General features: G+C 41.6%; 3 protein-coding genes across 4 annotated transcripts in view; 2 read left to right on the top strand and 1 right to left on the bottom strand.

Moving 5' to 3' along the window:
- Positions 1-18,377: 18,377 nt before the first annotated feature.
- snx33 (sorting nexin 33) lies at positions 18,378-48,307 on the bottom strand. Its single transcript, XM_080504449.1, has 2 exons — positions 46,080-48,307; positions 18,378-23,130 (listed from the first exon to the last, which is right to left on the bottom strand). The coding sequence occupies exons 1-2, from the start codon at positions 47,506-47,508 to the stop codon at positions 22,877-22,879; spliced, it is 1,683 nt and encodes a 560-aa protein (XP_080360575.1). The 5' UTR covers positions 47,509-48,307; the 3' UTR covers positions 18,378-22,876.
- Positions 48,308-48,932: 625 nt separating this feature from the next.
- Positions 48,933-56,685, top strand: snupn (snurportin 1). Of its 2 annotated transcripts, none has more exons than XM_080504450.1 (9): positions 48,933-48,960; positions 50,295-50,459; positions 50,702-50,894; positions 51,612-51,716; positions 53,438-53,534; positions 54,366-54,463; positions 54,655-54,732; positions 55,179-55,259; positions 55,633-56,685. In XM_080504450.1, exons 2-9 carry the CDS (start codon positions 50,302-50,304, stop codon positions 55,954-55,956), a joined length of 1,134 nt encoding a protein of 377 aa, XP_080360576.1. In that variant the 5' UTR covers positions 48,933-48,960; positions 50,295-50,301; the 3' UTR covers positions 55,957-56,685. The 2 variants fall into 2 exon arrangements, with proteins under 2 accessions (XP_080360576.1, XP_080360577.1); XM_080504451.1 differs by having other exon boundaries at positions 48,942-48,960; positions 50,219-50,459.
- A 6,459-nt stretch (positions 56,686-63,144) lies between these two features.
- ptpn9a (protein tyrosine phosphatase non-receptor type 9a) overlaps positions 63,145-72,089 on the top strand; it is a 25,499-nt gene continuing 16,554 nt past the window's right edge. Inside the window, exon 1 of the mRNA XM_080505398.1 lies at positions 63,145-63,395. Coding sequence (XP_080361524.1) covers positions 63,363-63,395 — 33 coding nt within the window. The 5' untranslated portion in view covers positions 63,145-63,362. The remainder of the gene's footprint in view (positions 63,396-72,089) is intronic.

The raw sequence follows: 72,089 nt of genomic DNA, 5'->3' as shown, positions 1-72,089 counted from the left end.
GAACAGATGATTCCTCGCCCCCCCCCCCCCCCCCCCCCCCGTCCTCCTCTGTGAGAAGTGCACTGTGGTCACCGGGCCTTGTTCCTCCCACTGGCTGGAACACTATTGTCATGGAAATCTCTGTTTTGTGCTGTGCGTGTGAGAGTGTGTGCATGTGTCTGTAATACCCAACAGCGGGGCGGGACAGACCCCCGAGAGCCAAGAACAACATAGAGCAGTGGTCCAACGTTGCCCACACGACCCCCTCCTCCCTTTCATCCCTCCCTCCTTCACCAGTCACCCTCCATCTTCATCATCCCCTCATCCATCCCCAAACCCATGAAGACAGCCAGAGAGCTTGACCTACACAGGAAATGACCAGGGTGGACCCTGAGAAGCTGGCGGGGGTCGGGCCTTCCGATCTGGGTTGGGCTGAGCTCTCGCTCCGGGGTTTGTTGTGCGACTGACGATATACAGCAGAAAAACAAACACCAGAGAGCACACGAGTGGAAAACGCAAAACAGGTTTTGTGTTGTTTTGTTTTTTCTCCTTCCTGGATGTTGCATAGTTATTCCACACAGTGATGCTGTCCGTCCAGCTGTGAGGTTCTAGATTCAACAATCCACCAAAAACCTTCAGCCCCTTGTTATGTTTCATAGGACTTTCACAGTTGTGTAAGCGTCTTGTGTTGACTTTGGAAAGTGAAGGTACCATGTTGTAACATGAACGGGGGAAGTAAGTGTGGTGGCTCTGAAGGTGAGCGATCAGGGTGAGGCTGCAGCCACATCGGGCGAGGTCAGGGTCCGGCACACATAGAGACGCGGTATGTCAAACCCAACCAGGAAGTTATTTTAAGGAATAGCCCTTCTGGAAATTCACTCAGTGCTGGCTGCCTCCACTCCCTTTCATCACTGATGTTGCACGACATTTATATTGTGAAATATACAGGTTAAAACCAATTGAGTTTGCAACAAAGATAAAATGCAGAACAAGAGATGCAGTATAGTTGAATACTTGTAGGACTTCCACTCACAATATATACAAAAACAAACAAGGATGGTAACAGGGGCAAAAAGTAACTAAAAGCATCCATGTTTGATAACGCTTTCTTCAGTATCAGGTTTCAAGGGTCAGGGGCTGATTCCAGCTGATTCCTGGCAGGTTACACTCTGCAGAGGTCAACCATCCACCACAGGGCAAACACACAAAGACTGAAAATCAAACACACATTTGCAATTTAGGCCCCATTTACAGAATGTTTCCAAGTGAAAACAAAATAAACTTTCATTGCGTTTTGGGTGTCCGTTTCAAGAACCCCTGAAAAGTGCAGATTCTTTTGAAAACAGCACCCAAGGTGAAACTTTTTTAAATGTTTCACTGGAAAATGGGGAAAACTTTTCTGAAATGCTGCTACCGCTTCATGTGCACAGCCATAATAAACAGTTCTTCTGCACGTGTGCGAGTAGATGGACAATAACAACAACGGTGACCTCCAGAGTAGCATGATTCTCACACAATTTTCTCCTGGGACTCGATAGTTTTATAGCTGACACCGTTATAACAATTCAACTTGGTCGTCTGTCCATGCAAATACAAATGTCTGTTGATAATGTTTATATAACATTGTTCTCTGTGCTCGTGTGTGTGGTTTCACTACAAACACACACAAACAGCAGCACCCAATAGTGACCCAACATGACAACTTCACAGTTTTCAGCATTTCTGCTGTTTCTATGTAAACAGGCGTAGTTTTTAAAACCTTATCATGTCAAAGTGAAACCTTTCTGAAAAGAAAACGGAAAAAAGACAATTTTTTTCTTGAAAGATTTCACAATAAATGAAGCACAGAGAACATCCATACGAGTAAGGAAAACATGCACAGAATGTTCCAGACTCAGACTCAAACTGGGGATTTCTTGCTGTGAGGCCAGAGTTCCAGACACTACACCACTGGCAGCTCTCACTGCTAAATTGATGTATATTCAACATATGTCATTAAGAATCTTTTTAGCTTGAAATTCTAACCTGTCTTACTGGTACTTTTCCTGTTTTTAACCAAACCAACCAACTTGAAATGTTTACTGATTATTGCTGTCAATAATAATAATGAAGGTCCAGTGAACTGGTTTCTTCTTCTGTTTCTGCTGTTCAAGCTCAGCGAGAGTGTTGAAACATTCTTCTTACTCTGGGAAACAGTGGAAACAAACCCATGTTGCTTCTTTCGAATAGTCCTCTCAGTTATTCCAGTTTTATTCATTCTGAAATTAGTTTATAGATATGTATGTTATAATTCCAGTGTAGCTCTATTGATTACTTCCTTCAATCACTCTTTACTTTTCTTGGCTAGGATTCTTAACATCCACAAAACAAAAGGCTATGAAGCACACAGATGGTGAGAAGCTACAGAAGTCACAGTTTGATTGCTGGCATGGAGGCCATTCTGTGAGTTGACGTGTTCAGTTCAGTTTATTTATACAGTGATGATTTCGACAAAGTCAACTCATTGCACTTTTACAGAGAAAAACCAAAGGAATAGAATTGTAGGGAATAGAAAATAAAAAAGGGGGGGGGGGGCGTAACAGTGTTAGATAGAATATGGCTTCATTGAAGAAATGGTCAAAATTAGAGCTGAATGCATCTTTTGTGGTGAAAAACTGGTGAATGGAAGTTTGAAACGACAAGCTGAAGTGACACCAGTCCACCACCAAACACCGCGGGATGGAGGATAAACCCAACAACTTTATCCTCAGAGAAAAGGAAGCCATCGTTGTGGGAAACAATAAAGATAGATCCTAGTAGGTACCACTCAGTACCATTGGAAAAAGTATAAATCTGGTCACTCAAGAAAACGGTTGGGAATCACTGGTTTAAGTCACAGGAGGTGAGATTTATTCCACAATAGCAAAAACAAAGATCCAAAAAAGTCCTCGAGAACACAGGGGAAGTAAAGAAACACTGGAAAGTTGAAACACAGGAACACAGAGTCACTGGAGCACAATCCACACAGAAACACAGACGGATGGCAACCAGAACACACAGAATGCGCCCAATATAAACCACCAGGTGAAGACGATCACACACTCAGGAACAGGTGAAAGACATCAGGGGAAGGAACAGCAATCAGACATGAGGAGGGGAAGTCAAGGAGCCTGAAACAAGTCAAAATCACAAAAAGAACGCAAGAGACGAAATGTGAACCATGATTGTTGTACAATATTCATAAAATTCGTCTCTCTATTTGTCGCTGTCCATTCCTTCTTTATTCGCAACATTGTGGTAAAATCTTTTGAATAAAACTCCAGTGTGACTTCAACATAATCCTTCAAATCCAGAGGTAATTCCCCATTTGGTTTTGATTTTGTTAAATTATTTGGTTTCCAAGTCTTTAATAAAAAAGGAAAAAATTTGAAAACATCTCAAATATGTGCATGTTGCCAAAGTCTTCCTATTATGATGTGGCCTATTGATTCTTCTAAATTCAATAATGATTACGTCAATACATCGGGGGAAAGTCAGTGGATGTAATAAGTTGGGTGGATAACGTGATTCATGGATTTTTTTCACTCCCTGGTGAGGATTATCTTGCAGCAACAAAGTCTGCACATTAGAGAATGTTCAATAAGCATGGTGAAAAAACTAAGTTCGAACATGATGGAAGATTGGTTTTAACCACTTTACAGTTCTCAAGACGCCCTTTTCGACTGGACAACCACCAGGAATGTGGCTTGTTTGCAAAGTGGGTGGATGGTGTCACGTCTGATACTGAGGACTCACTCCGATCCGTCTAATTGCTGCTTATATCTGTTCACATTTAAGTCTCCCACCCTCCAGGAATGTTCACAACCACAGTCAGAGGAGGGGTGAAGGGGTGGAGGGATGGAGGGGTGGAGGGGGGGTTGTAAGAAAAAAAAAAATCCCAAAATGCAGAAGAGAAGGGGGTAAAGTTTGGCAAACAGCCATCTCTGAGCACCCGGGGCTGAGCTTTCTTTTAATTATCTCTTGCTCTGTTGGAGAGCTGAAATTTGCTCAAGGCAGTAGGTGAACAGATGATGGTCCATGCAGACTTGTATTTTATTTAGTTCAACACTATTAGATAAGGATGTCAGTGACTTCCCACATTAAATTTCACCTTTGAAAGCCACTCTATTAAACTCTGTTTCACTACCCTGTCAAGCAAACATTACAGTGTGTCTTTATTTTTTTTTCTTTGCTTTTTCCACACAAACTCAAGTAGAAGCTTAACATATTAGTGTGTGTCACTTCCATCAGTCGGCCTGAAAGTGAAACCAGTAATTAGTCTTCTTCACCCCTGCAATAAAGGAACACTGTTAACAATCATACTCTCAGTATTTTTGTTAGCTATCAACAACGTTGGGATTAAATGAATAAAATACAATGTAACTACTACTTTTGGGGATTGATGCCACTACGAAATCACGAAGGATGTCTGACTGAAAACTGAGAGGCTTTGATAATGACTGAGTCAAATGATTAACCATATCAGTGTGGAAGGTTGGACTCCATTTCACCGACCTCAAACGACATTGTTTCCCCTCGCCCATGCCAGTTTTCCAATTGCTTTTTCCTATTGTAAAATACTAAAATTAATTGATTTTAAAATCCAGAGGCAAGAAAGGATAATGCATCTCCTGCTTGTTTTAATTTTTGAGGCATTTTTTTTTCTTCAGAATTTTAATTCTTTTCTATCAGACTTGTCCTATAAATGTGTGTTTTCTTACTGGAAAAAGTCATCCCCTGAACCCCCACATTTCTTTTGGGGGTCAGAGGATAGTATTCTACTGCCCCCGAAGCCCCCCTGAGGCTCTCGGCCACCCCACTTTGAAAACAACTGCATTACACTAACCCACACAGACGAGTCATTTAATTTTCTCCAGCAATAATGTTGCTATGTGCACATGACCTTGACATTCAAAGTCTAATAAAAGTGATGCAGGAGTTGTTTTTTTTCTTTTCAGTATTTAGTTAGTAACGACTGCTTCTCTTTCCCAAACAAGTCCTTTTCAGTACTTTGCACGACTCGGTTTATGTCACCAAATGATGGGCAAACTGCATGCAAAGAGAGTTCTCTGGAAACATTAAGCAACACACGGTGTGGGAGAGGCGGCCATGATTCACAACGCATTGGTGTCTGTGTTATTGGAATAAAACCTTTTAATCACGCTTGGCTGTGGAGTTTGTATTCTGATGTTAGTTCATCAATGTTGACATTGTCCATTTTCCATTTCACGGACCGATTACACAGTCACAGGGGGATACGGGTGAGGAGTGATCCGGTATGAGAAAGCCTCGCTGAACTGTGTGTATGGGCGGCCCACATCATGGCAGTCATCACTGAAGTGTGCCTTTTCTAAGACGGCTCGGTTCTTTTGATTGAAAGTGAAAGTAAGGGCTTAAATTGGAGACTGAAAGCAAAACACATCTGTAGGAGTTTGTTGATCATTATCAATGACTGACTGGCTTCTTTTTTTTTTTTTTTTTTAAAGGGGCGGTTTGGAAACCCCTTTTTTGGCCTATATGCTCTGTTTGGAAACAAAACATACTTGAGGCGATTTGTAGAACACAGTGTTACAATGAAGAATCTCATTCCATTCCAGTGATGTGTGCTCAGATTTGTTAGTATAAACTCATTCGTGGTACATACGATGATGATTAAGGTTGATTCTGGAGGCACCTGACCCTGAATTATACGTAGGAATGTATCCTAGTGAAGGGAAGATACTTTTGCGCTGCGTTCCCACCAAAAAAAAGGGATTACATGTTTGTGATGTATTCCACCTGAATAAGATTTTTTGTTTGTTTCTACATTTTTCATCAGCTTGACAGCCACAAACATAGCAAGAGCACTAAAACTTTAGATGTGGTTTGTTATATTCACACTCATATATTCATTATTCGTGTGCCAGCTCAAACTGAGTGACCTCTGATATTCTTCCAAACGTGTCTAAACCCCCCCCCCCCCCCCCCCCCCCCCCCCCCCCGCTATACAGTCACGGGGTGGAGTCGTCACATCTGTCCACCCGTTCTGCAAGCAGTCCTGTTTCCCAGTCTCGCGCATGGCGGATAAGTATGGTCATACAGATAGTTTGTCTGTGAAGTTACAAAATCACAAGATACAGTGTAGAAAAAAACTGTGAAAATAGGGCAAGACGCTTGACAATAGAAACCAGATGAAGGACAAGATATAGGACACAAATGTGTCTTTTGAGCCACTCGACTTGTCATCATGACATGCTTTTGAAAGTCACTTTAGCTTTTTCGAATAACTACACAACACAGTCACAGCTTCAGACAAATCTTTAACCACAAATGCACAGGGAGAACATGCAGGTTCAACACAACAAGGCTCCCTGTTGTCTCCTACTGCAGTGGTTCCCAACCTTTTTTGACCAGTGTACCCATTGAGCTGGTTTCCATGTGAAAAGTACCCCCTCTCTCGTGTGTGATTATTCGCCTTAATGTGTACTTATATTTAACCCTTTGTCTTTCTATCCAACTGCTCATTTAAATAAAACAATTATTGTGAGTGTAAAAACATACCTTTTAATGAGACACTTGCGCTTGCTTGTCTTTCATAAGTCTTTCATAATTCCTTTTTTCACTGGGCTCCCCTGTGCCTGCGTCCGAGGCGATGGTAGCAGTAGCGGTAGCTGGACGTTTACTCCTGCCTAGCCATGCATCCATGTTTACAGTCGGTATGCAGCTAGAGTTAGCTAGCTTTGCGAATCGTGTGCGCCCGCAGCAAGAACGTGAACCTTTTTTTTTTTTTTTTTAAAGCGCGCCACTTTATAGTCTTTTCATGTTATGTGCATTGTAGTGTTACAATCACTGTGGACGAACTGCTACTCATGGAAAATAAACGTATGGCCTTACTAAAATTCATGATATAATACAATATAATATAGTATAATTTTTTTTTGTTGTGTGGATACTGTAGGCTAATTTATAATCTTTCTGCGTACCCCCTGCAATACCCTCGCGTACCCCTAGGGGTCCGTGTACCCCCGGTTGGGAATCACTGTCCTACTGAGATACGACACCAATTTAAAGCTTCAAATATAATTTGTCGTACTGTCTCAAGTCATATTGTTAACATCAAAATAAGGCCCGATTTACATGATAGCATATAATGTTACAGAAAGATTTTGCATCTCCTCGGCAAAGTTTTCAAAATAATATCACTTTACTTGAAAACGGGAGAAATGTTAAAAACAACATAGTTGGTGCTGTTGTTTGTGTTTGTAATGAAACACTCATATGCATCCAGAGAACAATACTCCATAAACATTTACAATGGGAGTACACGGACATTCGTATGGACAGACAATCAAGTTCCACCTTAAGAGCCGTTTTCAAAATAATGTATTTCAGTGGCTTTGAGTACCCAAAACAACTACATTTTTCAGTTTTCATTTGAAAACATCATTGTGTCAATGGGGCCTTTGAAGGCTGCTTTACTGGTGAACAATAATGGAATTTGCCCCGAATAAATATCATGGGGTTTTTTTTTCTCTCCTTTGACAATTTCTCCATTTGTTTCCCTGTTTGGTTGCTGATCTTACTTGAAACTTCTTTAAATAGTCTGTTCTTGATTGTGTGGGACTGATGGGACTGATTAAAAGCCCACACGAGCCATTCATCAAGCACAGAAGACAGCTAGCTCCACCACAAATAAATGGAAATGGAATATCTACTCAAGGTTCATTGGGCTCCTATTTTTCTCATGAAATCCGTGTGACAGCCCTCAGTAGAAATGTTGGAAACTCCAGGTAAGCAGGAACAAAGTGTCACTCCTCAGCGTAGGAGAGTTGTGAAGATGGTAGATAGCAGAGAAAAGGCTGTTCAGATTGTTATTGTGGGGATAAGGGTATTATTTTTGTGTTTTTTTGTTAACCAAAGCAGGAATGTTGTTTACAGGGATTGGACGGAGTCTCCGGAATGCAGGCGGTGTTCGTGAGGAAGTGGTTGTTGTCTCCAGAGAGGGAACTTTGACTGGCTGGCTCTGAACCCGGAGGGGAAAAGGTGGCCTGGAAAGGACTTAATCTGTCGCACAATTACAGTGTTGAAAAGTTCCTTTGAGGAGGAAAACAATGACGAGGAGCATCCACCAGAATTGATGTAGCTGGCGGTCTTTTTTTGTTTGATTCTGGACCACCTCAATCTTCTGGAGCAAACCCAGTAAACCCTGCAACTATCCACTTCCACAGATAAGAGAAATTATGTTTAATGCATCATAATGAATAATAATACATAATAATTCTCATGTAAAGAAGAAAGGAATAAGCAGGAAGTCACTGCCAATGAGCTAAGCTGACGTAACCCTCAGTAATTCACTGGATGGTGAGAAGTACCAGCAAAAACCAAAACTGCTAACTATTTAAGAATTCATGTCTTTTTGGAGGCCAAATTTAATGTCTTCCAGGCTCATTGTTTGGGTGGTTTAAATGTGCTTTTCATGTCTCAGTTGCCAGGTAATCATACTTGAAAATGCCCTGAGATGATATTTTCTCGCTCTGCGATTACCACATCTTAACTTTTTTTAATGCTCTTTGCCTACAGCCTCCAAACTTTTGTTTTCTTTCCCTCTTGACAACCATGTTACCAGAAACGAAAATTAAAAACAGCCTCAGCTTTCAACATGCAACAAATTCAGTTCAGCAGCAATTACATTTGCTTTCTGACAAGCAGCTAATACCCCTGATAATATTTTGTTGATATTGACATGTAAGATTAAAGATAAATTATATAGATTTTTCTGTGTATGCCAACACTTTCCAAGCTTGTCACTCACATCTGACGACAAAGAGGGAAGTGAATTCACAAAGTGTGTGTGTGTGTGTGTGTGTGTGTGTGTGTGTGTGTGTGTGTGTGTGTGTGTGTGTGTGTGTGTGTGTGTGTGTGTGTGTGTGTGTGTGTGTGTGTGTGTGTGTGTGTGTGATCATTTGAAGGCAAAAAGGTCAAATAGAGTTTGTGATGAAAAGAAGTTAAAGATTGAACCTGGTTGAACACTCACTCTTGATTATTGCATCTTAAAATATATCACCGACTCCAAGGCTACAAGTTGGAAAAACTCCACACAACACCAAGGACCAAGATGGCTTCAAACGACTCCGTGGTGAGAACCTAGACTCCCCGCACTTCCCACCGCCAAGAAAGGCCAATTACACAGTTTTAAAATAACAATGAAATAAGCAGGTTATATCACTTCAGATTATGAGCAATGCCCAAAACAACAAACAAAAATATACTCTCGGTACCTAAAGAAAGGGAACCAAATAAAGCAATAAGAAATTTAGATCAACTCGTCTCAAACAACCTGAAAAAACTTTCTGAAATACCTTCAGCTGAAGTCAATAATACAAGATAAGTTTAATCTAGAGCAGGTGGACCTGAACTTACCTCAGACAGTAACAAACTTCCTTAAAATAAGACCAAACATCAAAACTAGTTTTTAAAATTCTCTCAGTTCTGTTCTCTCATGTTCAAATGTCACAATATCACTTCCAAACACGAAACGGGAAGAAGCCCTTAACATCATCTCTGACCCAACGTTTTGGTCACAAATCTGTAGAAATACATTCAGAATGACCAAAAACACCAATATAAAGCTCATACAATCCAAGGTTCTTCACAGAGTTCATTACACAGGACAAAGGATGTTCAAGATGGATCTCAGATCTAAAAATATATGTTCAAACTGCACAGGTGATCTCCAAGAAAATTATCTCCAGAAACATTGGCTGTGTGCACCACTTTAAACAATTTGCCAATGGATCTGTGAAGGCCTATTGTTATGTCTGGGCCTTCAAATACTGGTCTCACCTGTAATGATCATCTTGGAACTTGGAGAAAAGTGAGCCCTGCATGCTCATTGTGCCTTAAAGCATCACAAAAAAAAAAGACTATCGTCATGAACTGGAACTCCAAAAGTAATCTAAATATAAGCCTGAATAAAATAAGGTTTCTGGATCACATCACGTTGGAGAGAATGTCTGCTCGTAGCAAAAATAACCTGGCACAATTTGAGTCCTCGTGGTGCCCAATGATTAAATACAACATGTATAAACATGAAGATATACATTCATGGCAATATTGAGGTGTGTGGGCCTTTAAACGTTATGTTGAAATGGTGTTAACGCCACACTGATATCCTTGAACTGTGAGTGTGCTTTGCAATTAATGGTGCTGAAGTCAAATAGAGTCAAAAGGCCACAGCTACAGCTCAAAATCAAGAGAAGATAATGGAATGCTTCAGCTTTGGGGCTTCAAGTTTTACAGAATTTAATCTTAATAATATTGTATCATCCTCTGAACCTCTTGAAGTGATTTTCTCCTTGAGAGTGAATTAGAATCATTGTTGAGACCGTCAATGTGGCAGCAGTGTTCACCGACTGTGAGTGAAATATAGCATCAGTTCCATTCTGTTTCATATTATATGTGCAGGGAAATATAACTGATATGAAGTCTTGTGGCAATGTAAAATGTCTAAAATAATCATTTGTAATCCGGTTCTGAAAAAATGGTTGCTTTGATTCTTGACTGACAGTCGAATTTGATCCTACGACTCCTCATCTTCTGAGCAGCTCATTAGACGAGTGACGTCTGGCAGCTCCACATGAGACTTGAAGTTTGGTTAGAAATTTCTACAAGATGTTTCTTTTGGCACTGATGAAAATCTTGGAACGACACTGTATTTTGTTTGTGACACTCGTGTGTTTGTGCAGCCTCTTCACATGGGTCTTTATCTGACGAAACAGGAGAAAGAAACAGAAAATGTCAAAACCTCTTCAGTAAACTTTGAAAAGGTCAGAGCAGTCTGAAGAAAACTGTTTTCAATCTTTCATTTTCCTCCTTTCAGGTGTTTTCTGTCCAATCTACATGTTTATTTGATGAAACTCTGGATGAAGGCAACGTTGAAATGTAGCTCTGACATGCTTTGTTTTTAACATGTGATTTCAAACATCAAGAAGTATCAGTATATTAGAAATACAACAGGAAGGTTTAGTTATTCACATGTCATACACTGTGGAAAAGTGGCATATATTTAATTCACGAGCAAAAATTTTCAAATATTAATCAATGCATTTAAAGCTCTGTGAAGGGGGCTTTCCTCCCTGCATTAGCATATGTTTGCTCGTGGGAATGTTTTGCATGATGTGAGGCTCTGGCACTGGCAAATATTTGAACTTGATAAAGAGCAAATATTGTAAAAAAAAAAAAAAAAAAAAACAATTTGAAAAAACTCAATGTTTGAGAGGGCAAGCCTGAATCAAACTCCTCCAAGACCAGGGAAGGTTGCAGGGCTGTACTGATCAAGCTCACTATGACACCGATACTGAATAGTTGCTCTAATAACCTTTAGTGTTATTGTTCCCTGTCTGGGCTTCATAATCTTTGTACAGCTAAAAAAAAGAAAAAGAAAAAAAAAAGCGTCTGCGACTGGATTAAATGCTGATGAAGGTTTCATACAGATACAGAAGTGCTCAGACTGGAACTACCACCGTTGCAGTTTCCATGTGATGACGCAGCAGCCCCCCGTCTATATTTTCTTTGAATTAGAGAGTGTGGTCTGGATGTAACAGCGGCTCTTTGTATCCTGGCAGAATTGTTTACAAGAACTTCTACTTGTCTGATCTCTGCCCTTTATTTTCCCAGAAGCTCCTGGAAATTCCCACCACCACATCACTCTTAACTGATTTAGAGATCTTATAGATTTCACAATCACCTACTGAAGGACAAGTCTTTGCACACATGGAGAGAGGAAAACTATTTGCATGCAGCACTGCTTTACATGCCTGAACTTGAAGTTTAAAACATTTTATGGCAAAGAACACACACACACTCCAGGGATGTTACATTGCATCGTCTCTGTCACAACAGCTTCGTAGGGAACCAAACCCATAGTTTGACCATAAAACAAGTCTTAACTTGGAATATTTTCATTAGAGGCATTTTCTTCATCTGCACCATGATGCGTTTGCATTGGTTCTGTCTACTCAAGCTGATGTCCCAAGGTGGGCAAGAGCGTCACAGTAAAAAGAGTAAAGCCAAGGCAAGGCAGATTCATTTATATAGAACCATTCAGACAAAAGGCTTTACAAAGAAATGAAAGAAGGAAATGTGAAACAATTATAATTACAGAGCTTGAAAAGAGCATAAAAGGGAGAATAAATTAATTAGAACCTGTATTAAGATGAAGGTAATAAAATAAGTAATCACATTGATCCTTTGGCTCGACTTTACTTTGCGTTTTATCCATATTGGTATTTGGCGTCCCAAATCACCCACAAATATTACATCCTGTCGTCAGAGAATCCCACACGTTACGTTGTTCCAGGTCCCTTCACAAACAACAGACACACTCTACACATCCAACCAAGAAATTAAACATTTCTACATAAGCAGAGGAAGTGCTTCACTATATCACTTCAAAAATTAGTCCGTGATTACTTTTCAGCCCTTTTTTAAGTATATTGAAAGAAAAAAATAATTTACACTGTACACTGACACAAGTTAGAGCTGGTCCTATCTAATATCAATGATCTTTGCATTGTGGCTTGTTGGCATACCACACATGATCAAATGTGATGAAACCAATGCAGGATTCAATGCCCCTTAAAGACGCAACTATCAACGGCTTATTAAAAGTGTTTCCATCACTCTGTGGAACAATGTTGCAGTTAAAAAGTCTTTTTCCAGAATATACCAGAGTGTACATTGAACCTCATTAAACAGGAAGCTGAGGGTAAACATGTCCCCACACTCATTCTCAGTAGTTCATGGAAATTCATCAGTTCATGTGCTGTTTTAAACAAACCAGCAGCACCAGCATGTGTGATTGTAAAATATACCATCTATAATGTATTACATTTCCACTTTAGTCTCCACAAGATTTACGTGCTAACAGATCATCATTATACAGTATCTGTTTCCTGCAGATCCACTTCAAACACAAGTTGTTTGTATATGTCTGGTGTCACTCTCACCTTCGTCTAATGTAACCAGACCTTCAGAAAGACGACATGTGGCCATAATGTGACTGTGTAAGTACAGTTATCAATACACGTCAATACACACTCTGCAAGAGCAAACAAGTTCAGCAGTGTGTTCAAAGTGTTTTCAGCACATGCATGCAGCATGCCGCTCCTGGCCAGAAATATAATGAGCACTTTCTTGTACACATACCTGTCAACAGCTGAAATCCAGTGTGTCACTTAGTGTCTTCTTCTGTCACATTACCCGACATTATCAGGTCATTACTCCTGCATTTTGGTCAGCCATGAAATCCTCTTGCTTCCTGCAGAGTTGCTTCAGGCTACACATCAGTTTGACGTCCTGGAGGTTTATTTCTTTTTCTTTTTTTAATATTCAACAAAAAGCCTCACTTGTTTCATGATGTGTCTGACATTAAATGTTAGTTGTCCCAAACACAGCTGTGAGAAAAGACATTAAACGTTTGAAGATATAGCTAGTTCTTTGAGAAACATGCAAACACGAAGTCAAACATTTTATTGGGACTCTCGGGGAGAATGTGGAAGATTTCTTGGTCCAGCCCACTGGAATGTGCTTTGTCATAGTGAGGCGAGGGGAAACAAGGAACAGCCAGGCAACAGATTGGTATATCAACTCTTTTACCAAGATTTGTACTTATCTCAAGTACCCTCCAATACCAGCGGTGCAAACATTCAGCAAAACAAGCAGAGATGTGACCTTTAACCTTTGGCTGTTTTCTTCCTTTAATCTTGTGTGAGCACTGCATGTCGAGTTATGAACTGACATGCACATTTGAGGAGTTCTCCATGATGAGAAATGTGTCTGATCTGACATTGTAATAGGTGGCACAGCAACAGGTTCGGTCTGTAACACCGACTGCGCAAACGAACGCTGCTCCATAATCTGAAACGTGTTCCTCTCATACATCTGTCCGGTTGATGCATCTGGAAGTATTCATGCTCAAGTCCGGGCTTCCCCACCGCCTCGTCAGGGCACAAGTGAAGGGCAAGGAGACACAAAGGTCAAAGAGGGCAGTGAACAAACAGATAAAGAGAGAGTTACAGGTCCAGATTTAGCTGGATCTGTAAGCTGAAATGACAGTCAAATCATTGTGCCTTTATTAGGATCGAATCAGAATTGGGGATTTTCTCTTCCTTGGAAGTCCCCATCTTCCTACATTCAGTACAAATTTAATGACCACCAGGTTCACTTTTATGTACCGGCTCCGGCAAAAATGTACCCATCGTACAATTCTGTAAACCACAAATTTGTTATAGGAGATGGGAGTTCCAGTATCAAATGGTATGAATGGTATAAAAACGCACAATGAAAGAAAACAGAGCATTATGATGATCTGAGCACACTCACATAGTTTTGGTGGCTGAACATAACTAAACTGTGACCACGTCACAACATCAACCAGTTACCACGACAACAAAGGTCCAGCTCACTGGTTGCTATTCGACACGAAAACAAACAAATATGTGTTTTTGTGTTCAGAAACGGTGACATTACGCAGAAAAGTTTTGCCGAAACAAACCTCCTGGTGAACCTTTTTTTTTTTTTTATAGGTACTGTGTTGCATTTCACACAACCACAGACTGACAGTCTGGCACCATTGAAACTTTTGACTTTCCTTTCAAAGTAATTTATTAATGTATCCTCATTCAAACTACAAGAAGTTTCACAATGTTTAAAAAGATGTTCCTATTTGATTTTATATTCATAATTGTTCCATAAACTGACTTCACTCCTGGATGAATGCTCATACCTTTCCAATTAAATGTGTTTCTACTGCCGTAAATGTACATCCTGTATGTTTAATGTACTGCTTAGCTAATCGCAGCCGAACCGTGGCCACATTTCCTTCCGTTTCTACCTCTGCTCACTTCTTTCAGACACTCAATTAAACTATTTGCTGATGTTTCTCAAACACCAACTAAGTTTGGACAAGCCAAGCGCTCCTCACCACGTCTCTGTCTCGTTTATCCTCAGAGGCTTTTGCGTCATGATGAAAGAAAAAAAAACATGAGTCATTGTTTGCTCTGAAACGTGGCTGCTGCACACGTGTCAGATTATAATCATTTATGAATAACATCTCCAGAGACGTGTCGATCCGACTTAACAAAGACGCAGGTTCCTTGGTAGCAAACAGGGTTAAAACGCTCCGGGGTCGCTGGACCAATTTCAGAAGCTCAGTGATGTTTACGTTTGTGCTTCTTTGGGAAAAAATTTTTTTAATTTGACAAATCAGTCAGCAGACACCAAGGCTTTTGTTTTGTGCATAACGCTGACTGTGCAGGTGTGTCTCCAAGTCAGGACTTCCCTTCGGAACTAAATAAACGCAGGTCCAAATCTGGCTCACATGTTTGCATTCGGCACTGCTGTAGCGCGGCAGCAAGCAGGAGGAGGAGAGGGAGGGATTAGCGGACCCGCTCTGTGTGTGTGTGTGTGTGTGTGTGTGTGTGTGTGTGTGTGTGTGTGTGTGTGTGTGTGTGTGTGTGTGTGTGTGTGTGTGTGTGTGTGTGTGTGTGTGTGTGTGTGTGTGTGTTGATTCCACCATCTGTTGCCTTTGTTTCTTTCAGACGCTCAAAGAGGAGGACGCAGTAATCCTCAGCAAGGTGGAGGTCAAATCTATGTCGCTGCACTTGGCTCAGAAACGCACACGATCCTCCCGTCAACATTTTTGCACTCAGAGCTCATTTAATCCGGTGAGGTTTGCTCACAATGTACAGAGATGATACATGTTTGTACCCGAGGAGGTCTCCTCCGGGTTCCTCGGGGGCTCAGACTGAATTCTCATTACGGGAAGTGAACGAGCACTTAGGGTATGTCGTGTCCTCTGAGGCTGGACGAGCAGTTTTCCTCCAGCATGAAACCTTTCCTTCACTCACCATCTTCAATTTTTCTTCTTTTATAGACATCTGCTGGCACTTTGGGCTGTAACGCTTTTACCATGTGCCCCTGCAGCAGCAGCAGCAGCAGCAGCACTGCGGACCTTAAAGAGTTCTAAGCATTTCCCGTTTGACGAGCCAAGGAGCTTACTTTGGATGCCTGAAAAGCAGCTAAGAATGAGCGATGTAACATAAATACAGCTTGCAATGCGACACCCGGGCACAAGGAAACCAGTAGCAACAGGTATGTTATGATGATGACTGTATCAGTGCTCTGCTTCCAGACGTTTTCTTTCTTTTCTTTTTGGAGGAGATTCCATTTCTGCGCCACCTTGGATGTGTTTCAACAACTGTTCCTTTCTGCTGGAAAAGAGGTGGTTAGGTCATCCAAGCTTCAGCTGCGTCTGATGGAAAAAGCCTCAAAGAAGGCAAAGTTGACTGGTTTTCATCCCCCCCTGCTTCCTCGCTCACACAAATCGGGTGGCTGTGGAGAGGTGGAGAAGTGCAGTGTTAACATTAGACTGGCAGTTAGCTCAAGATTTTCTTCGGAGCCCTCGGTAATGATCTGCACAGGGCATCTCATCAGACTGTGGAAGTTTCTCCAGAACTTGAAGCTGGTTCTGCCTTGGTTGAAGTTTTCGTTCTGCTGTCACTGTTGGGGTTCCGACTGAACCTGTTGACGTCTCAATCCGGCACAGGCCGCGAAGGTGACGTCATGTTAATGCTCCCCTTGAATGCCAGAACGTGAGCCTGAAACATTAGCGTCAGACCCAGGCATTAGGTTCAAACAGAAACATCTGGACCTCTTTTTTCTTTTTTCTTTTTAAACAAACTGTAACATGTCGGCTCACGGTAATACGTTCTGCTGGACAGTCATCGAGCTCCACTCAGAAGAGACGGTAGCTTGAATGTTACAAACAGTGTCATTAAGACACCTGTTACCGAGTTACAACATCATTCAGATCAACGCCAACACCTCTTGCGTCTTGGCTGTTGATTCGAGCTGTCTAAATGAAATGTTTGCTTCCAAAACATCTGGAGCACGTTAAAGAGAAAAGACCAGGTCTCACTTCAACCTATTGCGGTAATCCTGCAGGCTATGGCTGGACGTTTATGAGCCGTCTCCAAAGGGATATACGCAGCAGGGGGAGTTGAGGGAAACTTTCTATAAAATGTTTTTGGATGAAGACTAAATATCAGAAGGTGTGTAAAGTTAATCCAAATAGCCGTGTATGTAGCTACTGCTGCATGAATGAACCCTGTTTGGACTTTCTTCATGATATATCTTTGTTTTGCTCCTCAGCATGCAAAGATTTGCAAGTCTATCTCGTTTCCGGACGTTTCCCCGATGTAATTAAAGATGAAAATCAACTTTCACACAGTAGCCTACCAAGCAACACCAAATTGTATGAGAATCTCCAAAGGAAAACATCATTGTAAGCTAAAAGATTGACCCTCCCATGAAGCCACTGTGAAATGAGATTTGACGTGCATTACAAAACAAGATAATAGACAAACACATTTCAACCTGATCCGAAAAATGCCACTGTTTTCAGACATTCTGGCAGGATGGGTGCATTTTTCTCTAGATCACATTTATTTTGTTCTAACATCACTGTGTCAGGATGTTTACTCAAGCACGGCTCCTGATTGGACTTGTTTTGGTTACACTGGACTCCAACTGTTTGGTGTGTCATCATCACATCCTGTTATCACGAAGACCCGAACATAATGAGTGTGGACAGACAGGAAAGATCCACATGGAGGCCTTTTCTAATCAGCATGTCAACAACTGTCTTACAAGTTTATATTCTAATGTAAGATCTGAAAAGTTGGAGTTTGTGTGTGAGAAAAAAAAACAATAACTTATTGTAGAATAATGTGTCAGCCTCTCAAAAGGCATTATTTAGCACTGCAAGAAGCTACAATGTGCAAGGAAGAGCAGATAATAACAGCTAAAACATCTTAAAACCATTGAATCTCCAAATGTGGAACTAACTCAAAACAATTGGAAACTTTTTGAAAGCAACCTGTTAGCCTTAAAACTTTGACTTAGTATTTCAGAATAAGCTATTATCTCAAATCTAAGAGGCAGATCCTTGAATTATCAGTTCAGCATTTGACAATAATGGGCCAACCCCACAAAATAATGTGGCATCTTAAGAGAATGAGACACGTTCTTGTGATCTCAAGGTTGTAATCGAGCAATATTGCATGAATTCTACAAAGTTCTTTAGGCTTAACCTGCATTCACTGTCAGCTGATCAGCTCCAGCTCTCTGCAACCCTGAACTGTTTTTAAAGAAAAGCATAAATACACAATACTGTTGTTTTTTTGTCATTTTAACTGATTGTACAACTCATCTATAATGGCTTACCAAATATTCAGTTACTAGTAATAACATAGAAATGTAATAAAGAAGAAATGAAGTGGAACAGCATGTGTATTCAGCCTGAAATAATGATTAAAAAGAAGGACAGCCACAGAGAACGATCACCATCATTATGTTTTATTGAGATTTGTGTGTCCCCTTCCCTTAAATCAAGTGACATATGACTTACTGAAAATCTGTTGAGAGACAGAAGAGAAAGCAAAGAGCTCCTGCAACTCTCCAAGTCACACGTCCATGTTAAGAAGCAGTCACCTGTGTGAAATGCCTGGCATTCAACTCATCATGAGGGGGAAAAAAACCCCAAAAAACAAATCCATTCAAGCGTTGAATGGATTTTCACTCTTTCCTTTGCACCTTGAGAGCCTTTCTCATGCTCCCTCCTGCCCAGAAAAAATAAAAGTCTTTGCCTTTGGTGTCCGTGATAGTTTCTTTGTGGAATGTTTTTCTTTCTTTAGAGTCCCTCCAAATGCTTTCTTCACATTTTCCTCGGTGCAGAGAAAGATTCAATTACAAAACCAGAGAACACGTTTAATTTCACAACCAAACTGAGCAGAGAAAATCTGACACTTCTTTGGTCTTGTGAGGGGAAAAAGCAATGAGTTTTCAGTTTATGACGGTTATTAAAAAAAAATTTAATAATCTCAACCAAAACAAAGGTTTAAAAGCAAAGATTAAGAAAAATAAAAACAAATAAAAACACTTTTTTTTGTAAATCAGAGTTAAAAGCTGCAGATGTGGACTGAACAGTACCAGACACACACACACACACACACACACACACACACACGCACACACACACGCATGCTGAGTCAGCAATTTTATAAGTCTGACTTCCACCACTACAAACAGATCAGATCTATCCTGTGGAAGAAATCATGAGAAGGGTGGTTTAAACCGGAGGTTCTCAAAGTGTGTGGGTCAGGGCGATGCCTTTTCCCAGCAGGATTCCCTCCCACTGATCTCTGAGAAGGGATCCAAAAACAAATATTTGGAGGGTAAAATTATGAATAATGCCATCAAGTATACATTGTTATGATTACATTTGTTGTAGCTGTGACAAAAATGCATTAAAATCATACCATATGCATGCTAGTGACAAACTCTGCCTCCGTTTACACAATGTTTCAAGTCAAAATGCATCGTTTTTGTTTTTGTTTCAGAGAAATCTTGCATTTACACTCCAGTGCTTTGAAAAGGATGTCCATTCACATGGAAGAGACAGAAACCTTTAAAATTAAAGTAGTGATCATGTTTGGCCTTGAGTTGGCGCTGTTGTTTGTTTTTGTACTGAAACCACACAGTGCCGACAACAATACTCTATAAACACTAACAATAGTGAGCACATGGACTTTCGTATGGACCGACAATCAAGTTTTACCTCGGAAGCTGTTTTCAAAAAATTTAATTTCAGTGGCTTTGAGCACCCAAAGCACAACAATTTCTTTCTGTTTTCATTTGAAAACATTGTCGCGTGAACGTGACCTTTGTATGCTGCTTTGTCAATTATAAATCTACCAAGTTCCAGGAGGAGGACTGGGAGTCATGACACTCTGGGGGCAAAAGCTTTTATTGTCCATCTATGCATGAGCAGAAGAACTATTTACTGCACAAGTGCAGTCACAGCGTTTCAGAAAAGCTGCGTTTTGCCATGTTTCCATGGAGACGGGACGTTTTCGTCAAGCACCATTGTCGTGTAAACGTTAGGCCAAAATGCGACGAAAGTTTTCCATTTTCAGTTGAAAACGTTGTCGTATAAACGCAACAGTTTACTCATTTTTACTGATCTCTTATAATATGGAAAAGATTAAAAAATCCGGCACTTTCAATCTAACTCGGTGGAGAGTTGCATCGACTTCAAAAAGGTTCAGCTAAACTCATCCTCCTACACTTTAATAACTGCTGGTTTAAGCAAAAAAACAAAAAAAGAACCACACAATTCACAACATTTATTCTTAGAAGTGTAATGCAGCTTCCACATAAACCTCTAAAGATAGTCTCGTCTAAACCACAAGTTGCCATGAAATCTTTCTCTCGTTAAACCAGATGAGTAACGAACGCTGCTCCAATAGTTTCTTCTTACTCTCATCCTTCCAGCCTCTGGACTACATTCAACAGCCTTTTTGAGATTGATTAGATAGGATCAATCTCTTTTCTGATGAGTAAATCAGTTAAGCTGAGCTAAAAACAGCTAGTCTAGCTTTGTTGCAATTAAAAAAAAAAATTGAATCGGTCTTCTATGGTCTGAAACCATTGTTCTTTTTTTTAATCAGAAGCTGGGTGCTATTCATTAGAAAACAGAAGGGTTGACAGATGTTTCCCAGCACGTCCTGTTCTTCTTGATCTATGTATTTATTTTTAAGAAATCTAGTAAAAAAAAAAAAAAGGAACAACTTGTTTGAAACATATTCATATTATTCAAACACACACTCTAGAACTGAATGTGATCCAAGTGTAAAAAAAAGACGTCAAAAATAAAGTAAGCTTGAGTACCAAAGCAGTGTTACTGGTCCAATGGTTGCAGGGCTTCAGAGAAACGCATATCAAGAGAAGGTCCAAAATTTAGCCAACACCGACAGTTCAACATGAGGAAAATGTGAGTTTAAATAGTTTTGTTAACCGTGTTAATTTCACTGAGAGTTGGTGGCCTGACTTTTCATAGATTTATAAATGAATTACATTTGTTTGAGGGTTTGTTTTCTTTTTCCCAGGCCTGCTGGTGACGTGGCTTTAATCAACACCTGATTTTATTATTTTGTCGAACTGAAGCATTCCAACTTATGAGGAGCAATTGACTGGTTAAGTGGATTCAGGTCTTGTTTACAAGACAAGGTTTCAAGTGAAACTCCATTGTTTTTATGTTTTTGTCTCAGAAAAGTTTCATGTTCACACGGCAACATTTTGAAAGCAACGTCCGTTTATATGGAAACCGCTGAGATGCTGAAAACTATGTCGTTTTCATGTTGGGCCACTAGTGGGTGCTGTTGTTTGTTTTTGTATTGAACCCCCACACACATGCAGGAAAGGACAATATGCAATAAACTATATGTATAAAGCTGGACAGCACACGGACATTCGTAAGGGATGACGACGAAGTTGGTTCGCAATTCCAGGTGACTGTCGACTAGAAAACTACCAAGTCGCAGGAGAATATGGCGTGGAAGTGATGACACTCAGGAGGCCGCCGTTGTTCTTACTGTCCATCTTCTCGCTTATGTGCAGAAGAAATATTTATTTCGGCGGTGGTGCACAGGCGCAGTAGCAGTGTTTCAGAAAGAAATTGTGTTTTTCCCCGTTTACATGGAGATGGAGTTGAAGCATTTTCAAAAAGTCTCACCTTGAGAGCCGTTTCCAAAAAGGTACATTTTCAGTGGCTCTGACCACCATTGTCATGTAAACTGAACCCCAAAACACTGTAAAACCTTTTCATAATTTCTTGAAAATGTTATTGTCTTATATAACGTAAGAAACCAGCCAGCAGGTTAGCAGCAGGACCAGGCTCCATGCTGTGCCCCATTTATTTCAGCTAAATATCATCATATTCAATGAACCCATGTAAAAAAAGAAAAGAAAAAAGAAACAAAGAAATAGCTGCATTTCATGATGATTTACAGCTATAGCAAGATTTAGTGTTGGACAAACTCAAATCAGATGCACATTTGAACACATTAGAGACAAATTAACCCTCTGCTACATAAAGTCTTTGTCTGCCATGATAAAAATTAGTTTAGGATTACATTCCACTCGATCATCCACACAACAATAAACAAACCCACAAGCTACAATGACTTAATAGTATTTTTCTTTTTTTTTTTAAATGTGTGCAAATTTGTCTCAAAACACTTTTCATTCCAAACATTTCCCCTTAAGAAACATGATGAATGCTGCAGGCGTGAACAAGAAAAAAAAAACCTCCTCCCACCGGGAAATATTGCATCAGGTCCTTCAAGGCGAGTGATGCAAGAACAAGAAAAAAAAAAACTCACTAAGCTTTGAGTACAAGGTTTCGGTAAGTCTTTGACCCTGTGCAAAGTTAAGACAGGCATCTGTGACTGATGATACTCGAGAATAAAGTTAACAAAGTGAACCTGAGCTGGACGAGCACTTAGCGAGACGATGGTGACACTTCTTAGGCCTGATTGCTTTGACATGACCAGTGATTTAGATTAAATGCTGATAAATAAACGAGGATCTTGCGCGAGAGAAGCCAAAGTGCAGGATGTAGAGAGAGAAGGGGACAATCTTTAAACCAGAACCCGTTTCATGGCTTCGACACTAATGATCTGCTAGGAATTACAAACCTATTCTCTTATTTTCACCGTATAAACACCTTAAGTTAGGTCAAAATAGGCAATACACTATGACTTTGCCTGTGTGATGTGTATTTCAGAAAGAAAAGATACAGTAGGTCTTTAAAAACAAACTTTGAATCCATCAAAGTGTAAGACAGGCTGGCTGTGCATGTTTTATTTTGTTCTTCCAGTAACTCCTCCTCCATTCACCTGTCAGCTAAAACTTTCAAGGCTTTACTCTCCCTCTTCTTCCTTTCCGGTGCTTTTTGTTTTTGTTATGGCATCTGGACCCAGAAAGCCTCCCTGCGTGTCTACAGGCAGTCGTACATGCGCAGGGTGCGCTCCAGTTGCTGGACAACTCGCTGGTAGAACGCGATCTGCTCCCTGAGGTAGTCCTGCATCATGTCTTTGAAGTCCACTTCTCGCTGCTGGTGGAAGTGGCTCATTTCGGCCTGGAGGGCGAAGCCCACAGTCCGGCAGCGTTTCCGGATGCCGTCCGCCTCGTCCTGGTCCATCTTCCCCTCGTCGCTCATCCTCTGGCTCTCTTTCACCTTGGCGAAGGCACCTGAGGTCACAGAAGGTCACACTGGGTTAAATACATTTCCTACTTCTGTCTGATGGATAATATAATGCAAGTGGTTTACTTTTTTAATTTAGTTTTCCCCCTCAGAATGAAAAAAAACATGTGGTTTCAAAACTGTTTACATGAGCATTCAAAAACCAACGTGTATATATTTTATACTGTCAGATGTAAAGAAAATAAGAGGATAAATGCTGTAATTCCTTAGTTCACTGAGAGGCTGCAATTATTGTATATATTTAAGAATAATGAAAAAAGATCTGCAAATACTGATTGAAGTTTTGTATTATTATAATACAAAATCTGAAGTGAAAGAAGGTGTTTAGAGTAATAAACGCGCATGTTTTTGTGAAGTGATCATCTAGTGAGGCGACTATGCCAACAGTGGGACTTCGAATCATTTCAGTTTGAGATCCCGGAGTTAAAAAGCTAAAAACCCAGTTTCTGCTTCTACTCAAATAATTAAAAAATTTAAAAATCACTACACATTGTGTCTCATGCATAATGGTATAACTACACATACGTTTGTTGTGCTGTTGAAAAACACCAAGCCGTGTTTAACATTAAAGGTGGTTGAAAATGCAAAATAAGTTAATGAATGATAAATCAGATCATTTTTCCTTTCACGTTCTAATATTTAAAGGTTTCACACGTTTGTGCTACAGATTGGTCCACACTGAGCCTGTCCCAGGTTATATTGTAAGAATCAGGCGTGTGCTTCAAATCAAGGTAAAGTGTGTTTCATCAACGCTCAAATTTAAATCCGCTGTTTTTCTTATCCAACATTGTAGAACAGGACATTCTTGATTGATAGCTGGTGGTTTTCACCAAAATGGATCCTGTAAAATTTTATTGAACTTAATTTAGAGTGAACCATTGATGTATTCATGTCAAAAAGGCTAAGCATACATTGTAAATATATACATTTCACTAATATAAGTGACTTCTTGGCCTTCACCATCATGTGAAATGATCAACTATGAACAGCATGTAAGTTTGTTTCATTTCACTCATGAATAGCACAAAGAAAGGCTTTAACTTTGGAGGTCTCCCTATTTTTTTTATTTCCACAACTCAAGCACAACTGTCATTGCCTCCATTATTAAAAAAATCTAAATAAATAAATAATCCCTCTTCTTCATGGTAATCATTCGAATAGTCTACATGTCCCGACTTTCGGCGTAAAACCCAGTTGAGCTCAATGATTCACATTACCATCAGATCAGACCTAAAACTATCAAATAAATGTCATAACTCTACATCTGTTTTGTTGAGATGTGTGGCTTCACAAAGACAGTAGCAAAAAAACATCATACTATTTGTCATATGTAGCTAATCTGTTAAATAGTTATGTTAAATACTGTTTATTGAATTTCTGGAAAAAGAAATTATTGGCCACTTTTCTTGGAACATCCTTTAAACCTCTGACTACTACTGTGTGTTAACATAATGTGGTAGAAAAGTACACCAATGAGATGAATTGGACATGATAAAACTGACGTACTTCGTAATTTACAGTACCTCTAATGTATCATGTTTGTCATCAGTGTAACGTTTACAAATCCCACAAAAACAGCAGCAACCCCAAAGTCGTTAATCAAATATTGTGTCACTGTTATCAGTGACACAAAAGGGGTTTCATCCATTGTTTGAATTGTTTCAGCGGTCTAACAGTGCTTCACATTGTTAGTCCCACTCACACACCAATTCTGTCAGCTGCCATCTGTTATCCAGCAAGACTGGAACCATATCAAAAATACACACCAAGCTTTGAAGAAGACCAGAGCATATGTACAAGATTTGCCTGTACGCTACCCTGGGATCAGAGGATTTATGAGCCGAAATATACTTCCAGCTGAAACCAGTGAAAGCGGTTGGGATTATCCACAATGAAGACCGACTCTTAGCTGCTAAAAAATCAATAAATGTCCTTTTATGACAGCGTGAATGCCATAAACACAATTCCCAGCACCTCCATTTTAATGATTCGGATCACCAAAGTGTGAAAACAACAGCTTACTGCTCATCAAATGACACTTTATTAATCTAGCTTATATTTGGGAGCTACACAATCAGTGGATAACTGCTGCACAATTAAACTCCATTCACCATTTGTAGAAATATTTAGAAATGGAAACTTTCCTCACTGGGTTGTTGCTGAAGAATGCTTCAAGACCTTTTCAAATTCAGGCCTAAAACACAAAACTAACAACTTGTGATTAATAAAGGCCACTAAGTAGGATAAAGATGTCACGAGATGTCATCATACTAGTGTCGTGCAAAATGTGTGAGTGAAACTGTCATTTAACTTTGTGAGTTTTAAAGACCGGAGGGGAGCTTGTTTGGTAACAAAGGGTTAATACCAACATGACTGCACTGCCAACAAATACAAAAAGATAACCACAAAACACAAGCTGCGATAAAAGTTTAATACAGAGTAAAAAAAAAAAAAAAAATAGAAAGCTGAGATTTCTTTATTGGTCTTTGGGTGGTTCGACATGAAAAAAGCTGCAGCACTACGGTGATGCTCGGCTCCTCGCTGGCTTTTAACGCCGACATTGTAACGTTCCCTCCAGACATTAAACTGCTGTAATCCGTACTCTTTATAGGTAGAGCAGCTACCGCACAATCGCGTCTCGTTCCGCCGCATACCAAGCGTCTAGATTCCGCGCGATGGAGACAAGTTGGAACCGCAATCGCCCAGACTGCTATGAAGTCACTTGGCACAACATGGCGGTGGCACGGCGCCATGCGGCATTTCCCATGAGATTCCCCGCTAAAATCTTGTAATACCTAACTGGGTTGAGGGCCGATCTTGTCGGGGGGGGGGGTTCGGTGTTCGCCCAAGGTCTTGTCCAGTAAGTGTATCTGTGAGGTCATGCTACGCTGCGTTTGGTATGGAATTCCTGGCACAGGGCTGGGAAAGCATGAACAGCTCTTAGAGGAGGCGTGCGGACTCCAGTCTGTGGCGCTGACCTACATTCATGTGTTCCGTTTTCCACATGAGGGGAGAGTGTGGACCAGAAGACAGCACGTCTGCGGGACATAAAGACACTCACTATCTGTGTGTGTGGCGAGGGGGAGAGATGCAAAGTCTCCCAACAAAAGGCGCTTGATATTCGCTGAAAGTGGTTTGGGACAGAGTGGAAACCTGCATGCAACATGCTAAAATGTGAGGCTGCTTTTGTTCCATTGATGTAAAACTCCCCCCTTGCAGCAAAATGTGCTCTCGAACCTGGCACCAAATGGTGAAAGCAACCAAACACACAAAAGAACTGAAGAAAAAATGAGAATTTGTCTCACTTTTCCTCAAACCACCCCCCCCCCCCTGATCCATGGTCAGTGGTCTGAGAAGTCGCCTGGTTTGTTTATCTTGCCCGAGCAGATCGGCTACTGCAGTGTTTCACAAGTGACAGATTCATGGGCTTCACTGAGGTGGAAAGGCAAGGCCAGACAAAGCAGGGCAAGGACAGAAAGGAAAGGACTGAATGCAATTAAATACCTGAGTCACGATCTTAGCAGCCAGCATGTGATGGAAAACCCACAGTGAACCACAGATTTGTTTATTCCCGTACTGTATTTTACATCTACCACTTACAATCTCATTCATGAACAAAGTCTGACTCTATATGATAAGGCCTATAAATAGTAATAAACATCAATATTTACATCAGATCTTATTGATGTGATCCAGCCTCTTTACAAATGTATCTAAAAGCAACAGTGATCACAACCAGGTTTAATGGTATGGTGGCCTAAAAGGACCACGACCAGTGGGCTTTATATCAGCGTTGTACGTTTTTTTCATTCATGTTATGTGGGAGTTTGCATTCTGGTGATGATTCTCCTTCACTCTTCAACATTTCGTGCCTGAGTGTCTTTGTCCATGTAGAGAGAGAGATTATACACCCCAAGGTTATGAGTCCAGATACAAAGAAGCCCATTTAGCTTCATAAGCCTCTAAACTGTCCTCACAGTTCATTTGATGTTTAGACATCCAAGTAGCCTTCATTTGTATCTCCACTCAGATTTACAGTGAAAGGATCAGACACCGTCTGACAGTAGAAGCCGAAGTGGACAAACACAATAACAATATTTCTAACGTATGTATGCAGGCATGTATGTGCACGTATAGCGTACGAGATGGTAGGTGTCGTGATTGATGGAGCACTCTCAATGACATTCGAAAGGTTGTAACATCAACAAGACAAGTCGATTGGTTTCTTTCCTTCGGTATGCGACTCCCGAGCGTCTGGGTTGGGGCTGCGTGTTATAAGTCGGCTTATCATGGAAACGTCACACAAGGCCAATACAAATATTAGTCTGATTATTAATGTCCAAGCCGCTGTTTATCTCCAGAGCCGTCAGACAGCATTTTTTCTTTTTGCTAGACGAGCCAAATTCAAATTGCAGTTGAGTCAACTTTGAAATTAGTCATCGTCTTCAAATCTTTGTTTCTCTGGTTCCAAACGTTCATTTATTTCCTCAATAAATCATTTTGCGCATAATGGAGTGAACAATACAAAAAGCAGGCATAGAAAATAGATGGCTGGAAGCAGATTTATTAGACACAACGAGAGGAGATCAGATTAACCGGCTTCTTGTGGGTAACTGAGCTCACACATCTGTTAAAGGGCTCATTCTCACTGTGCTGTCTGAGGTCACCGCGGGCCAAACCTTTTCCCTCCCTACATCATTCCTAAATCTTCCTGTATCTTCTTGCTCAGGGGTCTGCAGCCTGCGGTGCTCGTGCAACACGTGGCTCTTTTGTTTCTCTGTATTCACTCTCTAAACCGTTTCCATCCTATTATTATCTTCTTTTTTTAATTATTTGCAAATCTGGCTTATTTCCAAAAAGATTCTCCTGACTGAAATGGGTAAAAATGCTAAAACTGCTATTTACAAAAGGCTACAAACTTCTAAAATAGTAAAAAAAAACAACAACAAAAAACAGTGTTGGACAGAGGATTTGTTGAAAAACCCAAATTGGCTGAAATCAAAAAATGTTTGAAAAGGAAGCCAAAATGTTTTAAACCGACAAGAATGAAGCAAAAACAAGTCCAATGGTTGAAATAGCTACAATGGCCAACATGATTAGGAAAAAATGGTCAAAAGTCAAAATGGCTAAAACAACTAAACAAGCTGACTCAGTTAAAACAGGCCAAAAAGGTTAAAAACCACTGAAAATAGTTACAAAGGCTAAAGCAGCTAAATTCATTCTAATCTTGAATGTACGTTTAGCAAAACTACATAAATAACTTCATAAGCTGCATGATATTTTATGAATAAACGTGTTTGGTGGTTCCAGAAGGATTCCATTTGGAGGAAAGTGACAAAAACGTCTTTTGATGGGAAAAGTTGGAGACCCATGTTCTAGATCGAGAACAAAAAGCCAGATGGTAGAAGTACCTCTCCAAGGCACTTGTTTGCAGCAACAGAGTGTTTTGGTTATGCTCTCATGTCTTAGTGCTGCATTGAAGACATTGGCTCCCTCCCTCAGCTTCTAATAAGCAGCATCAGCAGTATTTTTTCTCCACAGAGTGCAGATTCTTGAAAGATCCTGACTGTAACACAGAGTGGGTCTAATTTTAACTGGTTCTCATCTGGGACCAGTCAGAGTTAAATTAAATCATTCTTCCTGTTTAATCCCTGAGTGGAGGCGTCACTAGAATGAAAAGGACTCTTTTCGGCTGCTCAAGAGTGCAAAGCAACATGTCTAAACAGACAGTTTTCTCATAAAGATAAAGTGATATATCCTCCCTCTGCTCTCTGTGTCCCTTCCTCTGCTGAATTATTGCTGGTGGGGATCAAATTAACCTTGATTGTTGTGACTGAAGCTACTTCACAATCACAATGGACAAAATGTACCAAAAAATTCTCATTTAGAATGTAAGTAAAGCAGAGTTGTCAGCCTTTATGCATCACTCATATGACTTCTACGATCCATGATCAAAACTCTGTTTGCATGTTGAGGCAAGTCCTATTCTATTTAGTATATAATTCCTGTGTAATAACTTATTTAACCACTTTTTAAATTGATGCTTCGCATTAACTGCGTTGCTTTTAACTGAAATATTAAGATGTAAATCTTTGTACTTTTATGAAATTAATTTAGTTCGACAATTTGGATTTTTGTATCATGATTTCCGATATGCCCCTTTGCTTTTTTGTCAGCGTGTGCCAGTAATGAGTGAAAAGAAACACTTCTAAATCACTTTACATTAAAGGTCAAAATCAAACTTGCTCCTGTAGCATTTCATTTGTAATGAAGAGTTTATCTTTTGGCAAAAATAATTTATGAAACCGTTAAAACAAATCAAGGTAAGTGTCCTCAAAAACTGAAATAGTGTCATCTTATGAAATAAAAGTTGCTTTGTCTCCTCAGCCTGCGTGCGTGCGTGCGTGCGTGCGTGCGTGCGTGTGTGCGTACTTGTGAAAAGTGAAAGTGCACTGGGCTGCCAGTATGTAATGACTTCACTGCTGAAACGCGAACCACAGAACTCACACCCCCGTTTTCTTTTCTTATTCTTTTTTTTTTTTTTTTTACTTTTTCCCCTGTGAGACTTTGTGAAAAATATCTGGAAGGTGACGGCAGGATACTGAGACTGGCGAGCCGACCGACTGAAAAAGACATTACTTGTGTATCAATTACCAGAGGACAGTCTGAGCTAAAATACAGGACGTCTGAATTCCTTAATGATGTGTGTGACCTATACAGCAATACCCATCGCAGGACTGCTGGAGTCCGCCACAGTAATTATATGAAACATTTTAGGCGGGAAAGAAATCTTTCAACATGACATCTACACTGTGTTCTGCTTTAGATACCTCTAAATATGCACATTTGTTTTACTTCTAAAATTTAACTACAATTTTTCTCATACACAATTGGAATGGGCTGAGAAGTCATGCAGCCGAGGCTGTCGGGGGAGAGTTGTAGTCGAACCCAACTAATGTCCTACGATCGTCCTCCCTCAGTATATTATGATATCATTCCTTATTTTCTTGCAAATCACTGTGTGTGCCTTGTATCTGGATGGTTTATATATGGGATTTATTTTGTAATACAACCACTCACATATGCAAGCAACGACATTTTGCTGTAAAAATGTTTCTTTACCCTGATTTTATTTGTTATATAAGTCAACTAAGTATCTGTTGCATCTGAAAAATGTGTTTCCACTGATGCAGATGATGGTGAAATAAACCAACAGCGCATTGACTCCTTCATTATTCGTGTCTTGACTCACACAGAAAAACCATTGACTCTGACTGTAAATCTGCAGTTGAAGCATTTCAAAAAAGCTGCATTTTCCTTGTTTACACAGAGCGTGGTGCATTTCAAGAATGTTGCACTCTGGAAGCCGTTCACAAAAAGTACTCGGCCATTTCAGTTCTTTTGTGTTTTCATAAGACGTTTGCTTTTGTCTTTTCAGGCTTTTTAAAGCATACCTTTGACCCGTTTCGACTTCATACTTTTGTATTAATCAGAAGTGTCATCTGGTGGCGCTGTACGATCTATGGCGTGTCAACGTGTCATAAAACAACAAGCCGGGTTTACTGTTTGTTTTGTGTGGATTGAGCTGTGTAGGAGCTGTGAGAGCTGGAATAAAGGTGAGCAGCTCTGGGAGGCCAATGATCATTGTTTAGCCTTTGAGAGGAGACCGAATAAATGAAGCACGTCTCTGATGACCCCAGAGACGTGCTTGAAATCACCACTTACTGGTGGTAACTTTACTTTAGTGCTTCACAAAGGGAAGATAGTTTTAAAGAGCACCCCATCCTTGTGGTTCTCGGGCCAGGTGACCATGGACAAAGACTAACTTGTCACCTGGGACCCAATCTACTCTCGTACAATTGAAATAAAGTGGTTTTATTTATGTTAGACATAAACATAAAGTATAACAGACCCAAGCTAATAAGATCTTCTGGTCAACTAAAACTGAAGAAATATACTTCCTCAGAGAGGAGAGGCAGGTCCTCTTGAGTGATTAATGTCATCTATACTTTAGTGTCATACGTTTTCTCTAGTATTGTCGGTGATTTTCAATTAGTTTATGAATAAATCTTTCAAAAATCAGGCTCCAGCTCAAAGTTTCCATCGTGCTTCAGCATTTAGGAGCTTATTGTCATAGACACCATGAATTCCAGCGTATATATGTGTTCACTGCATGTATGAAGTGCAGAATTAACATTGTGCTGCTTAAATGATACTCAAATCAAATTTTCACTAAGGAAAGACAGACCCCCCCCCCCCCAAAAAAAAGCTGATGACTGTGGAAAGACAAAGAAAAGAGTAACTGACTGTGCACACACACCATTCCGCTTGGTGAAGCTAAAGCGTTCAGCTGTAACCACAAGGAGAATAATGAGGTGGGGAAGAACCAATTCTGCCAAGAAGGTAGGCGTAATCGTCTGTTTTGAATCCGTTGAATCACAGTGAATCACCAGTTTGCTGTAAAATAAACTAATCTGGGAAATTTGTTCAAATACTTCAAGCAGAGAAACGGCTAACGTGACTGAGTGAGATTAGTGGATGTTATTCCTGCTCTACAGGCAAGTAAACAGAAACATTTTTCTGCTGAAAACAAATGAGGATTGTCGTCAATGAGCGTGTGTGCGTGAGTGTGTGAGTGTGTCCTGACGTCTGTGTCTTGCACCACCCTGAACTGGTGAGAGATTTGTTCTCTATGGATCACTGAAGTAACTGATCGAAAACAACTTTAATTATTTTCAGCTCTGGAAAAAAAAAATCCCTTGACGGAGGAGATAAGAACCCAGGCTTGTTCCTGACTACGATAATACAACTGATCACTATGAGAAATTATCAGCAAAATAGTGTGCACACTGTTTATTCGTAGCTGGCAGCCTGCATCTTGTTCACAGTCTACAAAGGCATGTTATGAAATTACTGCTCAATCAAAACAACCTAATCTTAAACTTGTTCAGAAAGCAGTTAACAAGGATTACAGCTGCACAATATTACCCAAATGTCCACTGTTTTTGTTGAGTTGTGCAATAGTGCTATGACTTGCAGTAAATTTTGGTATTTGATGTTAACGTCTGTGTGCTTTGGGATCTGTACTTCCAAATAAACGTGCATTTTTCTTCTCCTGGATCCAATTTCAACCAGAAACAATGGCATTGATTTTGCTTGGTTTTTTTTTAATATGTGTTATCAGATGCAGTTGTACAGTTTAAAAAATCCGCTTTTCACAGGTATAGCAGTTCATTAGATCTGATTGGCTGAATATGTTGCTATTCAGCGCATGAATGCACAGTCCATATAAACATATTATATTGCAATTATTCTTGTGAGATAAATATATTGTGAATGTCGAAACTGCAATGACAGATGTGCACTATATATTGTACACATTTGTTTTTCAGATTTGTAGCAGCTGATAATATAACAAAGCCAATAACATAATAACTTGCCATGAATGTAATGAAATAGTAGAATATGTTTTTAGAGCTATAATTGACAGAGAGCTGCTGCTTATGAATCCTCAAAACTGCAAAAAAAGGAAAAAACGCACCCCAATTCAATACATTATTGACTATACTTACAAGTTATTTTGTGGCTAACTTGCCAGATTATTGGTTACATGTACTGATGATAATGACTACAATATCCTATAACATTATTGGTTGCTAAATGTACATCAGTAATTCTATTTGTACAGTAATTCAGGCTTTTGCGTGATTTACAACTAAAACGAAAATGAAAAATACTGAATGTAGGATCTTTTTTAAAATGTTGGCAATATACGGTCAGCCAGGGGAAACAAGCCAGAAACCAATCTTTTAGGTCAAGTGGTTGAAGCTGCTGATGTGCTGCTGTTGCTGTTTAATAAAACACACAAAGTGATTGTATTTGACTGTTGTGAAACATTCATGTCATTTCCACCAAAATGCAGGTGACATGTGACGAACCTTGCCCAACGTATTCCCCACTCAATGTAGTTTAGAATGAGAAATGTTTTGACTCCTCTGAGGCTTTCGATGTTCACTTAGTACACTTTGTTTGGATTCCCCTTGAGTGCATTTCTGAAAATCTGCCAAAAAAAAGCTCACAGCAAACTGAGCTCAAGTGAATAGGTTTTGGTAACCAGAGGTGAAATATGGTTGTTCTGTTTGTTCAGCGAAACAGTAACTGTCATAAACTGAGTACCCTTTGCAACACGCTGGGAAAAAAAGCCATGTAACAACCTCATTGTAGTCACAACAGCCACATAGTGGCTAACATGTCAGCACTGGGTAAACAAAACAATCCAATTTGTAATACCTGTATGAACAGCATTTCAAGAGGTGGAAGCACCAGAGGTCCATTCAATACAACCAATATGATACGACGTCTAAAAAGTAAAAACAGACAGCAGAGTACAGAGGCTTCACTAACAGTGCTTTCATATTGCCCATAACCCCGTCACATACTCCATAATTCTGAGCAATTTGCTCAATAAGTTTGAGCTGCGAAAGCTCCCATAGTTCAAGAAATAATACAGATGACTTCGGAAATGTACAAATATTCACAACACACAGGAAGAGTGAATTCAATCGCTCCGTTAACTCCAAAAAAATAACCACATAACTGACACTTTTAAAGGCCCCACATTATATCCTGCTGTGTCTTATTGGTGCTGTAAAATAAAGTACGTGACACATACAAGATCATTGATAACAATAAGTGACCACACCATTTTGTTTTTCTGGGATGTGATTTTTTTTGCGCAATCATTCACATTACATTTAAAATGTGACCTCTATCAGACTGCTGTGTGAACATTATCGGTTCAGGCCCCAGAGCGCATGTGCAAAAGACGACGTGAAGTTGTGCCGAGCACGCTATTCACACATGGCATTCCGGTCAGCACCAGGGTTGCCAGATGCTCACTGTTTTCAGCCCAAACAACGAAAAAAACCACACATCTCAATAAAAATCAGTCCAAATCTCAACCTGTGTAGAAATCATGTTGAAACAGTAAAAGTTAAAAGGTAAGAGGGTTTGGCTCCGAAATCGGGGGACACCCGCCATATCTGGCAACACAGGTCAGCGCATGGAGATTAATTTTCAAGTGGCTGTTTGATATGAACCGACAGAATCAAGACAAATGAGGAGGGTAAGAAGGAAAATGGGGTAGAAAGAGAGCACAGCTTTTAACATTTTAGTGGAGCCACTTCACTTCCTCCGGCGCTTATCTGCGACGTCAGTCACACGTCAATGACGAGGCGGTCGCATGCAGAAAAATATTCTTATTGGTCCCACATATTATCTAGGCCTGGGTCTGGTCTAAAAGGATAGGAATTAGAGCTTTCGCACAGCCACAAAACCGGTTGGATATGGATCAGTTGTGAGTAAAAAAATCAGAATTGGGTTGCTTTTCCCTGCAGTGTGAACAAGACCTTAGTTTGCAATTGGGACACTTTTCAGTCAAATCCAGCCCAACATGTTACAGACGACATCCGAGAGATGGTGAACGACTGGGAAGTAAACCACTGAATACTGTGTATCCCATGAAAACACTTCAACAAAAGACAGGAATTGTGTCATGAAAATATCAGGAATTGTTGACACTCAATCCTAAAAAAATCAAATTGGGACCAGCAGGTAAAAGTTCTGATCGGAACACGACTGTAAACAGAAGCTCATTCGTGCCATCACAATGCAGCCTTTCAACGGCCGTATCATCACCATCATGTGAACGCAACACCGTTCACTTTAGCCAACAATGACTCCTCACTGTGAGCGTCGTCAGCTCAGCTGTTTGTGGAGTCTGTTGTCAGACCGAGCTGAAACATTCACAACAGAGAGGAGAGGAGAGGAGAGGAGAGGAGAGGAGAGGAGAGGAGAGGAGAGGAGAGGCTTCAAGAATGCACGACAGGGTCAAAGGCCTCTGCTGGAGCATAAAACGAGCTGTAAGTGCCTTGAGGAGACACAAACATGAAGAAAGAACTCCACTGCTGAGTAAGCTAACAGTAATAGTGTTTACACCGGCCAATCAGACACACAGATAAAACAGGACTGGAGTTCTTGTCCACAACTGGAATGTGCACACAACTAATTTAAACCCCCCCCTTAACTTTTTTTAAATCCATTTCTTGTACTGGCTGTACAAAACAGACCCACCCTACTGAACTTTCAATAGGAACGTACAGTCAAAAAAAAAGAAAAGAAAAGAAATTCCTCTGCACACTGGAAAATATCTTGTGCATATTTGGTGTTTTTTGTTTGAACCCAAACTTACAGAAAAATGACCTTTCTTCTTAAAGCTCCAATGCTCAAATTGAAACTCTTAATCAAAGCCATGCAGAGAGATGTTCAACAGATGTTCCTGCTACTAATAGGCAGAGAATGTGAACCCAATGTATTGCATTCTTTCTTCCACTGGTGTGAGGCAGTATGGATGAAACTTAATGTGATTCAGTGTGAAAATAAGGAATGAAACCACATAATGAGCGACAGTGCAGAAGTATAAGTGGGACAGGGAAAGTGACTGTAAGAAAATAACATATGAACTCTAAGGCCACATTTACACGACAACGTTTCAAGCTTGCATAAAGTTTCGCTTTTTCAATTCAGAAACGTTTTGCGTTTACATGCGTTTTCCTGTTGATCCACTCGTGGGTGCTGTTGTTTGCTTTTGAAATAAAACCAGACACAAGTGCATGCAGGGAACAATACACTATAAACATTAACAATGACGATACATGGACATTGGTATGCACAGATGACCAAGTTGGATTGTTGTTCTCGATGACTGTCAACTATAAAACTACCAAATCCCAGGAGAATATGGACTGGGAGTCATGCCACTCTGGAGGCCGCCATCGTTGTTATTGTCCATCTACTGAGCATGTGCAAAAGATCAATATGTCTGTGATGTGCATGAAAAGTTGGGTTATTTCACCTTTTTTCCCCCACAGGTGATCGTCTTTGCCGTCCACACCTCACAGCCAAGCCGGGGTTGTAGAATTTACCCACTCTGGGACCCGTGTGTAAAACAAAATCTGGAAAATTTGGATAATGAGCCAAAGACGACGCATTTACATGAACCGGCGGTCCCATGTGGACAACCCCCAAGTCAATATAAGCCGTCTCACTTTGGCTGTTTGTTTGGGAGGCATATTCACAGTTTCTGCTGGCAGTGAGAATAAAAAGCTAATCCATTACGTCATACCAATGAACACGCTTTGTCTGGGTACATCATGCCAACACTATGGAGGTGGAAAAGCCAGAAATGTAACCTCAAATCCATCATCTGCCAACAGGTACATCTGAACTGCCTGTCAGTGATTGGAAGAGGACTCAACATGCAAGATGACACCAGAACTTGATGTGTTACGGCATAACTTCAAATTATTGGTGGATTTGTTTGTTTGTTTGTTTGAAACTCTGTAGTGTCATGAAATACACGTTTACAAAGAAGTTACAAATCTCAAATCATCAAAGCATTTACAAGGTACTTGTTTGTCCAGATATTCTTGTTTTCCTTCAAACTGAAGAATTCCTTACAGGTCACATCTGTCTGAAAACAAACACAGAGCTATTGATATCAATTCAGTACAGCTTGAGACTTTGTAAAAGAAAAAAATAAGCAGTAAAATGAAAAGCTGGAACCAACAAAAGCATTTATATGATTTAGCTTCACCAAGCTTTCACAAGCTCCCAAGATTCCAACAATAAAGACCGAATGTTGTCACCATACATCATGTAAACGAGCAGGCCAGTTGTTAGTGCTCATATTAACATCACAGTCCTTTTGTGTAGCTTTTTATGATCGTATTAAGAGACAACAGTCCCAAAATCTTTCAAGACTGTGACATTTAATCAACTTTATCAAGTTGTCAGCTTCCTTATTATGGAGCAGATGTGCTATTTCCTAGGCAGACCAACTTCTACAATTGAACATTTTGCATTGGATTGAGTGACAAAGGAGAATTCCACACAAAAAAAGTAGAGAATGCTTTGCCGATCACAAGCTCTGCTTTTCTTGCTGACATGTCAGGTTCTCCCGTGTAATGTGAGGAATCGTACCTCAGCTTTTCCACTGTCCGCACTTTTATGAAAGCTCAGAAACGCTCGCAAAACAACATCCTTGCACGAGACAAGACCACAAGGCACTGAGAGCTGTGCCGTCCTCTGAGCGGGGGAGCGTCCACAAGCCAAACACAGACATCATGTCGGTCCGACCATGAAGGCAGATGTAGAACACATCCAGTTGTTTTCTAGGTTGGAACTTTTTGTTTCTGTCGACACGAAGGCTGAGGTCCATGTCAGGAATGCCACCTTCCAACTCTACACTTGTTTACAAGACAAAGGAAGAGATGAGGAACGTCTTGTTTCTGGTTCCTTGAAGAGGTAAAAGTGTCATTATTTGTCCAACAGAACGGGCCAAAACAACAATCCGTGAGCTTAACCGCTGCAGCTCGTGCCAGAGAGAGAATTGGTCAAAACCATGAACAAATACAGATGGCAATGACTTTTATTTTCCTTTTTTCCATGACAATGCAAGAAAACACAGTGGAGCTAAAAAGCTATCCTCTTTTTTGTCTTCCTGTTTGAGGTCATATCGTGGTGGTGGAGCCTTCAGAGCAGACGAACAACAACTAATGAAATATTGAAAAGGTAGAGGTGAAATGAAATTTTACTTTTCCAATTACTCAGCCTCTGAATTGGTTTTATTTGTTGTTGTTTTTAGATAAATGTCCAGATAGAAGCATAAATAAAGTATATACATCTATTTTTTTAACATTACATGGACAGAATCGAGCAACAGTATATGTCATACAAATACCAATGTGTCACAGAAGAACACAGGTGAGGATTATCTCTTTACTGCAACATGAGATCCACATCTGAGCCAGGACTTTTCTTTGTGAGGTCAGCATGTTACTCCTGTGCACGATCGGGTTTAATCCGTGCAATTTATGTTCTGTGGATAATCTGAAATAAATGCTAAATATCCTGTTGGTGAGCGTGTCCATCTATGTTCTGATGGTGGTTTACGTTCAGGTGCTCTTTTGTGGGATTAGTTTGGTTTTAATTATTGATTTGAGGCTATAAGGTGTTAGTATAACGTCACGACTGGGGGCCGATTTGAGAGAAAAAGAAACAATCCAGTTAGTTGAATGTGCATTTGCTTGTCAATAAGCTTTGCTTGTGATTGCTTTTCACCCACCTTTAATGTATTTTATGAAATTTATATGTTCTGTTTCATTGCACCAATTTTATGTACGGAACTTTGTAATTTTTTTTAATCTGTGAAAAGTGCTTCATAAATAAACCTTACTTACTTACTTTTCTCCTCAACCACAGTTGCCTTGAGCAGTTGAATTACAGATGCTATGTTTAAGTAACACAGGAAAAATAAGTTTCCAATAGAGGGCCAGATAATCAGAAATCTACTATAAAATCTCTTACATTTAAACTTTTTAGGAAATTGAAAACAAGTGCAGTGCATGGGAAAATGGTAAACCAAGACCTGTATAGATACTTAATTTTTTAAAGGGTTTTTAGAGGCTTTACTTGACAGCCCACAAAAAAAAAAGTTTTTTGTATGTCAGAACTGTTTTGTGTATGTCAAAAACAATTCTGAGGTTCCTGGATCATGAGATGATTGCAAGTCAAACAAAATGTGAACAAACACTCCACAGAGATGACGACACAGTCATGGCAACACAGTTGAACAACACCCATTTTAAAGCGAGGTTTAACTTCAAGTACTCAAATCCTAAATTGACCAGGTGAAATCTGGTGGTAAAGCTTATACACTCGCATAGCGACAATGATGGTCATTTACTGCATTGACGACTGCAGCTAAAGACAAACACACCAACAGATTGAGAAAAGCAGCCAAGACTAGGAGTTTGAAGCAGGAAGTCAGTTTCCGTCGACACTTTTGTAAAACCTCAACAGGGATCATGTTGCATTAGACTACAATATCCAACGAATGCTTAAAGGTGCTTCGTTTGATTGCCTTCAACAGCAATTGTACACGTGAGCCTGTAAACGTGCGGTTCATTGAGAGGCTTTGGGAGGTGGTGAAGTCACGAGGAGCCGGAGGCATCTGTAACCTCCTTCAGTGTGAAACGACGATTCTCTGGGCCAACACAGACAGGAATGCAGAAACAAGTGGATCACCAGAGTGTGTAAAGACGAGGGTCTTGGCTTTGTTAAGATTTACGAGTGAGCAAGCGAGAGGGAGAGAGAGAAACATTTCATTCTTTCAGCCAAATTACAAACCATCCCTGTTCCAAACCTGCCAGGATTGGGCCACCAAATGCTCGCTAAACCCCAATTTCACAGATTAACAGTTTGTTTACATGCTGAAGATCTGCTGTTTTCTTGTGCTCTGTAACAAGCATCAAAGAATTTTAATCGGCCATATGTTTGTTGGATCTCGTAAACAAAGCAGGCGGGTCAGTTCTTAGAACAATCCAATTAAGAGCCATGAAGTCAAAACACTGCGAGACACTGACGCAGTCACAATCCCCAACCTAAATACGAGGTGAGCATTGCTTTCCATTAGCCACATTTTCTAAGAATGTGGAAAACAAAATATATTTTTCCTTTAACTTTAAAATGATGGGAGCCTGGATGTGGGTATTGTGTTGCCATTTGGAGGACAACTAACCTCTTGTCCATATGAAAAGTCTGGCTGGCCTGCAAGACACATCCCAGGGGAGCAAGTTCAGCCTCAAACTGAATAATCGCCCGCTCTGGTGTGGATCAGAGCGCGAGAGAGAAGGGAAGCAGGACCCTTTCTATGCTGAAACAACCACACGAGTTTACATCTGTCATGAATTCGCAGTTTAAGTGCAAATTTGCTCCAATTTTCTCTCGATGTCTCTGGTGATATGAATTAAGACTCGATTCAGAGCCGACACCGCAGATCTCATCTTACAAAGCATGTGACCAAGTCAGACAGGAGACACAGCCACACTGTGGGGGGGCGGGTCAGTTTCACTTCTTTGTGTTTCCTTTTGTACTTTATTCAAAGCTTTCCGATGTGGCGTTTCTCCCTGGTTGAAGCGGAGATTGTTGCCAGGTACAAAATCTCCATTTCATGATATCTGCTTTATTCTCAGTCAGTGTCACTTTATCCTCACTCCTAGAATACACATAATATTCTAAACTTCATTAATACCAGACCAGCAGAGCTGTGATTATCATTACTCAAGAGGAGTACTGAACCTGATGATCACCTTGCAAATTAAAAAAAAAAAAAGCTGGAAAAAATACGGCATTTGGGATGTTTTTCTGTAAACGTTAATATTTCAGATTCACCTTAAGTTCATGCAAGTCTCCATTTACACAGTTGTGGGTCGAATTTATATACATATGGTGGGATGGCCTTTATTCACATGTGAACACAGTATCAACTGAAATCACTGAGTGTATTTTAATTTAACACAAAAAATAAAATACATACAAGTTGAATTACTTTTCATAGGGCACCAACTCAAATGTGTAATAGACGATATTTCAAAGGTCAAACGTTACTAATTAACATCATGATGTGAAATTAATTTGTCTGTTCGGGTAGACTAGGGAGAAAGAGATGAACACACTCCATGTCTATGTGATAGAATAAAAAGTTTGAAGTGAAAGTGTTTGGTTTGTCACTACTTACACAAAATTCTGCAAATCCTACACAAAGGACGCTTGTTTAAATGTATCGCTCAACTTTTTCTTGTGATGTGATCTGTCATGGTCATTTAGCCTATATTGCCAGAAACAAGAAGAAATATATGGTCATTGCCTTGATAAAGGCCTAAACATTCTACCCATTCTAGTCATGAGAGCATCTTTTAAGCAATGGTCCGATCTGTGGCCTCAGTGTGTTTCACATGATCTAACATTTTTACCCATTCACTCACACAGTCACTTACGCGCTCACACACTAATGGCAGCAGTGACCACTTTGCATTGGTTGAGTGGTTAAAACACATAAAAAGTGTAAGATGGGAGGTCAAAAAGACAACTGATGGCTTCCTCTGCCAACTGACCCACACACACCTCTAAAAAATGTAATAAACAATATGAGGTGGGTGTTTCCTTGAGACAGTGCATTCCCACAACTTGGTCAATCATGGAGTTACACCATGACTGAATGAAAGTAAATAAGTTGTCCAAATTAATGATTCGGGGTCACAATAAGTTTTCATTAACTTCCTTAGTGATTGGCGCCACAACTCCAGGTTTTACTCGGGTTCAGAGGAGGTACTGACCTCAAAAAAGTGATGAATGATTGACACGTAGGTCAAAACAGAGCAAAACCTTCAGGACTCAAAGTCTGACAAATGGTGGACTTGTGATTTTTGCTTGGACACTCTTGAATCCTTTTGTCTTTCCTGTGTGTCAACTCGAGAATACACACATTTCAATCTTTGTCAACTTGTGTGAAGGACAGAAGTGTGTCCTCAAAGTCTCTTGACATCACACATCACACAACCCACAACGTTACAACTGCACCAATGGACAATGCAGGGATGATACTAAAGCAACAGAGACAGAAGCAACAAGGCGCTGTAACAGGCAGTGTGATTGGAGCTGACGGGGCCTACATCTCCCCCTCACACAAAAGCACAGAATGCCTTTATTCTACAACAATGCATTGTTATGAACCCCCTCAGATCAAGACGTCCAAACCTATTCACGTTAGATCAAGGTCTGGCGGTGGGATTTGCCTTGGCAGAGGTTCAAATTGCCGAAGTGCACCGTCACGACTTCAAGCCTCTGAACCAGATAACATAAATGTTCTCTGGGCGTAACGGCCCAGTCAGATGGTTCTGATGTGGATTGTCTGCCGAGGAAACAGGAGGGCAATAGATAAAAAGAATCAGACAGATGTGAAGATGAAGAGGATGCCGAAAGCGAGGTGAAGCATTTGTGACTGAGCGATTTACAGATTGAGCAACAGCAGAGCTCAGAGAGAGAAAATGTGTTGCACGAAAGCCAAAACGTTGAGTGGAGCACACCCCGACATTCTTCCAGCACTGCGCAAAATCCTCTCCTCCTGACGCAGAGTCGCTGCCCATCACCATGTCCTAAAAGTCTGTTAGCATTCTTGTAGCTGGCATGCTCCCCGGGATCATGGCGCGAAACCAGCAGAGCTCTGAGGATTTCGGCAGGAAAAAAGCAATGAGGGAAATAAGCGGAGGAGGAGTGCACCGGAAAAGGCTGACCCCGAGTTCTGTGTGTTCAGAGTGTTGCTACAGCTGTATCTGCTTCAAAGGAACACAAGTCACATCAAGGGATGATATCTGCACCGGCAGGGAAGACTCAGCAGAGGCGGAGAGGACCCTGCCTGCACAAAAACACTCCTGCATGATGGCCTCATGTTTGTCATATGTTGGCTACCGGCTTACTACTTTGCAGCCAACAGAATACCCGTGTTCTAGTGTGTTTCCAGCACCTTGCACTGAAGGATTCACATCAGGGTGCTGTTTGCTAAAACAATTGGTCCGCCGGGCTGACACAACGTTTCAGCCTCAAATGAGCAGATGAATGCCAAGAATTTAAGCTTTCAGGGAAGCGTTAAGACTCAAAACATGCGCCTGCTCTTAGCAAGCATTCCAACTGTTAAATACCACTAAATACCTAACAATCATATAGAAATGACTGAGATTGTAGAACGCATGTTGTTCACAAAGACCTCAAAGATAATGAATATTGCAGATAATCTCATATTCAGTCTCACATACAACACATGACAAGACACCTGATTATTTTGCTGCTAAATGGTTGAACTAAAATCTTTTCTCATAGGTATCATCCTCTATAGGGGAAAACAACAACTGTGAAAAGATATATATATACATATATATATATATATATATATATATATATATATATATACACAAATATATATATATATATATATACACAAATATATATATATATATACAAATATATATATATATATATACAAATATATATATATATATATATATATTGTATTGAATACAGTTTACGGTTTGCTGAAGGACATTGGATTTATCTCTGTAGGTGAATGTTTTTGTGTTTAGCCACCAACTGCTAGTTATAGGTGTGGTAACACCAGAGACATTTGGTCTATAATATATTTGGACACCTTGCTGACTATTGGAGCCCGTTCTTTGTTGTCGCCATATTGGATGACAACCCACTTTTCCTCCAGTGCTTTCACTTCTGCTGAGTGTTAAAATGATCATAATTCACAGAGTTTTAAACCGATTTTAAAGACAGGATTAAATTTTTAAACCTGTGTAATGCAGATACTAAGCAGCAGACTACTGCATGAAAAAAAAGTCATTCAATCATGGCCCTTTTCCTCATTTAATCTTACCATTTACAGCGTGTCTAATAAGAGCGAAGTATGACGCAGCAATGGCCTGGAGGTTAGAGCAGCCAGCTCGTGGGTGGAATGTCAAGGTTTGAATCCCACTGGGTGCTGCATCAGAATCAGCATTCAATGTACAACTTATTCTAAGACAAACATGCAGATCACGACCTGCCATGGCGACCCCGGAGGGGGGCAGAAGAAGGACATCTGATGTTATTAATAAAAACTGACCTGACTGTGTGAATTGCTAAAACCAGAAGATACCGTAAAAGTTCTACACAATAAACAGGAGCTGACCTCAGGGCTGAACCGATCCATCCATTTCCTTCGTTATCAGAGCGACTTCTTAATGTCAGTCACATGGCTCTGTTTTCCTCATCTAATTCCTGGGTGGAGCGTCTCAATGTAAACAGCAAATTGTATCAGAAATGACCTCTGCGATAATGAGCGCCAGCTGTTTCACTGAGATAATAGCTCTGAATGGTAGCGGCCCTTTCCTTCCTCCTGAGCTGACTCAGATCAGCTGATATGTCTCTTTGGATGCTAACACAGTATGATGATATATCAACGAGCAAGGAAATCACACAGTTCGCTGGACAGTCCGGCTGCTACTCGCCACTGTGAAGATTTTACAGCAGGTTTTATGAAAATCAGGACCTACGTTCACATCCCTGCCACAATATATTTGAATGAGGGGTGGTGCAGCTCCAGGACAATCCCTTGCTTGATGGTTTACAGCCAATAAAGTTACTTATTAAACAGGTCAACATTTGCATTGGGGCAGGATCATGGAAGCTTCTGAAAAGAATACGTTCCACACTATCCATTACAGGTCATTTACCGAAAACATTAAGACTCATCTCTTAATAATTACAACACATCTATCTACTTTACATGTGTATTACCATTGATCCATTATCCCAAAGTCACTTACCTGGATGAATGAGAATATGCATAAAAACTCATCCATGAATTAAAATACACGGGATTGGCCTAAACAAAGTGAAGAGGGGAGACCAAGACCTCAGCAATCTGATAACATGACCTCCTTTACTGACCGTTTGTTTTCACACACCGTCTCCCGCCAGCTTTACTCAGATGTCAGGGTTACATCACGGCTGTTGGTTGTAATTCTACACAACAATAAAGCTCTGCACGATTTGTCTCATCAACTATTGAAAAGAATTCGGAGCAAGCTCTCAAACCAAATGACAAACCAGTTTTATACATAACGTTTGCGGACACTTATTGCATCTATCATGAGATCCATCATATGCTTTGTATTACTCTACTTCTAGATACGAGGGAGAACTGAATAATAACCTATTTCTGATTTGATTTTCCACAATAAATCAACTCAAAACACATCCTCCCTCATTCAACCTACAAAAGTTAAGAAGATAGAATTATCTCATTTTTTGAATATTTCAAAGTTGACTCAAACGTCCTTCCTAAGCCTGAAGACACTGACCGTTCCCACAATGTATCGTGAGAGTTGAAGTGGATGGGATCAACTTCCAAGCTGTGGCAAATGATGCTTGCAAGCCCCACCCCTTAAATAATCCGGTTTTCAGTAAGCACAGAGAAACGTTTGAAGTTGAAGACTGATGAAGAACAAGATAACCACAAAAGAAAGGAGATTGTTAGCAATATAAAGCTTTACATTTGTGGTAACTTTCTATTAGAGTGAGCATTTCTATGCATCTGCATCTTCAATTACTTGATCACAGTTTCTTTAAAGGGACTAAGAACAGTTTCTGGAATATTACTTTGTCTCCCAGGACAGTTTGCTCCATGTTTGTTGGCGAAGTGTTTGCAAAAAAGGAGCAAACGCACTGGGAGTGTGAGTGATCTAATATTCATCCTTGACTGACACAAAAAAAAGGCACACTAACACAGTGACTGATTCAGATAGTGTCTGTGAATGTGTGTGCGCAAAACGAAGTAGATGTTGGAGGCAACGTCTGACCTAATCTGTCATCCTTAACAAAACAAATTGCACAGACTAATAAAAAAAAGAAGACAAAAACACACAATTGGGGTTCTTCTTTTCCCCCACATTTTGAAAATATGACACTTTCTGTGTTATTTTTAGCTATTCGCGTTTGCAACGCTTTCCCTTCGCTCTAGTTTCACATGTTGCAGAGCTGTAATGCCTCGATGTGTTTTTAGGTTTGATGATCTGCTTGAACCTTGACGAGTTACCTCCCTTTAACACAGCACCAGAAATGGATGTGAAACAGAAAGCTCATTTGTCTTGTGATGGACTGGGTGAAAACTGCCTTTGCCTATACTAAGTGATGATCCAACAATCCATCATGACCCTGAGTTGCAAAAAGAAGCATAGAAGATGTATTGATGAATGTACGGTTCATGTGGCTGGTAAATCACAGCTTCAGAGCAGCTTTTGGGGATTTCAGTGAGAAAAAACTGCACAATGAAAACCGGATGGCCGGCGAAAGATACATCCAACCATCTGTACTGATTCAGAATGCAATCATCTCCCATATTGTACATCTGATGCTTTCACTTAATGAAGTTTATATGCATGGCAAGATCAGAAAAGATTCTCGCATACTGGGATTGTTCAGACAAGCTGGTTACCTTTCTGTAGATGAATGATGTCAGGGAAGTTGGCAAGCAGGCCTTGATACAGCGACAGCTTATCCAGCATACGGAAGAGGTCATACTTAGGTTGCTCTGCGAACATCTCTCCAATGTTCTCATAGGTGCGGCCCGTATGGGAGATGGCGTTGTTGAGGGTGTCTGACCTATGGGGAGGGTCCAGCATGAAGGCCTGGCTGATGGACTGGAAAGCATTACCCAGCCGCTGAAACTCTTTCCTGAATCCACCCAAGTGCTTGCGCACCAACTCCGAGGCAACGTGAGTGAGCTGTAGCACGCTGTCGTCCATTTTCTTGGCGAAGGCCTTGAAGTTGTCGACCCGCTCCTCCACATCTTGAAGGTCCTGGTGCTCGTTGGGGATTTGGAGGGTCAGCATGAAATGTGCGCCCACCATCTCGTCCTTCTCCGCCCGCCTCTTGCCCAGTTTCCACTGTTTGTCGTCAGCACACATGAGAAAGTGCTCAAAGCCTTCGTACTGGGAGAGGACCGGGTGACTGGTCATGTGGTTCATCCACAGGATCAGCCGCCTCTTGCGCTTCTCGATAAAATCCTCCTCAAACCTGCCCGTGGCCTGCTTCTCGGGCAGGTGAGGCACGGAGATCACAGTGAACTTGTGCAGTAAGCGGTTGTACAGCCAGTCAAAGTGTTTGTAGCGTCTGTAGACGGGGTGCGCCGTGTGGCTCGGGGTGACCCGGTATGAAATGTAGGTTTTGATCCCTTTAAACTTGGTCTGTTTGGTGGGGTCTTCGATGGAGCAGGAGAAAGGCTGTGGGTTGTCTTTCCACCGGGGCCCGAGAGCCCCCATGTCAATGGTGTATGACTCAGCAATCTTTGCCATCATGGGGACATCACCAAGCACAAACGCTTCGACCCCTGAGCGGACAAAGCTGGAAAACCTGTTCAAGTTTCTGCCCACCATGCTGCCCTTCCTGGAGCTGGAGATGCTGTCTTGTCCAGACACTGACTTGGCCCGATAGTGCACGTTGGGGTTGTTGGACAGCGGGCTCTGATGGGTATGTCCATTGGCACCAGGGCTCCTGGTGTGATCAGCATCATCCACCACTGTGGACCTGTCATCCCAGTCGTCCCAGTCGTCATCGTCGTCGTCATAAAAACTCGGCTGCAAGCAAAGGGGGGTGTTGGGGGTGGATGGGAAATAGGAGGAGTCATTTCCTAGAGAGCCCGCTGGGCTTATGGAGCAGTCAGTCACATTGGAGTTGGAGCGTGTGCGGATAATTTCCACATAAGAGGCAGGGAAGAGACCTTTCTCCCCTCTGCTGTTCTCCCCCTGAAACCAACCATCCACCGAGTTCTCGTCAAAGATGACCAGTTCCTCGTTCTCCTGGATGCTAATCTCCTCCTGGTTTTCACTTAAAAAAGTGTAGATGGCTTTGGCTTTCACTGACATTGTGATACTCCAGTGGTTTCCAAAAGCAGAAAACTCTACATGCACATAGTGCCTAGATCACAAACATGCTGCTGCCCAGGTGCATATTGTATTGGAAACTTCTGACACTGGCTCACTGTAATATTAAAGGACATCTCAAATTACATGGCAGCTGTTGGATCAGGTGTGCAGCAGCACAAGATGATCTATTTAATTTTAATGATATGACGCTTCATAAACTGAGAAGTGTCAAAAGTTACTTGAAACTATTTCTTGCATCCACAAAAGGCAGACTGTTGCACCCTCAGCCCATTGAGGCTGCTGCTTTGTTATTGGGTTTTACTCAAAGCAGAACAATAACTTACAGACTATAACTGATCAGAAGAGGACTTTGCTTATTTCCAAGTCACAAACACAAACTAGTTTAAACATCCAAACTGTCTTTATCACAGAGCTCGTCCGAATCAAAAGCTGGAGGGGGAAAAAAAACTGTTTAAAAAGCCCCGATGGTAGATTTAATCCTGTGAAAGCAGTATGCAGCGGCCCGTCGTCCACTCATCGGACACTTGTTTCTCCTGCACATCGATCCGCGTTCCAAAAGATCCACTGATCAACTGTTTCCAAGACAAAGCGGCAGTGCGTGAAGAAAAACAAAACAAAACACAAGGATGAGTGACGGTATTCCCTCGCAGTCTAACTTGCTGCGTTATCCTTGTAAAACAGGTCCCTGCGCATCTTTAGTCGATCCCACGGATTGAACAAAAAAAAAAAAAAAGCGCAATTCGCGACCAAAACAATCCACATCCGCGCAGCTTCAGCGCGCATTACGCACAGCGACCATTCCTCTCTGTTTATTCCTGAGCGCGCTGCAACAAAGTAACTCTTTCCATGACGCGAGGCTCGGACAACTGAAGGCAAGTTCTGCTTTTGCTTTTTTCGTTCCTTTTTTTTTTTCACCAGCTCCTTTATAGACTTTTGAATGAGGGGCGGCAGAGCCAACAGCGCTCCCAGCAGGACGAACAGCGTGGTACGTTAGAAATAGACTTGAATCTTCAAATGATGATGAATAACAATACATGCAGAAAGGACGAATGACAAGAAGAACGAGGAATGAAAAATCAAAAGTAACTTAAAACGTCTACATCCACTAGTTTTATACCACATGGGAGATGCTAAATGAGCAATAAAATGGTGCGAAACCACTCAAAACGTGCACGTTTACAACAAAGACAGACATAGAATGCACAATTCGCCATGAAAAGACGCACAAAAACATCAACTATCAACATAGCCTTGCTCTAGTTTTGCTTTTTTTTAAACAAACAACAACAAAAAGGTTATTTCTGAGAAAGTTTCGAAGCTGTAACTCCGGGATAGTTTTAAGTTGTTGATTGGCCCACAGATAACCTGCACCGTTAGAGCAGTGCAGACGTCATTGTGACGTTCCCGCTGCAGCCTCCTCGAGCGTCCCAGGTATCTACACCACGGCTAACATTACAGCTTATTCTTTCACAAATATAACAATGTCTGCGGTTTAAACTCCACTTGGTACAGATCCAGCTGGATGGGGGTTAAAGCAGTGACACGGAAGTGTTGATTTAAGGCTGGTAGCGCGTTCTCGGCCCGGTATGTTAGCAGGTTTAGCTCGATGCTAACTGCTTCGAGGTTCACTTGCAGCTTTCGTTCATGAATGAAGTCATGTTGGTCAATCTGACCTGAACACATTTAGTTTTATCGTCTTCATTGTAGTTTCTCTGCTGTGTCATTTCCACGCGTGTTTAATTTATCACGGCATTCTGCATATTAGTGACGTGGGCACAGTTTGGATGCTGACAGAAGTAAATTATGTGATGAAAACAAACTTTACAGTTTTTATACAGTTGCACACACTTATATAAAACTGTCACACTGCTTTTAGCTCAAAGGGCAGAAAGGGAGTTCATAATAATTGCATAAACTAATACATCAAATAATTTCTGCGTGTTTAATTATAGCAACACAAATGATTCTCTCAGGGGACAGAACATGTGGATATGTGATGTGTAATGATTTTTGGGAGTGGATAAAGAAACTAGTTCAACTGTATTGATAATAGAAATTGATCCATTTTGCTTTAACACAAGATTATAGATCACACATCGTAAATTATGTAAAGAATATGTTCATAAGGGTCCACAAATGTCACCAAGTCAGGTTTTTTTCTTCCCATATCTATACTATATAATAATTTATTCCTACTTTTTGGGGAATTCCTTTTTCAGCATTTAACCTGTCCACTGTGGGAATCGAACTTACAAAGTTCCGATCCCAAGTCCGCTTCTCTTGTCTCTAGGCCACAACATGTATTTTAGAAACTACTACATCACTCTAAAATTATTTAATATTGTTCTTCTGTGATGTAAAATGCTTGATACATAGTCCTATGATGAATTTGGATTTAAGTCCATTCAGAATGTGCTTTTGCCTTTTGAATAGAAATATGTCTGTCGACTGAGCAAACACAATGTCGTATTGCACTGTTCTTGGTTATATTGCATCTATCTTTGCTGCATTTTATTGTTTTGCACCGTGAGAGGAGCAGTTAAATTTTATTGTACATTGTGGCATGTAACCGCCCAGCAGGTAGAGATGATGCAGATTAATGGGTGTATTGCGCATGTGCCGCATAAAAGAACCACATGACTGTGAGAGTGCAACACAATTTCAACTTGTATACCAACGCTGTGTTCAGGATTGCAGCATTGACATGAATGATGGAATTATCGTGGTTTCAAGCCTCCTTACGGTGACGGTGCTGTGATTCTCAGTGTCCCCATGGATGACCTGACCCAAGCCCTCTCGGCCAGCTTCGCTGTGTCCAACGAGCCCAACAGCACAGCCTGCCCGCACCCTCGGCTGGCTCAGTACAAGAGCAAGTACAGCGTGCTGGAGCAGAGCGAGCGGCGACGGCGCTTCCTGGAGCTGCAGAAGAGGTGAACTTTCTCTTTATTCTGGAGAAGCAGGCGGCTGTGGAAGCAAAATGGACCAATCAGTCCATATTGAATCTGATAAATGTTCTCAGGCACGCGTTCATATTTTCCCCCTGAGAAGAAGTCGGCCGAGAGAAAACACACTTTGTCATTGCGTCCTTATTGTTACATTTATTCAAGGAGTGATAAGAAGCATGTATTAATACCTACATACCAACTGTCTTATCATCCCTTGCAAATCTTAGCAAAAGGTTAAACTACGTCAACCACGCGCGGCGCCTGGCCAATGGGGACTGGACGGGGGCCGACAGCGACGGGGAGGACGGCATGGAGAAGGAGGAGGAGGGGGAGCGGCCGCGAGACAACGACAACAACACGGAGGAGGAGGAGGGGATGGAGGTCGAGAGGAGGAAGCTGCCAAAACACTATGCAAACCAGGTCGGTTTGATGTGGTTTCACTCCTTGGAGGTCTGAGGTCCGGAGCCACATGTGGCTCTTCTCAAACCTCCGTAGGGGAAAGTGTGAGAAAATCATGTGTAAATAAAGATTTTTATTCTCTTATGTCCTGGTTAGAAAGAGCAAAGCAGATAAAACTGCTGAAATTGCCCTTCAAGCTTGAGCATCTATAAATGGTTAAAACAACTACAATTTGCCAAAAGGTGAAATTTGCTCAAGATGGCCAACCAATGTCAAATTGGGAATATGGATTAAAACCGGTATTTGGAAGAGAGAAAAAACAACTGTTGCTAGAATTGGCTCAAGAATAAACACTGCTAAAATGGTTAATTGTGTAAATCAATTAAAAGTGGCCGTAAAAAGGTTAGAAACACTAGAAACTACCGCAAAAGCTTAAACAGCCTAAAGTCTGATAAGATTATAAAATGTATTAAATACAGTTTTATTGTATGCCTCGCAAATATGTATATACATTCTTTGAGCTGTGTAATGCTCGTTTTAAAGGTTTTACAAGTTTTGCAGCTCGAGATAAATTTTGTTTGGAAAGTATAAAAAAAAAAAAAGTCTTCATAATAAAGGCTGCTGACCTGTTGCATTCTTAAAACGACCAGCAGAGGGCGGATGAGCTCCATGGTCGCAGCTCTGGCACAACTTTTGCAGATGAAGGCGTCATTGACAAGAGTTGCTCTTCCTCCCCAGCTCATGCTGTCGGAGTGGCTGGTGGACGTCCCGTCAGAGCTGGACACTGATTGGCTGATGGTGGTTTGTCCTGTGGGGAAGAGATCCCTCATCGTAGCCTCTAAGGTAGGAAACCAGTCACTGCCGCTCCTCCTCGCGCACATTAGTGTGAGCTAATATGTGCTTGAATTCAAAGAAACCCATCCTGAAGCTCCTGATGTCTCACCCCCCCCTCCCTCACCCCCAATCAAACGTCCCCAGCAGAGTTCAGCAGCAGCAGCAGTCACGGCGTCTTGAAGTTTTAATGCACGGTCACGGCTTCTCCGAATCGATATTTTGAGGATTCTTATGCTCCATCTGTGTTGCTGGTAAATTGGAGCGGTCCTTTCAAACCGTTCCTGGTATCAGACAGGATGATGTGAGCTGCGTGTGTGATTAAGACGAGCCACCATGTCTGAGCATTAATAATGTGGGCCCGAAACAGGAAGTGCCCTGCAGTGAATGATTCCCTCGGGAGCCGTATGCCTCTGAAGAGAAGTGTGTCATGCCAGTTTTCTCTGAATGTTGAAATGTTCATAACTGAATCACCCAACTCACTCAGTTTCTCGAACGGAGAGGAGTAATTGCTGTTAGATCGTCATTAAAACAATATAGGCCCAGTCATGAACTGTTGCCAAACCTGTGAATTGTGACACCCTGATGGTTGGGAGAAGACGAGTGTTGGTCATCAGTGCTCCGTCACTGGAACCAAATCAATCTGGAGCCCTTCTGCCGATAAAACGTCTGCAGAAACTTTAATGTCGTCACTGTGACGGACGTTTGAAGAAGTGAAATAACAGTGTCCCCGGGGTGGGACGTTTGAGGATTTTCCAAATGATCCTCTTGTTCTCTGGGTTATGTAATAGCCTGAACGGTAAAACAGGCCTTCTTTACCTCCTGTTCTTGCAGTTTTGTGGTTCATGACTAACCACAAACCTTACAAATGCCGCTCATCATCATCATCAGAGGCAGAGAATTGTCGCCGCATGTTAATCCTCTCATCAGACTGCAGCCCTCCTCTCACCCTGTCATGCACCGGTGGACGGTGTCAGGACGAGGACGCTCGTCTGCGTCCTCGTTTACTCTTTCAAGGCTCGACCGAATCGACGCCACACAGATGTGTTCTGCTGCAGAGGAGAACCAGAATGGGCTTCATGAAAACGGGAGGGTTCAAGGGTTCTTTTGTCTGTTTGTTTTTCTGAGTTTGCCTCCGAGTCGAGAGAGGAGGTCCACCTCTGTGAAGATTTGGGGGAAAACACTTTGAATACAATGACGCTGGACAAATGACAACAATGACAATTGTTAAGCTGTATAATATGGAACCTTTAGATCTTACGCCGATTACATTATTAGACCTTCGTTGTTGCTTTATTAAGGCCATACACATGCTTTATTTGTTGCTATTATGTACAGTACCGTAGTTATATTTATCGTGATGGAAAGTTAATCTATTATCTTAATGTGGATATTTTATGTCCATAAAAAGGCAACAAACGAGCACGGGAAGTGTTAGAAATGCTTGTTGGGTTGTTGATTTATTTTTTTTTAATAAGGACACAGTAAGTCATAATGTGATCACAAGTTTAGCCACTAATTCTTTTTCCCACTTTTAGCATCAAGCCAGTAATCGTATAGTTTACAGCAGTAGATTAAAGCCACCAGACGAGAAAGGACAATTATCTTTCACACTTTTTCTTCCCTTTTATACGACGAGACATAATTGTGTCTCGGAGTGTTTCCAACCACGAGCCAGTGTCGTTGAACAGTTCCCTCTCCCCCCCTTTTTTTTGTCTGTGTCCCCTCTGAAGGGCTCCACCGCAGCGTACACGAAAAGCGGCTATTGTGTGAACCGCTTCCCCTCCCTCCTGCCCGGCGGGAACAGACACAACTCGGCCATGGGAAAAGGTGAGTGGGCCCGTCGTCTCCGCGCCTCGCTGCAATAATGACCGGCCCGGTGCGTCTTGACAGCGGCAGGAAGAGCAGGTTCCTCCCACTCGCCCACCAAGGTTCTTTGATTCCTGCCGCATCGGAGGAGCGCCCAGATTTTGGTTTTGAACGTGACGATCGCAGGCGTCGCCTCCTCAACCCGCCAGGCTCGGTTCAAACTCGCGGAAACGCAGCGTTTCAGTGCGTTTTAGCTGCTGACAAGAACGTGAGATGGCTTATTGACGTCCAGTCTGGGTGTTTCTGAGAGTCACAGATGCAACAAACAGTGGGAAAGGTGTGGTTATTGTTCTCTTGCTCGTTGTGCGTCAAATTGTTTTTGGGTCTTTTGTTTTTAAAGGTTTTCACAGCGTCCGCATGCGTTTCTCCATTGTCAGATTTTTTGTTTTTATTTTCCTCCCAGAGATAATTCCCTCATGATTTTGAGCGTTTTGCACAACGGTAACCAATGAGAACTTGGAATTGTGCCCGAATATATTTGTACGCTTCATTTTTTTTGGACTATGTCACATGTGCAGTGTAATGTTGGAGTGACAAAGTGTTTCTTAACTCCTCTAAGGAAACAGCTGCTGATAAAAACTTGTGTAGCTGCTACTTTTACAGGCCATGATGTCAAGTCGTCTTATTTCCTGGTGTCTTGCTTTCGACGCCGCAGCAGCTGGAATGAAAGATTAAACTGCCAAATCAAAAAAAAAAAAAAAAAAGCTGTCCAGCGAAAGCTTGAAAATGAGCTTTTTTGTTGAGTTCAGAGAGGAGATTATTTTAGTGTCCTCTCCTTGGTACTCCATGCAGACTACACCATCTTGGACTGCATCTACAGCGAGGTGGACAGAACGTACTACATCCTGGACGTCATGTGCTGGAGAGGCCACCCGGTCTACGACTGCCCGGTGAGACCAGCTTCTCGTCCTTCAGCCGGCCAGGAATGCTTGTCTAATTGCTTAAGTAGCCGGGTCTGGGGCACAGATGTGCCTTTTTTTTTTTTTTTTTTCACGTTGCCTATCTTATTGGCTAAGAATCAGATGAGTGGTTTTTTTTGTGTGTGTGTGTTTGTTTACAGTGCTTGTTTTCTCATCAACAGACCGAGTTCCGTTTCTACTGGCTCCAGTCCAAAGTGGAGGAGACCGAGGGCCTGTCCGAGACTGCCAAACGCAATCCTGTGTGTACCGAGCTGCTTCCCGTCGCCCCCCCCCCCCCCCCGCCAATTTTCCATTTCTTGAAACATGTTCTCTCTATCGCAGCTTTTCTTCATTTTGTTTATTGCCTTTACTGCCTTGCCGAGCTTAATTCCGACATGTGGGATTCATAAAATCCTGAAAGTGCACCCACAGCACCTCGGGGTGAAAGGAAACAAAGAAAAACGAGTCTCCTGTTTCAGTTTCTCGTTCTAAAAGTGGATATTCTGATTATCATGGTGGTTTGCAAGAGCCTGAGTGAACTTGGAGGTGAAGTTTCATCGTCAAATCACCAGGAAAGCATCTAAACCCGGCTTTGTTCTCTAAGAACAAAGTCACCAGTTGAAGAGTCATTTTCTCACATAACAGGAAATCCAGTTGTTCTTGGAAGTAACAAAGCGATGCTCTGATTTTGTTTTGCTCCCAACAGTTTCGATTTGTGAGGCTCCAGAATGCCGAGTGCACCGCAGAGTCGATCAGGAAAGTTCTGACAGCGGAGTACAGCTTCAGTGTAAGAGCACACCTTCAACCCTTTAAGTCTTCATCGTGGGCACGGCAAGGGAAAGAGAGATGTGTGTGTGTGTGTGTGTGTGTGTGGTAGTTATTTCTCTTTTGTGAAGATTTGCGATTGGATGTTTGGAATCTGAGGAAACTGGCTAATTTTACACCGAGGCTCTTTAAGGAGCATGGAGGACAAACGGTCACATGCATAGCTCCTCCTCCTCCTCCAGCTGTGGATCACATCCCAGTCTGCGACCAGCCTGAGCTGAAGTCTAAAACAAGACACAACATCAGCAGCATAGAAGCGATGATTTGGCAAGATTGAAACTCCTCCCACAAGCCGTCACAATAAAAACGTTTCAGTTGTGGTGTCATTCCTGCAGGTGGACGGCCTCCTCTTCTACCACCGGCAGACCCACTACACGCCGGGCAGCACGCCTCTGGTCGGCTGGCTCCGCCCCTACATGGTCACGGACATCCTGGGCATCGAGGTGCCCGCGGGGCCCCTCACCAACAAGCCCGAGTACGCCGGCCACCAGCTGCAGCAGATCCTGGAGCACAAGAAGGCTTCCAGCGAAGTGCGGCCGGCCAACCGGAGCGGAGGCTACGAGCTGGAGTACCTGTCCACCCCGAGCCGCCGGGGCGACGACGACACGCTGGACTTCCTGAATCAGGAGCCCATCAGGGAAGCGCACATGGAGAACTGAGTGGGAGGCCTTAACGAGATGCAAATTGCCAAGTCAGTGTTTCGCAGTGACGGCAGCCCACATATGGCTCTTTAGAACGGCTGCTGAATGGTTTCCGCCGATCCCAACCAATTGCAAAGCATGGCTAATTCTAATCCGGCACTGCTCTGGACGCCCTCAGAGTGCAGATTAGTAGAGCTCTATGCTCTGGCTTTATGTGGCTACAAGAAAAAATCCAGCCTGATGTTTAACATGTTGTACCTGCAGAGGAACCAGAAAAAAGACTCGGTTACCTTGAGAGCTGAGCAGGATTTTACTCCGGTCATTAATTTCCTCGTCACTTATTCTAAATACCACGTACAAAAAAAGGAAGGAGCTGAGGTGAAACGCACCGTTGCAAAATGTCATTTTGCTCCACTGTTGGAACTCATTCTCACTGTCATCAGATCCTTGCAGATTCCCAGTTTTCCAACTGGTTTTCATGCGTTAAGCCTCGAAATATTGAGCAGATCCTAAACCGAAGTGACGGGATGCAGAGAGACTTGTTGACTCACGAGTTTTACAGATTAATGTTACATTGTTGATGTTTTAAAAGGCATGTTTCTAATTAAATGTTTTTTACCGATTTAAAGCGGTGGTTCCCTCTTTTCCCTCCAGATTGCAGAGTTTTGTTGAAGATGAAGCTATTTTTACATCTGGTTCAGACACACATTTTAAAGAACAAGTTTCCACTACCGTATGTTGTCGTCCAACAAGACAAAGACTCATAAAGCTCATGAACAGCATTCATGAGTATCTGCTCCCAGCTTACTGTGACATAATACAGATATTAAACATGTGCATGCACAAGGGAAATATGCAAACTCGCATTAAAAGGCCCCCAAGGCCAAATTCAAACTGGGAGATTCTCACTGTGAGGTGAGAGCAAACCACTACACTATTGCAAGGCTTCCCATTTTAACCCATATTAGTGAAAGCACAGTATCGGAAATGCCTCAAAGTGAGTAAAGTCAAGAGTGAAGTGATGTGGACTCAACTTTAATGAACTCTGCATTAAAACAAAAGAAAAGTCTTTGGATTTGAACTGATCCCTGTTAAGGTGAGAACTCCAACTTTGAGGAAATTGCCTCAAATCTGGTTCAAAAATGCCGTTTTATTCTTGAGATTTTTTCATTAGTTTTTTTTACCATGGGGTGACAAACAGTCATCAAATGTTTTAATGAAGCCTAATAAAATATGGTTAATATTTAAACATACTTGGAACTTAGAACTCCACTGCTTTGGTCCAAAATGTCCCAACAGCTCTTTATCAGGACAACTATTTGTACAAAAATCCATCTTATATTCTCATTTTTTCCCATTTAAGTCAATCCCACATGAATGGGTGATGACGCACAGATGACACATATTCACACATGCAGGTGTTTCAGAGCTGCCCACTTAACCTGGACATGCATAGAGAGAACATGTAAACTCCAAACAGGAATATTTCAACATGAAACACAAGTTCTCACCACAAGTCATGAAAAGCTGTCAACTTTCTAAATGTATTGAATAGAAACAAGGTGCAGGATGAACCTGAGATCCATGATGTGGAAATGAAAATATTCCCCTTGTTATGCTCTCTTCAAACCAAAAGTCTTCACTTTGGCATTTCCAGCATACAAACAAATGTCCATGTCCGAATCTGCCATCACCTTGCTGAAGAAAATATCATTTAACGAAAATATATCTCATGTTCTGTATTGCCCAACTCAATTCACATGTAAAGGCATCTCTACATTGTTTTCTACCTTAAAATTTCCTCTTTTTTTTTGCAGAGAATCTGAAAAATCCGGTCCGGCAGCCCACATTGGGGTCATCATGACCCACCATTGAGAATCACTGCGTGACCTCCTGAGGAAAGAGTTTAGATCCACGCACTTTGACATTTAAACACCTCGTTTCAACTTGACGTTTTCCTGTCAAATCAGCTTCAACCTGCGGTGGCAAATGTCACATTATTGCCATGATGGATTGATAGAAGACGTCCATAACCTCTAAAATCTAACCACTTTGGTGCCTGTGACCTTTTAGAACTGGTCCACATTTGGTTTCTGATCACGCATTTTGATCTCACAATAGATTAGAAGATTTTTCCGCGGCACTGATTGCTGCAACAGCTCAGCTATCTGCACCGACTTTGTCCAGAAAACACAACGTTTAGTCAGAACTTTCACTTCTCTCCGGTGGAAAGAAAAGAAAAGAGCGATTGCTTCTTGAGATGGTATCGCTACTGTTTTCACCGCCTACACAGAACCAGCAGCAAGGTGAAATTAACCTGTTTTTTTTTTTGTTTTTTTTAAATTTCTGGGAAACGTCAGACATCGACGGTGAGTAAACTGGAGGAAGGTGCACACGGCAGCTCACCTCGTGAGTCCTGGAAAGCAGCGAACAGCCAATTTCTATCGACTACTAACTGGTTGATGTGTTTTGTTCTGTTATGTCTTTTTGGATTTCACTTTGCATTGTTGTTTTGTAAGTATTAAAAAAACAAACAAAAAAACAAGAAGACCTGTTATTTGGACAAGACACACTTGAGGATCCCGTCACCTCTCACCGACAGGCCCATCAAAGAGAGCAGGCGTGTGGTTACTGCAGGAATTCAGCTATGACTCAGCAGGGCCGAGCACTTTCCAGGAACCGAGCACCCATCGGCTCACAGCTCACACTCCTCTGAGTGCTCCCACACATGCACCACACACTCATACGCTCACATGCACTCCGGGCCTCGGTGGAAATCTTAACCCAAGACATGTGAGGACGAGAGAAAACACTCATGGTTTCTCCTGAATCGAATGAAATTTCCTTCCGCAAGATCTGTGCTTCCAAAAAAAAAAAAAAAAAAAGCGTTCAGCTTGACTAAACGTTCTGCATTCTCTTTCTGAACAATTATGAGTGTTAGATTATAAGAATTCAGACAATTGCGGTTTAATGAGTCAAACTGCGATCAGACCGGCAGTTCAAATGACGTCACAAAGCAACACTCTTTCAATGTTTCCTTCATTTTAAGTACAGCAACTCCACCACTTCTGTCAATAACTGGTAACACTAACGAAGTCAATTTTCTTTTCTGTGACTTCTGCGGAAATGTGAAAGACACGTGTCCTCTGACACCAACCAGCTATGAGAGATACCTGCAGATTCTATCTGGTTTTTGGAGACTTCCTGTTGCTTCCTGGACGAAGTGAGACTTACGGTACTCGTAGATTGGTATCACTCAGAGAGGAAATATTGATTTCAGATCATTTTGAAATCTTTCGATTCACTGAAAAGGCATCCACAGCTTTTCTTCTGAAGGCTCCTTTTGCATGTTGAGCAAAGAGAGCCAGTGTCAGTCTGATCATATCTCCAACCTTTTTTTTTTTTTAATATGACGGTTTTCAAGTCGAAGGTTCAGAGTTTCATGGATGGTGCATGCATGAGAGGTGGCATGCTTGTGAGTTTAGCATCATTATTGACTTTGATATAAGTTGTCAGATTGGCCCTCCAGACCTTCCTTCACTGACACTGTCGTCTTTATCAACACACAGTGATAGAGTGGATCCAATATTTGTCAAAATATAAAAATGTTCCTGCAATGCAGGCCTACTCAACATTTGTGCACGACTATATATGTGTGTGTGAAGAATGTGAATTCCTCACTGGGTCATTAAATCCTCTAAATTCCCATGCACGATGCAGAGAACACGATGTCCTCACGCAGCACTGGCTGCACAAAACCAGTACATATGTGATCCTTATTAAATGCATTGAAATTCAGCATAACTAAACGATCTTCTTGGCCTGGCCGGAATCAAGCTTTGATGCAGGGTTTTTTTGTTGGTTTGATATTTCTTTTTTTTGTTTTTGCAGGACTGAGTGTGAGCCGGACCACAGGGTCTCTAGGATTTACCAATTGCTCGTTCCCAAAGGACGTGATGTCAGCAGGTTTGACAGGAAGTCCATTGTTGTCCACTCCCTTTTCCCCCTGGTTTTTAAGCCAGACTTTCTCACGCCTCATTATTTACAGTTGGACCTATTATGGGACCTTGTTTGTTGTGGAGAACGAGCACATTTATATGCGTACCTAATATATGCTGACCTTTCGACAACAAACATTGAACAAATAGTCTGCTTGGTTTTCCTTTTTATTTTTTTGTATTTTATTTTAACTTGCAGCAGGTCATACATCTCCCATCGCAAGGTTAACACAGCGCGATGAATTGTCTCCAGCCCCTCGCTCTACTTTGGCACCATCTAACTATTACGGTCTCATTGAGATGCATGGAGGTTTGAAGTGAGGGTCATCAATAGTCCTGCAGGAAGTGCTATCTCCTGGCTGCACTTGGAAATAACGTCTCCGCTGAAATAAATCAGGAGCCTCTATAATATTCCTGGTGAGACCTGCAGTGTGTCTGCGGCTCCAGTTACAATGACTCCATCATACTGTCGGGTATTTTGTCTTCCCCGTGAGGTCATGCCATTCCTGTAAAGTGTACTGGATTATAATGTAGCCTGGGAGGGTTGCTTTGGCAGAGAGCTTGACTAATTAAACTGCATTATTATTGCATTATTGTGACCATCTATCACGGAAGGGCCTGCTTCTATTATTAGTTATTTCCTCTCACTTTATTTCATGCATTAGTGACGCACACCGAGCGTCTGGAGAGTGTGTGTCTCATATAAACGCAGAGGCAATGCCAAGCTGTGCATCAGCTGTAAACTGTAAACATGATCTATGTTTAAAGTTTGCAAAGCTGTCATATGTTTTTAGAACTATCATGGTGGAAGGGGGGGGGGGCGGCATGTTTTTGGTCTTGAAATGAAATGTAACAGTACACGTCTATACTTTTGACTTGGATGCTGATCACCTCTCATTTAATAAGCAATTCACGCACAAAGAGAAAAATTATAAAGGATTTTTTTTAATGGTGACTGCACAGAAACCTTCCTCGTCAGCAGATAAACATTCAACTTTTCAAGCGCTAAAACTTTACAGTGCTGATTTATGGAGGAGGAAAAATCACTCAATAGTTGTAATCAAATACAATTACTGTTACTACTGAAATGGTATTCAATCAAAATAGAAAGTATTGATTTTAAAAACACTCAAGTACAAATTTGTCTTGAAGTTGAAATCTCTTGAAAGCTTTTTGGCCACATTTAATTGCATTGTCAGTTACATACATTTGATTCAGTTTACCAGTATGAAATATCATTGTTTGAAGCACATTTCTTGGACAAACTATACATTTGTAAATAAATAAATAAATGGCCATATGGTGGTGCAGTGGTTTGTGCTCTCGCCTCACAATTGATGGCATGGTGTAAATTGTAGTTTAAGATATCTTTTATATTGTTCTTGTTCAATTCTAATCAATACTAACCAAAAACAATCACCACATCAGCCACAAGACAATTTAGTGAACCCAAGTCAGGACGTTACAATTTGCTCCCTGAAGCATTTAGCTTCTGCAGTACAGGTTTGGACCACAAGGTGGTGTAGGGAGCCCCTCAATGCATCACCCAGTTCAGAGTGTGACACTCAGGGTCTGTTCAGACAGACCAGGCATTAACATTTGCTTCGAATGATCCGATCACATGTGGCGAGCTCTGACGCAGACTGTTTACACTTTATTGTACATTTCGGGCGAACCACTTGAGATGGGATTGTTTTACTACGCCACTTCCGCTAACTGGCCCGACGTGCAGTTACGAGTCTTCCAGCTTGCGCTGGATGGTGTCCTCTTCCCAGGCAGACCCCCGGGCAGAATGTCCATGCTGGTTTCCCTTGTTTCTTTGGAAATGTGGAACGTTTTAAAGACTGTGCACTCTGATGATGTTTACTTATGACTTGTTTTCCTGCGATGCCGCCGTCCCTGGATGCGTTTGTGACGCATGCTGTTTACACTACAAAGCCGGTGTGGTCAGATGCGACCCCGACCATCTTGGGAAGCAGTTTGACTGAAAGCGCCTGTTCACATTATAGGCTTTAAGCCTCGCCACTTGTAATCAAATCACCCGAAACACAAGTGAACACCAGGACCGTAAACGGGCTCTTATTTTCAGAGGACCTGAAACACATCACACCATCAGTTTGGGATCCAAGGCTCAAGCCCTAATGTCAGGAAGGTTTTTCACATTTCCCTCGTAATCTGGACTGCTCCAAATATCAACCAAAATGAAGAAATGTGAGGTGACTCAACACTGCCACCCAATGTATAACAGTGACATTACTTAAAGTGTATAAATTGCCCCCATCAGTTTGAGCAAAATTCCCTTTTTGGAGACAATACCTTTATAGACACAAGTAGCACATGGTATAGCTCTCATAAGGAATCTTGGCTTTGATTTCACCATTCGAGGCACATTTTTGCTCTGAAATTGCCTGTTAATGTTTAAATGTGACTCTCTGTCTACATTTGCTAATGATGGGCTGCCTAGCTGTCCAAGTAACTTATAATAATACTTAATTACTGCAATGCAGGTAATTGTAATGTGATAGGGCCAAACCCACAAACATATAACATCAACTATTAAGTTTTCTGAAAATACCAAAAACACTAGTTTCTTTGTCGTAAAACTTAAAATGCAAGCTTATAACTATACAAATCGGAAAGTCTTATTGTGTGTCAGAGCGCTCCCGACCACCAAAACGTCGATTTTCTTGTTTGGCTTCCCTTTTTTTTTTTTTTTTTTTTTTATGAATGAAGGCGGAGGTCAGCGAGCTTTTGTCATTTTCTGCTTTCAGCCACCAGGGGGTACAGCAACATGCAGAAAGAAAAGCCCACAGTCTCTCTCATTGTTCAGCGTGTGTGTGCGTGCGTGTGTATGTGTGTGTCACTCTCTCACACTGCATAAAGGCGACGTTCAGAGCTAAAAACTTGCGATTCATGGCATGGAGGAGTCAGCGGGCAGCTGCAGCCCTCCGATCTGTGCCAGGTTGGGTGGATGAGCTTCAGATCATGCTCTGAGGAAAAAAGAAAAAAAAACCTCGTCTGGCTTCTCGAGTGTTGTCCTCCTTTTTTTCTCCCCCTTTCCCCCGTTCTTATTTTCCTTCTCTTCGGTGAAACCTGACACAAGATCAGCGGCTGATCCGTCTCCTTTGAGACGGCAGATTTTTTTTGTTGTTGTTGCGCTAATTGTTTTTTTTTTAAATTATTATTCCAAAAGCAGCAAGAGAAAAGAAAAAAAAAAAGCTCAAGCTGCAGCTTTTTTCAGATGCCTTCAACTTTGAGCGAGAGGGACAACCCCTAAAGCCCCGTTTTTACACGAGGGACACACTCGTGTGTGTATATATATACACACACACACACACACGCACACACTCAGGCATCTCCGTCATCTCCTCACTTCATGAAAAGGACGCGTCTCGGCAAAAGGTGATCGGAGATCTGTCGGGAATCATGGCAGCTACGTTATCGGCGGAGGAAGAGCAGGTAGGCCTTCGGACTCTTTTTGTGTGTGTGTGTGTGTGTGTCGGCCGACTTGCTTCGGTTAGCGGCTCTACCTGGAGGTATTCTGGCCGCTGTGCGCTGCGTGTGCGCACCGCGGCGAGCTGCGTGCGTGCGCCCCGTGCGTAATGGTGGGTTGTTGGGTTTTTTTTTTGTTTTTTTTGCGAAACGGCCCAGAAAACGCAGAGCGGAAATATTGTATCGATTGCTGGCGCATTATTGCTCCGCTTGCATCACTGTCGGCTCCTCCTGAGCTGACGTGTTGCGACACACGGGCCCAGCGAGACACACGGGCTTCATCGCGATGTGAGGCGGTCGTTTGGCGTCGCGGAGCTCCAGGCTCACTGCGGGGTTACCGGGAAAGAAAAAGAAAGAAAAAAGTGTGTGTGTGGGGGGGGGGCAGCCTGATTCCTCATTTGGGTCATTCAGAAATACACTGTTTACAGTACAAACTTGGCCGTGCCTTTGCTCAGAATGGAGGATTTAGACCCCATCACAGTGCAGATGCATTCACCCCCTTGTCATATAAACATTTACAATAACTCCCCCCTTTATTATTACACAGTGGAGTGTGTATTTATGTAAATATAGCTATAACAAGTTATTCATTAAGAACAGCCCAGTAGGAAAAAAGATTTTGGTTTGAACACAAACAACACTAAAAACTCGAACGTTTTTTTTGTGTGTTTTTCCAAAACTTGTCCAGCTCCATTAATTTAATAACACACCATTTGTAGATGAATGTAGGAGAGTAATTTTGAACCCCATGAGCCCAGAGTCAAGAGAATGACACATTTCTGCCAGACAATAATAAGTGTGATAAATATGATTATTAGAGCAGGAGGAATTAGTCGATCAATTATTCACAGGTATCCAATCAACAGTTATTTTTGAAATGGACACATTTTTAAGATGATGTCCTAATGCTGTCTGGCTTCAGCTTTTCAGCCCTGGACATTGTTTCCCTGACTATAATTGGCCAATGGTCACACAAACCAAACCAAAGGCTCACCATGGCCTTGACAGAATCGATATTGCTGTCCTTTACTTGGTTCTGCCTATGGAAGCATTATATTAACAGGATATTATTGACATTAACCAATAAAGCCCTAAAATTACATTAAAAAAATAGTTTTACATTATTTATAAAGTAAGCTGATTAATAAGCTTTTAAAGGTGCAATATGTTCAATTGATGTGATGCTACATGGGTTTATGGAGTGCCCACTTTTGTGTTTACTATCAAATCTGCTTTCTTTTAAAAAAAAAAATGTGTACAAAGAACAGACAAGATTCTGGATTTACAGGCCTGGGTGGGCTGATGCTAACTTCAGTTGCAACACAGACAACACGTAGACATGAGTAGAATGACACCACTCTTGTTTTTTTTTTTACTTTTTTTCCAGTGCTCGACAGAATAAAATGATCACCTTTGCTCTCCTGTTGTCAGACATCTTCTAAATCACATGTACACAAACATTCGCACCGATCAGCAGATTAGATTCACCAGTTAACTTCCAAAGTACGTTTTTGGACTGGAACCTGAAGCACACAGAGGAAAACCCTCGTACGCACAGGAGCATCATGCAAACTCCCAAGCCCACAATCAAACCGGGGGTGTTCTAGCTGTAAGGGCTAGATTTCTTTGACACTAGATTGTATTTTCTATATTTCAAAATGACACAATTTGACATATCAGTGAAGTATTTTCCTCATGTTGACCGGAGCACAGGTTCATTATCATAGTCCGGATAATGCTGAGCTTCTCACCAAGTAGTGGGGAAAGTGCTCGCAAGCATCAATACTGGCCGTAAGGTAATTGTAGTCAAAAATATTCTTCTTGACTATAATTTGAGACAGTGAATGTTGAGTTTCAATAGGTAATGACTGCAGTAGGAGCCTTGCTAAATGTGCTGAGTTGAAGTTTTGCTAAAGCAAGCTGCAGGCCTCCAATAAGGTATTTTATGATGAAAAGGATATGACATGCAATTTATATGGCTGCAGATTGTGCTGACGTTACACACAGCTATAGTCAGAGGTGGATCAGTCGCATTAATATAGATGTGCTCTTGGGATGTTTGGGAACTGTGTCAGTTTCTTTTTTATAGTCATGAAACTTTTCTCAGCGCTGTGAAGAATCTCAGTCGCCCTGGACATGTTGGATGTTCTATCACAAAAGCAACTTTCAAGAAGTTTTGAAGATGTTCAGCCTATTTATCGGAAAGGTTTCATCAGAAGGACACATGAAAAAGGAAGCACTTCGGTAAAATCATCTAAAATAAGATCATTTTCTCAAGAATTTTCCCCGGATCATTCGTGGAAGTCTCGTATTACGCCACTTCCACACTTTTCAGCATAATACAGTGCAAATAAAAAGCACTAAAACTGTGTACAAACATTCATTAACTTGGGAGTATCTGCACTCTTTGTAAATAAGTACTGGCTTGCTTTGGATTTAACCAGTTGTAAACTGGGAACAACAACTGTTAGTTGACCAGTTCAAATCTCATTATGCATCAGCCGTAAGCGACCATATGATATCAAACACGAGCCGGAAGAACTTATTGGCTTGCGTGAGCTGGCTGTTTCATGACTCCGTCTTCTCGGCGCTGGTCGTGCCCCGTGCTCTCCTCTTCCTGCTGACTCCTCTCATCATCTGGACAGCAGAGAGCTCCTTATCTGCCTACTCCATTTCCTGTGTGAGCCAGGGCCCCTGCTCGGGTACCGGACGCCCTCATTACGTGTGTGTGTGTGTGTGTGTGTGTGTGTGTGTGTGTGTGTGTGTGTGTGTGTGTGTGTGTGTGTGTGTGTGTGTCTGTCTGTCTGTCTGTCTGTCTGTCTGTCTGTCTGTCTGTCTGTCTGTCTGTCTGTCTGTCTGTCTGTCTGTCTGTCTGTCTGTCTGTCTGTCTGTCTGTCTGTCTGTCTGTCTGTCTGTCTGTCTGTCTGTCTGTCTGTCTGTCTGTCTGTCTGTGTGTGTGTGTGTGTGTGTGTGTGTGTGTGTGTGTGTGTGTGTGTGTGTGTGTGTGTGTGTGTGTGTGTGTGTGTGTGTGTGTGTGTGTGTGTGTGTGTGTGTGTGTGTGTGTGTGTGTGTGTGTGTGTGTGCGCGCGCGCAGTGGGGTAGCTCTCTTGGGAGCATGCATTGGTGTAGTGGAACTTCATTCTAAAGGCAGCTGTTAAAAGCATTTCCACTCCACTGTGGGAGGGGTGGGGGGTGGGGGGGGGGGGGGTGTAGTTTATGAGTTAGAGAGTGCATGTGTCTATCATGTGCTTTTGTGTGTGTGTGTGTGTGTGTGTGTGTGTGTGTGTGTGTGTGTGTGTGTGTGTGTGTGTGTGTGTGTGTGTGTGTGTGTGTGTGTGTGTGTGTGTGTGTGTGTGTGTGTGTGTGTGTGTGTGTGTGTGTGTGTGCGCTCCCAGGAAGCAGCAGAGTAAGAGAAAGTAGTAAATGGGGAGATAGTGACGTTATGGACTTCCTGTTTTGGTATTGACTTGTGCCAAATGGGATTCAGTGAAGTGAGGCGAAACGGCTTGGCAACAGCAGTCCTACATTTGTAAATAGATAAGCGTGGCATAGAATGCACTGTCGTCGAAGAGACTGTGAAAAGGCCCGAGTCAAGGGCAGCCACAAGTCCTCTTCAAACATCACAGAGAAGAAGCATTCGAGCTTTGTCTGCAGGCTCGAGGTGTAATCGTGACACAGTAGTCACAATGCATCACTTTGCATTAATGGCTCAGGTACAGAAATAGTCCATTGAGGAAATAGAACATTCACACTCTTTCTCCGCCTGCTAAAAACGATGCCTGGAAACTGTTAATTATTGCTCGCGGTCACATAAATCATTTACAGACATGGACAGTGGTACAATGATGATTGATCAATATCTTGGCAAAGGTATTTTGGCTCAGCCTTGTAACAAAGTTAGTTAAGTCTGTGATTTTGTTTGCCCTCAGAGTAGGGCTTGGCGATATGACCTTTTATGAATATCTCGATATTCAGGCCATATCACCATACAAGATATGTATCTCGATATTTGATCTTTGCCTGAAATCAACACTTTTGATGCACGGAAACACACTAGTATGAGGATTCTATGTCGACATTAAAACATTCTCGTTCATACTACGTTAACATATGCTAATGTTTAACTTGGATGCAAAAAGGGGTGAAATCACAACAAGCAGTATTTATTAAAGAGCACCATCATGGACTTGAACTTTTTGATGGGTAGGCGACGCAGGCCTGCAGTGTTCGTCCGGACCATGGCCGGAGTCGGACGGGTGCCGGCCGCCTCAGCTTTCGCTACCCGATAGTACCATAGACATAATATCTACTCATAATGTCATTATGTCTACGGCTAGTACTCTGCTAAGCTAAGGTGCATGACGTAGCTCTCGGGTCTGTAGGAGTGCTACATATTTTATGCCTGCGGTTAAAAGCTCCACTGTGACACTCAAATGTTCACGATAGTCATTTTCTATATCGCACACAAGCCGCGATACATCAAGCATATTCGATATATTGCCCGGATTCTTATTCCTAATTCACAGCCCATTTATCTCATAATAGCCCTTTTATGCTGCCTCTTTCTGAAACAGCTCATTTCAGCTTTTGTGTGTTTGATCCCCCTCCTCCCTGGAAGCCCACATTCTTCCGATTGGCCACCGTCCAGTTAGACTCTTCTTTTGTGAACACTTCGTCTGGTTGTATGCGGTATCAAGCACTTGTAATTTGACACCAGCTTCATGACTTTTTCACCTCCGTGTCGGCAGAAGACGGCTATAATAGAAAATCAATGGCGGGCCGATGTCAGTTTGTTCAACGTGAGGCTCGAGTATCTTTCTCTAAGTGTATTATTAGACCCTTAGTGTCAGACTTTATGCCAAGACTTAAACGTGTCAGAGAATATGAAGGAGCGTCATCGATTCCTTTAATTCCAGCCAGAAATAATTCACACAAGAGCGACATTGATTTAAAAAAAATAATAAAAAATGCAAATGAATAAAAAGTTATGGTATTATGACATCACAGATCTAAACTATGTAGATTATAACTTGTCAGATATTGTAAAGTATATTGTTCAAAAGAATGGGCAGCATGAAACGTCAATATAATGTATATAAATATATTCTGTGATAAGGATCTAATATGCCAGCAGTGTGGGCAGTTGTGGGAGAAAAAGCGCCTGAGTGGAAGACGTAAGATTGTGGGCCGCCATCAAGCAGGAGGCAACTATTTATAATGGTAGTAGATGAGTCAAGGAGAGCGTGTTGTTGGAGGAACTAAGAGTATTATGTTACATAAACATGAATTATTCAAGGTTATGATATCCCATTAAATCTTAATTGCCACAAAGTAATCATGGATAATTTGAAAAGCTGACTCTGACACATTACTGTGGCACTTGTAATATAATCACAGATTTTCAAGTGTTTTCCCACAAAGTCATGTTTTTGTCTCCTTTATGGAGTACCTTCTGGTGTTACTCAGCAAAAACAGTCATTTGAGGACATCGTTGAGGAAAATCATAATTAAGTCAATAGCATGCATTTGTCAGTGTTTCTCATTGTAAATGCAAAAAGACAAAGGCTAATTACAAAGGATGTGATAGCATTTCATTTGCATATTCAGGTATACTAAATTATGGCCTTGAAACACTATCATTACTAGTGCAATGAACACAGATTGGTGCTGCTATGGTCAGCTAGTAGAGTTTATACATTCCCATTTTTTTACAATTGATCTCTATAACATTCAGCTCAAGTGCTGAAGGCTCCTTTGGTACCACATGGGTGGAGAGCATCTTGTAAGGCCTCGTTGATTTAGTTATGATGTGGTCACATAGTGTCACGGTATCACAGGATGCCAACTAAAGTATCAATAGACCACAATTTCAGACATCATAATTAGAAACAGAAATGTTTTGATGCACTAGTTTTTTGTTGTTGTTGGGTTTTTTTTACTTTAATTTTCATCTGTGTATTTGAAGGGAAAATAGCAAATTCAAATGATTTTTCACCTCAGCAATGCCTAAAAAAATCCCCAGAAATGTACTGTAAACCTAAAAAAAAAAAAAAAAGTCTTGACATGAATGGTCAAGTTTTGAAGGCTTTGAACAGAAGGGAGCCTTAAAAACATGCATACCTATACTGGAAACACTTGAAACTTCTATTAACTATAACTGATACTTGAAACTTATTGAACGTTAACACAATGTCTGAACACAGGAATTCATATATTTAGGTACTCATTATAAATAAACTGTATAGTATCTTATCACAGGATATTCACATGAGGAGGAAATGGGTGTTTTAGAAAAAAAAAGTGTGAGTTTGCCTTCGGCCTGACTGTAGTAACACTTTGCTATGATGTCTTTGTGGTTTCCTGTGACAGTTACATTCTGTACCTGTGGGCCTTTTGGTTTTGAAGGCTAAGGACCCAATACGGCATCACTCGCTCACCCCCGACACGGCGGGTCCAGACCACAGTACGTCCAATCAATTAATCGCTGGCACGCACTGTTGACGCCGCCACACAACAACCCTGACAGCAAAACGGGATTATGTAACGTCGGCGGTGTATCGGAAAGCCAGGAACCTGCTGCGTGAAACGTCTCTCTCAGTACTGAGGCTGACCTGCGACCACATATAAAACACCCTTCCAGCTTATTTAGATTTGCGTCAGGCAGCATAAGCTGGATTTAAGTGCTTTTAAAGTGAATATTCAAGAAGCGGAAGGACAAAACTCTCCAGTCCTCGCAGGGCTGGAGCAAGCCGAGCAAATATTTATGCATCCTGTAGGAATTGAGCAAGTCACTGCTCTGCAGCAAGTCTTTCGCTGCACTCCGGTATGCGATCGTGAAAACAAACTGGTTCATCCTCAAATTCCACTCTGACGGAAGTGGCCCCCAGTGCAGACAAAAAAAAAAAAAAAAAGCCCAAACAAGACTGGCTTCTACAGGAACAGAGGGTCACTGCCTGAGATGGCAGTCTGTCCTTAAAAGGCGAGGAAGAGAGAGAGAAAGAGAAGCTATTAGAGCGCTGACATTTTAGAAACCTGAGTGTACCTGACGGCGGTCCTGACAGGAAGTTGTCTTTGGCCGACACCGAGGGATTAAGGCTTCGCAGTACAACAGCAGACGGTTTAAGTTAAATACGTGCGCCGCCTGTCAAAAGGCAGACTGTTGACCCAGGTGATATTTCTTATGGCAAGGTGCAGCCTGACACATTTCTTTGACCCTAAACAACCTCGGAATTTTCAGGAGGGGAAACATTTTTATTTTTTTTTATAATGGCGAGTTAGTTTCTCTGCATGTTCAATGGAATAACACAACACACAAGACCATTTACCAACATATAGAAATGCCATCTTTATACTAGTATATACAATATTCAGTGAATATACAATAATATTGTTTCGTACCTTGATAGCAAAATGATTTGCAAGTAATGAACAAGCACTTAAGTCTGTGGTGTTTATATCATTCGGATTTGTTCATCCAAATACCAGTGCTCTCTTTCTGTTGCTTCTGGGCTGAATAGCATCACCTGCACACACATTATAGCAGTGGTTTAGTTTTTTTTTTTTTTTTTTTTAACATAATCCTTGTAGGATCTTGTTTATGGTTCACTTGTGGCCTCCTGCGTCGCATTGAAATGACTCACTTTATCATATTTTATTTGGGTCCTGAATGCATGGATAAGCCCTCATCGTCTCCCCCATGAGAACGGGGTATTAGCCAGCCTCGGCCCCGTCAGGTGCAGCCGTCCCTCGTCCCCTGCATGCTGAACAGAGCAGAAGCCTCTGAAAGCGCTGGCTTTTCTTTAGGAGGGACAGTGGCATCCTGTCTCTGAGACGCGGTGCTCGTCACTGATCGTTTTTGTATTCCCGAACAGCCGCGGATTCCCAGAACTTGACTTCCTGTCTCCCATGCACGCCCCGCCACCGCTGTGCCTGACCAGAGAAGCGGAACCCTGTGTTTAAAGCGCCGGCTTTCATTGCCTCCTGTGTCGCCTTTTTCAGGATTCACTGGGTGCTGACTCGCTAACTGTGGGTGTGCTAAGGGCGGGAGTGTGTGCGAAGCTCCCCGGGGGAATGTATAATAAAAGTTGAGTGGCAGGACGGCCCCCAAGCAACTGCTGGCTAAATAAGTTATTTACAAGGCGTGTGGAAGGCCTTTGTGGGAAATACATTTTCAAAACAGATTTGAGTCAGACATGTATCGGAGTACCTTAATGTGCTTCTTTGGGAGTGTAAAATAGAAGCAGGTTTTTTTAAAGGAAGTTTGCTCTTCTGTAAGGTTTAATGATATATACAGTGGATCAGCCCCACAGAGGAGTTCACGCCATTGTTTTACTTTCAGGCCCATGGCTCAACTGTTTGGTTCACATTTGTCTCTCGACATCACGTCATTGTTTTCAACCACTTCTAAACCTCTGGAAACCCGCGGTTTTTAACCTGCTCGGCACCAAACGGCACGCAGATGACATTAGAACCAAACTGCCAGATGTTTCCCTCATGGGGTTAATGTCGACCACGAGATGTGGGAGTGAATATGAAGGTAGCATTGCCACGTAATCATAACACCAGTCATTGTTTTTCGCTGTTTTCCCATCCTGCTTTGCTCTTCGGGGGTTCTTTCCTGTGGATTTCACAAGGCGCTGACTGGAAACGTCAACTGAAACA

Source organism: Blennius ocellaris, assembly GCF_963422515.1.
Source record: "Blennius ocellaris genome assembly, chromosome: 11".
In the NCBI taxonomy this organism is placed as follows: Eukaryota; Metazoa; Chordata; class Actinopteri; order Blenniiformes; family Blenniidae; genus Blennius; species Blennius ocellaris.
This window is presented reverse-complemented; position numbering and strand designations above follow the sequence as displayed.

What these genes read in the sequence shown, in the direction of transcription:
- snx33 (XM_080504449.1), bottom strand. Translation starts at nt 47,508, where the DNA reads ATGTCAGTGAAAGCCAAAGCCATCTACACTTTTTTAAGTGAAAACCAG. An exon ending in CATCATTCATCTACAGAAAG is followed by an intron (nt 23,131 to 46,079) that starts GTAACCAGCTTG and finishes CTGTGACCTCAG; the next exon opens with GTGCCTTCGCCAAGGTGAAA.
- snupn (XM_080504450.1), top strand. Translation starts at nt 50,302, where the DNA reads ATGGATGACCTGACCCAAGCCCTCTCGGCCAGCTTCGCTGTGTCCAAC. An exon ending in CAACTCGGCCATGGGAAAAG is followed by an intron (nt 53,535 to 54,365) that starts GTGAGTGGGCCC and finishes TACTCCATGCAG; the next exon opens with ACTACACCATCTTGGACTGC. An exon ending in ACCCGGTCTACGACTGCCCG is followed by an intron (nt 54,464 to 54,654) that starts GTGAGACCAGCT and finishes TCTCATCAACAG; the next exon opens with ACCGAGTTCCGTTTCTACTG.